At 32.8% G+C, this 72,089-nt stretch overlaps 6 protein-coding genes across 6 annotated transcripts; 4 read left to right on the top strand and 2 right to left on the bottom strand.

Moving 5' to 3' along the window:
• The first annotated feature begins 8,235 nt into the window (after positions 1–8,235).
• On the top strand, positions 8,236–13,007 carry LOC130798075 (probable strigolactone esterase DAD2). Its single transcript, XM_057660932.1, has 2 exons — positions 8,236–8,939; positions 12,437–13,007. The coding sequence occupies exons 1-2, from the start codon at positions 8,569–8,571 to the stop codon at positions 12,864–12,866; spliced, it is 801 nt and encodes a 266-aa protein (XP_057516915.1). The 5' UTR covers positions 8,236–8,568; the 3' UTR covers positions 12,867–13,007.
• A 7,618-nt stretch (positions 13,008–20,625) lies between these two features.
• Positions 20,626–27,539, bottom strand: LOC130798073 (U-box domain-containing protein 4-like). The gene is made up of 2 exons (XM_057660931.1): positions 26,184–27,539; positions 20,626–21,358 (listed from the first exon to the last, which is right to left on the bottom strand). The coding sequence occupies exons 1-2, from the start codon at positions 27,180–27,182 to the stop codon at positions 21,293–21,295; spliced, it is 1,065 nt and encodes a 354-aa protein (XP_057516914.1). The 5' UTR covers positions 27,183–27,539; the 3' UTR covers positions 20,626–21,292.
• Positions 27,540–30,624: 3,085 nt separating this feature from the next.
• LOC130798828 (uncharacterized) lies at positions 30,625–31,589 on the bottom strand. Its single transcript, XM_057661922.1, has 3 exons — positions 31,537–31,589; positions 31,033–31,468; positions 30,625–30,657 (listed from the first exon to the last, which is right to left on the bottom strand). The coding sequence occupies exons 1-3, from the start codon at positions 31,587–31,589 to the stop codon at positions 30,625–30,627; spliced, it is 522 nt and encodes a 173-aa protein (XP_057517905.1).
• Positions 31,590–40,507: 8,918 nt separating this feature from the next.
• Positions 40,508–43,105, top strand: LOC130798072 (G2/mitotic-specific cyclin C13-1-like). The gene is made up of 8 exons (XM_057660930.1): positions 40,508–40,934; positions 41,369–41,601; positions 41,683–41,758; positions 41,873–41,949; positions 42,059–42,092; positions 42,190–42,339; positions 42,430–42,564; positions 42,667–43,105. The coding sequence occupies exons 1-8, from the start codon at positions 40,590–40,592 to the stop codon at positions 42,724–42,726; spliced, it is 1,110 nt and encodes a 369-aa protein (XP_057516913.1). The 5' UTR covers positions 40,508–40,589; the 3' UTR covers positions 42,727–43,105.
• A 1,912-nt stretch (positions 43,106–45,017) lies between these two features.
• On the top strand, positions 45,018–50,265 carry LOC130798826 (metal transporter Nramp3.2-like). Its single transcript, XM_057661921.1, has 5 exons — positions 45,018–45,324; positions 46,196–46,511; positions 46,722–46,858; positions 48,613–49,265; positions 50,047–50,265. Exons 1-5 carry the CDS (start codon positions 45,018–45,020, stop codon positions 50,263–50,265), a joined length of 1,632 nt encoding a protein of 543 aa, XP_057517904.1.
• A 7,630-nt stretch (positions 50,266–57,895) lies between these two features.
• Positions 57,896–61,067, top strand: LOC130798071 (peamaclein). The gene is made up of 2 exons (XM_057660929.1): positions 57,896–58,182; positions 60,737–61,067. The coding sequence occupies exons 1-2, from the start codon at positions 58,089–58,091 to the stop codon at positions 60,919–60,921; spliced, it is 279 nt and encodes a 92-aa protein (XP_057516912.1). The 5' UTR covers positions 57,896–58,088; the 3' UTR covers positions 60,922–61,067.
• The last annotated feature ends 11,022 nt before the right edge of the window (positions 61,068–72,089 follow it).

Below are 72,089 nucleotides of genomic sequence, written 5' to 3'. Positions count from 1 at the left end.
CTTAGAAAAGTGTCCTAGGTGTGGCTTATCGCGCTACAAGCGTAAAGGGACTCGGGATGCTAAAGGGTCCCCAGTTAAGGTATTGTGGTATCTTACAATAATACCTAGATTCAAGCGCTTGTTTTCTATAAAGAAAGATGCGTTAAATTTGAGGTGGCATGCAGATAGGGTAAAGAAAGGTCACTTGCTCACATATCCATCTGATTCTCCGGAGTGGAAGAGTATTGATAGGTTGCATAAGACTTTTGGGGATGAGGTTCGTAATTTAAGGCTCGGACTGTGTACGGATGGAATGAACCCATTCGGCAATCTTAGTTCTCAACATAGTACTTGGCCGGTACTGTTAATGATCTAAAATTCGCCACCTACATTGTGTATGAAGCGTAAGTACATTATGCTTTCGCTTCTTATCTCGGGTCCTAAACAACCTGACAATGACATAGATGTATATCTTGCGCCTCTCGTTGAGGATTTGAGAAAGATGTGGGATGAAGGCGTTTTCGTGTTTGATGCATATGCTAATGGGGAGTTCACCTTGCGTGCAATGCTTTTATGCACCGTTAATGATTTTCCGACATATGTCAACTTATCGGGGTATAAGAACAAAGGGAAGAAAGCATGCCCAATATGTATCGATGACATGGAATCCACGTGGATTCCTAAGTGCAAACACGTATTCATGCATCATCGAAAGTTCCTCCCACGAGATCACCAATATCGTAAGAAGAAGAAGATGTTCAACGGGGAGGTTGAGGACCGTGTAGCTCGTCGACCATTGACCGGTATATGCTGCGGTTTTAAGAGGCCCGCAGCATATGGTTGACTTTTCTGTTGCAGTTTTATACCGCAGCGTTTACAATAGGCCATCTGCTGCTATCACTAATGCTTGGGGCCAAAACCGCAGCATATTATGGCCAAAAAACCGCAGCATATTATGGCCAAAAGATCGCAGCAAATGAGGTTTTTTCCACTAGTGTTTGTTAGGGACTTGGATGAAAGATATTATGGCCAAAAGTCTCAATTTAAACAGATTGTCTTGGACGAGACGACCTCATAATGAGACCGTCAATTTGGGCCGGCCCAATTCGCGCCTGTAACAACCTGGACATATTTTTCATTTTCTGGGCATTTTTCAATTTTGATCTTAAAGATATCAATTTTTAAAATTGATACCTTTAATGTCAAAATTGATAAAAGCCTAGAAAATTGAAATATTGTTACACACGCGTGAAATGAGCAGGCCCACACTTCGTCTTAACTTGCGACGGTCTCGTCCAAGTTTTTGTGCAATTAGAATACCACCCTCCCCCAAAACATTTTTCTTGAGGATTTTCTCAATTTTTAATCTCATTTCCTATTTTCATTCGCTTTAAACAAACAAAGACTTTGACATTTTTTTAGGTCAAAGTCCAATTCCCTCCTTTAAATTCCATGTGCCATACACTCCCTAAAAGAAGTGTAAAATTCCACATAGTGATTTTATAGTGATTTACCAAATGGAGTATTATTATAGGTTAAAATGTGATTGTGTGACTTTTAAAATATTTTATTACATTATTTATGATTTTATGTATTAAAGGTAAGTTTTTAAAAAATAAATTATAAGATCAAATATATATAACTTATTAAAATTTTTCTGAAAAACCTTACACAGTGATACATGATTTTAGGAAAACTATTTTACAAGTAATATTTTGGTGACAATTATTAACTATTATATATAGCAATGCATATCTTTCATAATATAATGTATTTTATCTAATTTAAATAATTTCAACTTCATACACATTGTCTTTCATAATATAATGTTGAAATTATTGAAATTAGATAAAATAATTTATATTATGAAAGATATGCATTGATATATAAAATAGTCAATAATTTATATTATGAAAGATATGCATTGCTATATAAAATAGTCAATAGTTGTCACCAAAATATTACTTGTAAAATAGTTTTTCTAAAATCATGCATCAATGTGTAAGGTTTTTAGAAAAATTTTAATAAATTATACATATTTGATCTTATAAATTATGTTTTAAACTTACCTTTAATATATAAAATCATAATTGTTAGTGCAAGTGACAAAACACTTAATAATGACGTTAACTTTAGTCATACTATCGAACATGCTTTATCATGTACTTTGGAGGAAGATGGTGAAGATGTGTCGAGTTATGTTGGATTAAGGTTTGAAACGATCGATGAAGTGTTTAACGTGAAGCAAATGAGGCTTCACTAAAGGTGGGAACCATGCCTTGAACGAGGCAAGGCATGGTATGAAGTTTGCTCACTCGAGACTTGATAAGTGCAATTATTTGCACTTATTGTGCTTATTTTTATTCTCCTTTGATGAAGTTTAGTGGTAATTTAGGATTGTTTTTTAGTCCATTTACTCTAGTTTACGATGGTTTGATCATTTGAGAGTAAATGGGTTAATTATGATGATATTTGGGTGTGTTTGTGCAAGGATTGTGGCTTTTACAATTGCAGGGCATTTTGAGAAGAAAGATTGATGCTCACAAGTTGAAAGAACAAAGAAAGAGGCCGCAAAATGATCCTAAGTACAAAGTTCCATGGTTTAAAGGAGAGCCTACTCGGCTTTAAGAAAGAACCAAACCAAGCCGAGTCATTGTAACTTTCTGGAAATGGGCGTAATTGACAGCATTCAAAGCCGACTCGGCTTTAGAAGAGGTCCGAGAAGTGCCGAGTCGCCGTTAATTTCTCGAAAGTTAATGTTTTTGGCAGGCTTTAATCCTCATTCTCAAAAGCAACCGTCGAGTCGTTAGTGTGTTCTAGGAAAAATTGGAGTTTTGTCAGTGCTTTAAAACGACTCGGCTTTGGGGTCAACACTATGGCCGCCGAGTCGGTGGTTTCCCTCTGCTCAGAATTTGATGGTTTTTCGTCCGGTTTTTATATTTTATTTTGCTTTTGTTTTTAATGGACATTGGCAGTTACTTTTTAGGAAAAACCCCAATAATTAGGTTTTAGTATATATAGGGTAGTTACTTTTAGTTATTGTCTTCTTCTTAGTTTTAATTTCAGAAATTTCTTTTATGTTTTTGAGAGCTTTCATTATTGAAAAACTCCATTGCTATGTTTATTTTATTGCAATTACATTTATGTTCTGCTTCATTAGTAAGTATTCTTGATTACTGCTTTATTACTTGTCTTTATCCATTAAATTATTCATCATTTTCATGTGTAGTATTTCAATTAGGGTTTCATTCATCATTAATTGCATGTTCATTAACGTGTCTAGTGAGTAGTCTTCCTCGCTAGGGTTAAGGGATAAACCCTCATTCGAAGCATGGGATGATATTTTATTGATTAATTATGTGAAATTTGGGTCTATGATTAAACCTATACTTAATGAATCTTAGTTGAAATATCTTTATTAACCTTTTAAATAAACAGAAGTTTGAGATTAGGATTAATTTAGGATTGAGATATACTTAAGTTAAATTCCTATTAGTTTAGCCAATAAAACGGAAGTTTGGGGATTAACACTAGTAAGGTCTTAAACCGATATTGATTTATAGAGCAGAAGTTTGAGATTAATTAGATCACGTTTAATTATGCCAAAGACTCAAATTCATACAATTATGAGAGTAATTGACTCCGATGTTAGAATTAGGTGATTCCCGACACCTTAGATTTGTCACATTATTATTATCTTCGTATTAATCATTGTTTTAAATTTAATTATTAGTTTTATTTGCATCAATTTAGTTATTGCTTATTGTAGTGATATTTTCTTAAACCAACTATTTTGTTGATCCGTGTCTCATAGTCATAAATCGAACAAATTAGTTAACTCGCTTCCCTGAGTTCGACCCGTATTGCTACACGTACACCGTGCGCTTGCGGTAATTTAAAATTTGCACATCAAGGCTACACGATAATAGCAATCAAAAGGTGTCAAAGGGGAGTGTTCGTTCGAGCATATTAAGTGCTCGTTCGAGCACATTGTTTAGTAGCTTCTAGTAGGTTCTGTTGTTAGTGCCTTGTTCGAGCACATTGCCTAGGATGCTATTTTGGATTGTTTTAATGCACGTTTTAAGGCATTGAAAGGGTGTATTGAGGGGCAATTAATCTAGGAGTAATGGTGAGCATTATTTCTATGTTTATTGCTAGGGCTATTGTTGATGTCTAATATGCATCAAGAGGGTGTTTCCTTGCTAAGATTAATGTATGTTAATTGTAGGGTGTTATGGTGCATTGAGTGTGGTTCTAAGAATGATGCATACCTTCCTCTATAAAAGGGAGCATCATTCATAGAACAAATCACCAAAAACACAACTTTGTTAAGAGAGCTTTACTTTGATTGAAACTTGAGAGTGTTCATCATTGTTTTAGCATTTTGTGATATTAAGAGGATTTTTCTCAAGATAAGGGAAGTTTATTATACTTGTATTGTTGAATCATTTATAATAAAACTACATTTGAGGGGGGGGGGTATCCAAGATACCTCAATAAACACTTGTGTTCATATTTTGCACTACATTTTCATTTGCTTATTATTGTTGAACCTCTTGAGGCTTTCATTTCAATAATTAATGTAATAAAATCTTTTTGAAAGTTATGCAATCACATTTTAACATGTAATAATACTCCATATAGCAAAGCTTTATAAAATTGCCATTTGGAATTTTATAGTTAAGTATTATATGATTTTTTATAATTAATTACATTTAATACATAAAATCATAATTAATATAATAAAATCTTTTTGAAAGTAACACATTCACATTTTAACCTGTGATAATACTCTATTTGGCAAAGCTCTACAAAATCATCGTTTGGTATTTTATAGTTCTTTTATAGTATTGCATGATATGATATGATATGATGTATGATGATATGATATGATTTTTAAACTTACTTTTAATACTTAAATCATAAGTAATATAATAAAATCATTTTGAAATCACATATCACATTTTAGCCTATAATAATACTCCATTTGGCAACGCTCTATAAAATCGACATTTGGAATTTTACAGTTCTTTTATAGTATTGTATGATAGGTACTTGAAATCACTTAGTTCATAAGAGACAAATTAATTCATAAGGGAAAACACATCACTTATCAATTCCTTGTTAAGGATAAGTTAAATGGAAAAATTTCCATGATTAGGGAAGGATTCTAAGAATCGTTCTAAGGGTCGATGGAAGAGAGAATGTTCTTGAAATCCCTATCCCAATCATAATCTCAATCTCCACGGATGAGGAGAAAGCAACTGATATGGATATTTCTTAAAGGTCGATAATTATTACTTGCCTTATGTTAGCTTCCATGGACTTTAACCTTTAAAAACGATTTGAGAAGATAGAGCTATAATAGAAACATTTTTTGACTTCAAGCTAGAATTGAGAGGTATAAAACTCATCAGGCTATTCTTGAGTGTAATTTAGAGGCATGGTTACCAATGGGAGACCCTGCTTACGGGTATGAGTTGCCGCCTTCCTTTCCTTCCCAGACTCTGCTTATAGTTTTTCTATGGGTGTAATGCACTGGGTATGATGATATTATCAGTGGGAGACCATCTCTTTAGGATGATTGGTCGTTTTGAAAACATGGAAAGAGTAGGATTTGCCTATAGCTAAGAGTTAGCTACTAACATCAGGGTTCCATCATTGTAGTTTGAACTTTCATATGAAAGGAGTTAAGAAAATCCTTACTAAGTTATATTGGATGCTCTTTACTACATAGCAAAATATTAAAATTGAAGCAAATAAGGAGGTTCTTATGGTTCTAAAGGGAAAAGGGTTTAGAAACACATGCCTGAAAAAAAGAAGCAACAAAAGGCAAACAAGTTGTTGTTTAACGCTTTTGAAAAACCAAAGGTTGTTGCAAAGCCAAGAATGCTTGCGAACAGCAAGTGCTTCGACTGAAACAAGATTGGTCATTGAAAGAGGATTTTCCTCCTAATTTTTGAATGATAAAAAGACTAGTGTATCTGCTTCAGGTATGTATGTTATAGAAGTTAATTTTTGAAGTAGTACTTCGTGAGTAATTGATACCAGTTATGGTTCACATTTGTAAAAATGTGTAAGGACAAACATGAAGTAGGAAGCTGGCTAAGGGCAAGGTATAATTGCTCATTGGAACTTATAGTTTCTCAGGAGGGCATAGAGGTGAAGTATGTGCTAAAAGTGCGCAATCATGCGGTCGAAACTATCATCATCTGACTCATCAAAAAAATCCACTTTCTCTTCCCTAGAGGCTTCTACATTTTCCTCACTTATCCCCCAATGTATCCTAATAATTAGATTGGGCATCCCTATACATAAATCATACAATGTTCGAAATTCACTCTCCATTATTCAAAATTTTTAATCACAATAAATTAATAACACAAAATCTAAAGGAAAAAAGACTATGACATTTAGAGCATACTTAGCAAAAGAAGACTGTAATACGCAAGAAAGTATCATACTAAAACACTGTCATAGCGTTTCGCTCTAGAAATCCTCTTCAAAATTCTTTTAAAATTATTTCTCTAGATTGAATTTTAGAAAGATATGCAAATGAAATGGTTGATTGGTATTTATGAAGAAATAAATGCTCTAACAAAACACTATTCACCTCAATCTCTCTTTCAAAGATAGCTACTGTGTAAAAGAAGAAATTAATGACTTGGTTGTACTATTCTTCTAAGTTCCGAATCATTGAAGAGTCGGACACCTATCCAAATCAAAGTGAAAACTTAGGTCTAAAATAATCTTTGTATGAAAATCTATCAGAATCATTGAAGAATCAGACCCTCTATTTAGCCAAAATTGAAAACTTAGGGCTAACATATCTTATGTATGAAGATCTATCCGAATCATTGAAGAATAGAACCCCCTATCTAACCTAAAGAGAAGACTTTGGGCTAAAATGTTTTATTCTATGTATGAAGATCTGTCTGAATCATAGACGAGTCGGATCCCGTAGTAGCCCAAAGTGAATACTTAGGTCTAAAATATTCTATGTATGAAAATATGTTCAAATCATTGCATAATCGGACAACCTATTTAGCCCAAAGTGAAAAATTAAGGCTAACATATTCTATTTATGAAGATATTTCCGAATCATTGAAGAATCATACCTCTATTTAGCCCAAAGTGAAGAATTGGGGCTAAAATAATGTATGAATATCTATACAAATCATTAAAGAATCAGACCCCTATTTAACCCAAGGTAAAGACTTGGGGCTAAAATATTCCATGAGTGAAGATTTCTCCAAATCATTGAGAAGAGTCAGACTCTTCTACTTTGCTCATAGTGAAGACCTACGGCTGAAGTACTCTAATAAAGTTCATATCCGAGACATCTTATTTGAGACACTAAAAAGAAGACATCTTATCTGAGACTTCCTATATAGGATAGTAGTTTTGCATACAAAGTACAGACTAAGAACTCCTCAGTTAAGTGTGCTTGCTGGGAGCAATCTTAGTGTGGTTGACCTCTTGGGAAGTTTTCCTAGGTGCGCATGAGTGAGGATAAAGTGCGCTGGAAAGACTTGTGTTGGTCTGTGGGGTCATGTCTACATTTTCCGTGGGTAGTCACCGGCGGTCCGAGGGGTCGGAGTGTTACAATATCCACCTAACAACTGCCCATCAAGCACTCTCTAAATAACCATAACTCATGATACCTACAGGCATATAACGATAAATACCCTCTCCCATCACCAGGTAAAAGAGACATAAATTTTCTTTATCTATCTAGACATAAGCTTATTTGATTGTTCCTTATCAATGTTCCTGGAAAAACTTAAGTATCGAATGAATTTTTTTAAAAATCACTCTCGGACAAGTCTTTCTTTATTGTTGGAGGACATTCACTCAAAAAGACCTTACCACAACTATTCATAAGAAGCCCAAGTATTTCTTCTCTTTGGTTCCCGCATCAATATCACAAGTTTCATATCGAAACAAATACCAAATTTCTCAAGCAATAAATAATTTTGATTTAAATTGATCCTTTTCGTAACCAAACATGTAAAAAAAAATGACCATCTACAAATACTTTTATAAGGAAAATTTTTTTATTAATATATTTAATATATGTGTTGAGTTGGATTTTATTTTTGTTATTATATACAATATAAGTGTATGAGCCGTAGGTCAGGTCATTTTCGATTACAAATTAATATTTTCAAGTTATTACTATACAAGTATGGGACAAAGCCACGAAGGAATAACATATAAGAAGACCAATATTACTTAATTATTGATATAAAAACTAAAAAAGTAAAAGAAGACAAAGAATAGCCAACGATCTTAAATTGATATCCACAACTTAAGTAGTTTAAATACTATCAAAGAGATAGAGCATTGAAACCAATATCTCCACATTCCCACCCACCCACTTCTTTTATACTTGGTCTACCCACCAATACTTTATACTACCAAAAAATTATTAAAAAAAAATTCCAATATTATTATTCATACTAATCCAATATTATCCAATAGAATTCATCTTCTTCCTTTTATATATATATATATATATATGAAGTACTCCTATTATTCAATATTCATACTACCAAAAAATAATTATAAAAAAAAAGAAAAGGAAAAATGGGACATAATCTCTTACAAGCATTGAATGTAAGAGTAGAAGGAATGGGTGAAAATTATTTGGTGTTAGCGAATGGTTTTGGAACAGACCAATCGGCATGGCAAAGAATCTTGCCTTATTTTACGCCATATTATCGAGTGATTCTCTACGATTTAGCCTGCGCAGGAAGCGTGAATCCTGACTTCTTCGATTTCCGTCGATATACGACGCTTGACGCTTATGTTGACGATCTGCTTGACATTCTTGACACTCTTGGCGTTACTTCCTGCGCTTATGTCGGCCATTCTATCTCCGCTATGATTGGTCTTCTCGCTTCTATTCGTCGCCGCCATCTCTTTTCTAAGCTCATCCTTATTGGCGCTTCACCTAGGTTTGTTTAAATTCTTAATTTGATCTTTTTTTCATTTTTATTCTATAATTATTATTTTTATTCCTTTTTATTACTTTGATTTTAAAATTAAAAAAAATCTATTTATGTTAAGTTTGGTAATCAATTTTAGAGTTTAAATTCTAAAATTAGCTCAAATTTAATATTTGACTAATTAATTAAATTTAAATTTAAATTTGAGCTAATTTCAACATTGATGGGAATGGGGACAGAGAATGGGTATAGAAAATAAAAAAGTCTCTAAGAATTAAGTCTTGAGAGAAGGTAATAATTGGTGAAACTTTTATTTTCATCTATTTCTTTAAGTCCTCCTAACATGCCAAATAAAGAATGAGATTTTTATATCTTTAAAGTCTCATAAATTCCATTCCTTCACTCCAAATACTCCATAAAGTTAAAAATTTGAAAATTACTTTTATAAGTTTGTCATTTTTAAATAGTTATTCCCTAAGAAAACCTAAAAGTTTTGTTCTGTGTGTGATTATGATTTTGGTCAAAAGGATACAGTTCTTTGTTTCTTTTTAAGCCATTTTTACTTGGACGGTTGCTTTGTAAGAGTGTATGCGATCAAATATTACTCAGTTTTGGATCATGTGTTTTAGATGAAGTCAATTTTAATAGTGTTAATGAATTTGTATGTGACATTAATTTTATGTATTTGACTGAATTAAACACTATAAGATTATAGATCAATTGGGTATTACTTTATAAGTGTTTTCCCATTTAATTTTTTTCTTTATAATTGTAAAATAGTAATAATATCCAAATATTGTTAAATAAGAATATGATATACCACTTAATTTGGTTATTTCAGAACTGTTTTATCATAGAAATGGCGCCTTCCATGGTTGTAGATAAAAATAAAATCTGTGGACTATATAGTTACACGAGAATCGATTCTTAATCATGTATTGTGCGTCAAAGAATGAATATTTAAACGCATTAGGCAATATGCGTTTTTGTACTTTATATCTCTTGAGACTTGCATGTTGACCAATTTGTTAGGTTCGTTCTATCTCTAATCCTATGCTGCTATATCATAATGACATTAGTACATATTAGAATATTATAACATATTCTCAAGCCTTAATCATAAATTTAAGTTTTTGTTGTAGTTGGTTTTTTATATGGTATTAGAGTCAGCATGACAAAAAGTCAAAGGTTTGAATTTCAATTACCCCTCATTTAAAGTGGAATATTTAACGTTTATGAGGGCATATATCGCATCCACACTTCTAGCCCAATAGGCTCTCGTATGAGGGGTGTGTTAGAGTATATAACATATCTTAGCGCCTCAACCATAAAATTAAGTTTTTTTGGTTGAGTTGATTCCTTGACAGTATAATTTATAAAGCTCTAATATAAATATATGTAATGTAGCAATTTTGGTAGTTGGATAAATAAAAGAAGATTATAGTTAATAACGGTTATTTGTGAGGTTAAGAAATAACTCTTATGTGGTAGGATTTGATAGGGTAAGAGTTTTTTATTATAATTTAATTTTTGTGATTTTGATCATTTTATTCTTATTCTTTTTGTCTTTTTATTGTGATTTGTCCAGTGTTTAGAATTTTTTAGATAAATATGTCAAGAAACCAACTCAACCAAAAGCTTAAGCTGATTATTGAGACCCAATAATATGTTATATACTTTAACATGCCCCCTCACACGAAAGCCCATCGGGCTAGAAGTGTGGATGCGCACATACGCTGAGTATCCCACTTTAAATAAGGGGTAGTTGAAATTTGAACTCGTGATCTTTTATCACGTTGACTTCTGATACCATATCAAGGAACCAATTCAACAAAAACTTACGGTTGAGACTACCTATTGTATACTCTAACAAAATAATAGTAGTTGAAATTTCACATCTAAGTTCTTTGAGAAACATGTGATGTCATTCCTCAATGATGTGCATTGAAAATGTGCTTGGTCATGTAGTGATAATAGGCATGGATTTGGATAAATTCATTAAACATGTCGTGTCATTTTTATGGTGCGCTCTTATTTATAAATATATGTTTTTTTTATATATTTGTATATAATTACCACTCACTGAAGTAGTAATAGAAGATTTTGATCATTAGCTACGTCAAGTGATTCTCCTACTTAAATATTGCATTAAATTTTCATCAACATTTTTATCATCTAATACTTATAATCAAACAGACATCAAATTCTTGTCTGTATATATGTATCCAAATTGATTTAAAAAAACTTTAGTGGTTTAAGTGAACATGATTCTTGATTTTTCACTTAAGAAAACTTACCAAGTTATTTTGATCGTAACAATAAATATAATGTCGCATGTTGCATCAATTAATAAGTTTGGCAATGAATTAAATTTGTACAAACCTCCTAATATCCTGCATAAACTCTTTTTATCATTTATTTCATCCATAAGTTTTTGACCATGTTATGCTTTTTTCCTCTCTCAGTTGGCTTAATAGATTTATAAACCATATTAGAAAAGATGTTGCAATATAATGAGAAAATAGGTAGCATAATTTTAAGTGATGGATTACTTTGGTTTTGTTTTTATCGTTAGAGTATATAATATATCCTTCCAATTTTTTTCAGTTGTCCCATTTAGTTTTGGCACACTATCCAATGCACTAATTCAATTTAAAATATCTTTAATTGTGCATAATTAAAAATTATAAAATTTGATATTAATAAAATTTACATTGAGACGAATCAAACAAGATTCCACATGACTATATTTTAACGTCTAGATTAAGAATAAAATACAAATTAAGAGTGATCGATGAATAGTGTCAAAAAACTAAATGGGACAACTGAAAAGAATCGGAGGGAGTATATAATAATATATCATATAACTTGGGACTTTAACTATTATCTTAAGTTTTTAATTGAGCAGGTTTCTTGACATTGTATTAGAAAACAATGTAACAAAAAAGTCATAAGTTCGAATTTCAATCACCCCTTAAATTGAAGTTGTATATTTTACACTAGGTATGAAGAAGACTTATATTACATCTATTCTTTTAGGCCGAAAAAGCTCTCATGGATGTAAGGAAGTGACTTCGAGTATATAAGATATTGTGGAGCCTCAACCATTAACTTAAGCTTTTAGTTGAATTGGTTTTTTAACATTATCAAATGTACTTAATTACCCAACATGATCTCTCAATCAGTGATTGATTGTACAATTTGGGCAGGTGTTTAAAACCCCTTGTCCTTGTAAGTTTTTCGTTTTATAAGATGGTACTCTCTATCCTTTTAAAATTATAGAAGATAAAAATTAGATACCACGATTAAAAATTGGTTAGAACGTAACACTTGACGTATGTGAATGATATTAAATATATACAGAAATATATAAATGCGATTTAAATGAATCAGTAAGGACATTTCAGTTAAGAAAATGCGACGAATCAAAAGGAATTGATCGAAAGAAAGTGCGACAATTTCAAACAGACTATCTTTAATTCTGTAAAAATTATGAATAAATGTAGGTTTTTGAACGATGATGATTATCATGGAGGATTCGAAGAAGCAGAGATAGAAACAGTATTTTCAGCAATGGAGGCAAATTATGCAGCATGGGTGAATGGGTTTGCTCCATTAGCAGTAGGAGCAGACGTACCGACTGCAGTGCGTGAATTCAGTCGCACACTGTTTAATATGCGGCCTGATATTTCTCTTTTTGTTTGTAGGACCGTTTTTAAGTGTGATTTTAGAGGTGTGCTTGGACTTGTTAAAGTTCCTTGTTACATTATCCAAACAGCTAAAGATATGTCAGTTCCTGCATCTGTTGCTACGTACATGAAAAATCACCTTGGGGGTAAAAGTACTGTTATTATGCTCAATACTGAAGGCCATTTGCCCCACCTTAGTGCTCCTGCGCTCTTGGCTCAAGCCCTTCGACGAGCACTCGCGCAATAATTGTTTGTTATATTTTTTGTGCGTGTTGATTGTCAATAATGTTATATTATTAAGATTAAGATTTTGACATCATTGTTGTATGTGCTTATTTTGTCGATGGTTATGATGTCAAATATTCTATATTATGCCATTTTCGTATAATCTAAACATTTAATTTCTCTGAATTTTGTCATATTTCCTACTAAGCTTTTTTTTCAGTTTGGTCAGGAGTAAATGGAGAAAATAATAATGTTAAACAATAACACAATGGAGATTGCATATGTGGATATGATGATATAAAATATTGTGGGTCTAAATCTGAAAATGAAAATGTAATAGTAAAGAACTGATTAAAACTACAAAAGTAACATATTTATTCAGAGTAAAAGTATAGTTTGTATAGTATTTCATATGCTCAATGTTTTGAAGCTAATGGAGGCTTATTATTAAGGAACCGATTCAACTACGGAAGCTTAAGTTGATGGTTGAGATGCAACATATGTTACATACTCTAATACGCTTCTTTGATCATGCAAGAGTCATTTGGACTAGAAGTGTGGATGTGTGCAGACCTGACCTTATAATACTCGAGACTTATTGTAAAAGAAGGGTAGTTAAAATTCAAATTCGTGATCTCTTATCACACTGATTTCTGATATTATTTTAAGTAACTAACTCAATCAAAAAAGTTAAATTAATGAGTCATGCTTCATATGCTTATAAACCAAATTTGTTACAATATCTTTAGAAATCTTTAAAGCTATGTGATCAATAACTACTAGTGTTCATTTTGTTTTTCTTATTTAATAAATGGTAATGTTACATAGCTCTATTTTTTAGTATTACGAAATAGAAGGATCAAGGGAGGACTTAAATAAAAGAAAATAAGTAATATTCATAATTAATGTGTACTGTATTTTCTTCTGATATAAAGTAGTATTCATATTTGCTCTACAGAAACAGCTCCAAAGGGAAGATTGACCTCTCTACTTTAATTTTCTATTAGTTAATTAGATGATTTACAGGATCGAATAGTATTTATAATTAATATGTAAAAAGATATGAATATCTTATGATGTAAGAGAAATTCATAGAATTTGCTTTATTACATAAACAATCTTAGCAAGTAAAAGTAGAACATAGCTAGCTAGGATTCGTTTGAAAGCATTTGTGGGTATTAATATTTAATACATTACTTTTATTTTGTATTAACTTTTTGAGATCATTATGAAAGTGAATCATTTATAAGGAAAGGTAGTTCTCTTACATTGCTTCAAGTTTTATGTTGAAACAAATGAAAATGTTGGTAGTGTTAATTTTGGTAATATCCATAATAACATTTAAAATAACAGTTAAAGAAGTGTTCTCAACATGACGTTTATAAAGAATGAATTGCGTAACAATTAATATATATATATATATATATATATATATGATGGCTTTTTGAATAATACCGTTGTACCTCATCATAAAAAGTGGATAATTATCTTAATCATTAAACGTTATTAAATATAATTTTTTAATTTTTATTTTTTTTTAATTCCCTAAGAATGATGATGTATTAATTTTCCTATTAATTATTAATTACGAATACATAAGAAGCGGAGATAATCAACCTTGAGAATGATATTTCTATCCAAATGCATATCTAATAGATCAGGCAAATCTCAGTAGCTATCTTGTATCGGTATCATCTTCAATAACTAAAGACAAAGCCATTAACACGTCTAATATTTATTTGTTATAATTGGGCACATGGGAATATTAATATGTACACAAATTCTTATAAGAGAAGAGATAATGTCTAATCGGCTGGAAAGAAAAATGTAGAGTAAGTTACTTGGTGAACATTAAGAATATTGTAGGTAGGTATTTAAGATATTATAAGTATTGCACGCTTACTCAATGGGCATTAAAGATATTGTAAGCAGGCATTAAAAATACGATAAATAGGCATTAAGGATGATTAAGATTAATTGGCTGGATCAGAAAGACGTCTCTCAAACCGATTATAATATGTATTGTAAAAAAAGATAGCAATAATACTTTTCATTCTATTAATATTATAAATGAGCGTAAGATAGTATTATTCTATCTTATTTTAATTTATATAGATGTGTTTTTAGTGAGCTATTTAGTATTTCGTTTCTTGAAACTATATGATTTAATTAAAAATATAATTTTATATAAATACATGCTCGCTTTATCTTATAATAAAAAAATATTAGACTGAAATGAAAATTAATTTAAAAAGAAAGAAATATTTTCAAATGTGTTTTCTTCCATCTTATATTAATAAAGTAACATAATTTTTTAACTCATATATTCACTATTTTTTGTATTTTGAATTCTCAATATTACAAAAAAAAATTTCAAAAAATACTCTGAAGTTTCAAGCTATGATAAACTTGTACTCCCTCCGTTCTTTTTTAATCTTCCACATTACTATAACGGGTAGTTTCAAAAGTTCTTCCACTTTAGAATACTTTCTATTTTTAGAAAGTTTTTATCCCACTTTTACCCATTAAAACCCCACTTTTCTTTTAATGTACCCTTTTTCTTTTATTTATAATTATTTTCTCTCTCATACTTTCAATACAATCATTACTTCACACTACTATTTAATTAAAATAATATCCACTACAACCTTATACTTCCAATACAATCATTACTTCACACTATTATTTAATTAAAATAAAACTCACTACAATCCAAAGATTCTATCTTCCTTAATATGTGTGAAAAACTCAAAGTGGAAGATAAAAAAGAACGAAGGGAGTATTTAAAATTGAAGCAAGCTAGGAAATAGGATCCATGGTAGTCAAATAATTAGGATAAAGATAACAAAAAGTCTATAAAGTTCAAACAATTGTAGTGACAAATATTCAACAAGTAAAGGCTTTAGTCGCAATTGTCCTTTTGTAATTTAGTCTTTGTGAGTTGAGATGTAGAATAATCCTTTGCGCATGCCATAGACTTGTTTGCTTGCTTGAACTAACAATAAAAAGAAGGGCCCACATTCCAAAATTCTTATATTCAATTTTTTTAAGGCGCGTTAAGATTGCGACATATAGCAAATAATTTGTCGTCTCCAATCTTTGCTATTTGGATTTTTATTGCATATTTCCCACTTTGTCCTTTGATGTTGCCTCACATTTTAGTTTGGTAGTTCCTTACTTCTTTTTTACTTTTACGGTTTTTAAAATAAATTTTAAGCTTTTACATCTCTAAATACACATTATAAAAATCATAAAAAATATATAATAAAAAGATATACATTAAGACGAATCTAACGATATCTCATATGAATATGTTTTATCATTTATATATGTCTCAAAAATATCAATCAAATTTCTCTCTCCAAAATATATTTTATAAATTTATCTTATCATTAATTTTTTTTAGATATGGTGACTCAATAAAGCCCAATGTGTGCACAAAATGTGATGTATATGTTGCTTGGATGTTTGAGGTGTTATATAGGTTGTGAATGAATGGTGTATGAAATGGGACTATCTGTGATGCACCTGCTACTCTCTTGAGCAAAGGCTCGACACTCTTTGGCTGCTCGATTGGTCGAGCAAGAGATCAGAAGCTTCTGTTTACATTCTGATCTCTCGCTCGACCCAGTCAAACAAATTTGTGGAGTATTCGATTTTTTATATGACAGTTTTAAATCAGTTCGTGGACATTCATATTTCTCCTCTCTCTGGTTCCAAAGCCTATATAAGGCTATTGTGTATCCTTGTATGTATGTATGTAAGATCCTTTGTTGATTAGTAAATTGGAATTGAGTTAAGAGCCACGTTCAAATACTTAGGGTTTAGTGAGAGATTTTTAGGGTTTCATCTTCTTCTCTCATCATGTATCATCCTAAGGGGAATTCTCATCATAGAGTGGTTATAGTTTGTAATCAATACTCAAGAGCAATAATATTCATTCAATTGTTAATGGTGGAGTTTTATATTCTAATATCACGCTAATATTAGGATTTTCTCCGCCTCTCAAATTGTGTGTTGTTTCCATTGTTTTTCTTTTCCGTTTTTGATCTTTCTTGAGTTCTTTCTTGGTTTATTTGGACCAAACTCTAACAAATTGGTATCAGAGCTTGTGTTGTGTTGTGTTGTGTTGGAAGGATTAGTGTTCATTGATTTGAGTATTCTTGAAAGTTCTTGGTGTGATTCAAGATAGCCATAAGGTTGACAAGAGTTAAAATAGAAAAGTATGATAGGAATGTGAATTTTGGGTTGAGAAAACTCAAAATGAGAGCAATCTTGGTGCAAAATGATTTGGAGAAGACAATGTTGGGGAAAACAAAGAGGCCTTCAACAATCTTTATGGAAGAATTTGAAGAGATGGAAATTAAGGCTCCTACATTGATATGATTGAGTCTTTCAAATGAAGTGCTTAGAGAGGTGGCAAAGGAGGAGACAGCAGTGGGGCTTTGGTTGAAGTTGGAGTCTTTATACATGACCAAGTCGGTGACTAATCGGTTGTTGTTGAACAGCAAGCTTCATGATCATAGACTTTTGGAAGGTAGTTTTCATAAATCTCATCTTGATGAATATTGTTATGGATTTGAGCAATCTTGATGTTAGTTTAGATGATGAGGATATTTCCATTAAATTGTTGTATTTTTTGCCTAAAGATTATAAGCATTTTAGGGAGACCGTGTTGTATGGAAAAGATGTAATTACTCTTGAGGAGGTCAAGGGTGCCTTCTTGCAAAGGGAGTTGATTGAGAAACAATTGACTAAGAGTGATGACTTGACAGAAGGTGGAAAGGGCCTTATTCTTAGGAGAAGATCTAGGGGCAATTTTGGGGAAGATAAACCCAATCGTGATAAGTCTAGGTCCATCTCTAGACATAAGAATGTGGTGTGCTACAATTGCAAGAAAAAAAACAACATAAAGAAGTTTTGCCCGGAGAAGGGAAAGAACAAGGGGAAGTGGAATCGGAATGGTTCCATTTCATATGATTTGGCGGCGATTGTTCATAGTAGTGATGAGGAGAGCTTTTGTGATGATAGTCCTATACTTCTTGCGGTGGAGTCGGGGACAAGGTCTAGGGATCAATGGACTCTTGATTCGGGGTGTTCATATCACATTACCCCTAATAGGCGTTGGTTATTACTTATGAGATTGTTGGTGTGGTGCTTATGGGGAATAATGCTTCTTGTAAGGTGATGGGCATTGGTTCCGTGAGGGTTAAGATATTTGATGGGATTGTGCGTACTTTGAGAAACGTGAGACATGTTCCCAACGTGAAGAAGAATTTGATATCGTTGGGTGCTCTTGATAGTTTTGGTTGTAGGTGCATTCTTGAGAAGGGTGTGCTTAAGATTACTTTGGGTGCTCAAGTAGTCATGAAGGGCAAGAAAGTGGGGTCGCTATATTAGCTCATCGGTTCTACTATTGAGGGTTTCACATGTGTTAGTTCCTCTATGAAAGAGACGGATCATACCAAGTTGCGATACTTGAGATTGAGGCACATGATGAAAGGGGTTTATTGGATTTGTCTAAGAAGGGTCTTCTTGAGAGTCAAGCTATGGGTTCTATGGAGTTTTGTGAGCATTGTGTTCATGGAAATCAAAGAAGGTTAGCTTTAAGGCGGCCATTCATAGGACTAAGTCAAGACTTGATTATGTTCACTCAGATTTGTGGGGTCCATTAAGGGAGCCATCCATAAGAGGGTCTAGATACTTGCTTACCATCATAGATGATTACTTTAGAAAGGTGTGGGTATTCTAGTTGAAGAGTAAGGATGAGGTCTTTGGGGAGTTCAAGGATCAGAAGACTATGATAGAAAAGCAAACTAGGATGCAAGTGAAGAGGTTGAGAACGGATAATGGATTGGAATTTGTGAAAGAAGAGTTCACAACCTTTTGCAAGAAGCTTGGTATTGTTCATCATAGAACTTGTGTCGGGAGACCTCAACAAAATGGGGTGGCGGAGAGAATGAATAGGACTTTGTTAGAGAAGGCTCGATGTATGTTTTTCCATGCTAAGTTGAGTAAGGGGTTTTGAACCGAAGGGGCCAAGATGGCGGCATTCTTGGCAAATTGATCACTGAATACCGCTCTTAGGTTGAAAACGACGGAGGAAATGTGGTCGAATTCATCGGTGGACTATTCCGGTGTTAGGATCTTTGGTTGTCCCGCTTATGGTTATGTGAATAATGGAAAGTTGGAGCCACATGCCAAGAAGTGTGTGTTCTTGGGTTACACGGATGGGATCAAAGAGTTTAAATTGTGGAATTACTAGCACATCAAGAATCATCACAAGCTGAGATGTTACTTTAAATGAGTGTGTTTCTTGATGTTGAGAGCTTAAAGAAAGTCGCAAGAGAAAGGGTGGAGAATGAAAACGGGGAAGAAACTCAAAGGGAGGTAGAAGATGATGTTCTTGATGATGATGTTGATATAGAGACACCTCAAGAAGGTGGAGATGTTCCTTCCACTTCCTTCTTTAGGAAGGCCACTACTTCTAAAAAGGAAACATTGCCTATGGTGCAAACAATAAGCATTGCACAAAGGAGACCTAGAAGCCAAATCAGCACCTTCTAGGTTGGGTTATGAAGATGATGATCTAAGTTGGGAAAGAAAAAAAGTGAAGCGCATGGTGGAGGATCCAAAGAAACTTGAGTTTGAGGAGATGGCCGCTTATGCTCTTTCGGTGGCAAGTGATAAAAAATTCCGAAAAAATGGCTTGGAGCGATGGAAAAAGAAATTCAATCTCTTCTCAAGAATCATAACACAAGTAAACTAAAATCCAAACATTTATCTAGTGTCCATCTTTAGCAATTTTATCAAAATTTTTTAATGAAATATTAGTAATATGCATTATAAAAAATATATAATTAAAAAGTATACATTAAGACGAATCTAACGAAATCTCATATGGATATATTTTATCATCAATATATGTCAAAATCTTAATCAAATTTCTCTCTAAAATATAATATTCTAAACAGGAAGAACATTAGGAAATAAAAAGAGTACATTTGAGCTTCATCCACACTAACTTGATTTAATCTTCCCATATCTTCCCAGGTAGAGTAAGTGGCAAAAAGGTGTGATTGTCGAATATGCATTGTGAGAGGTGTTGTTAGTTGGTGGTGGTTTTTGGTAGATGAGCTAGGTGATGGTGGTGAATAGGGTAGAATAGGTAGAGGTTGTTTGGTAGAGCAGTTGGGTAGATGAGATTTTTTTTTTTCCCTTTTATTGTTTTTCATGTTTGAAAAAATAAAAAAGTCAAAGATAATTTGTATTATAGGTTACAAGTCAATTGATTCTTTCATTGTAAAAATGAATTAAAAGTTAGACCTTAAAAAAATACACGCAATGTTAGCTATTTATTAGCAGATGGGTTAAAAGTTAGAATTATGATTAAGACAAATCTAATAAGATATTAAATTCATATATTTTGTTTTTCATACATCATTTGTAAGCTTTTTTAAAAAAGTTTCTCCTAAAATAAAAATTTTAAATTGGAAAAACATTAAAGGATGGGAAAATATAGTTCAACTTATATAAAAAATGTCTTTTGCAAAAGTCATGAGTTATGATGAAAGCCAAAAAAAATATGTTGGTTTCTTGTGGAACTTATCCAATTATGGAACTATAAAATTGTATTATGTGATTGCAGTTGCTTTTGACATATTCTAATTTTAATTAAGAGAATAAAGTATGACGTAATTACCTAATCTTCCTTTCTAAAAAGATACTATTTAATTGTTTTTTGCGTTGCATAATCAAGGTGGAACTTACGGGAGGCCAACTTTCTTTTACCGAAATGCACAAGTTTGCACATCCACTCATATTTAATTGTAAAAAAATTCTTCCAAGAAAGGAAACATAAAAATATACCCTAAATAAAAATTAAAAATTAAAAAAAAAGATTCTGTCATTTTACACAAACTTTTTTGCTCAATTGATTATGTTTACAAACTTCAAAACAAACTATTTACGCTCTACGTTGTTTTCCATCATTTTGTTTGGTTAATCTGCCTTGGCTCTCTTTTGTGTTCAATGTATCGATAAAATTGTTGTATTTTCTTCTCCTAAATAAGTTTGAAAGACATAACATCTTTATCCAAATTGAGACATACATGTATTGTCTCCACGAGCAGATCCACATGTCCTCATTTTCTTCTCATTTGATTCCATATTTTCTCCTCCCCATCTAAGACATATTATGTTACAAACAACTTTTAAAACATATTTACACTCCGTACATCAAACACAACCCTTAGCGTCTTCGATCCCTACGCTGCTACACCGGTACCAAAAAAAGGCATTTTATCATAGCTAAGGTGTCACTTCATGATATACTAATTGATTAAAATATCACAACCACAAAGGTTTTAAAAAAGACACAGAAAAAGACACTCCAATATGATGGATAGAGGAAGGAGGGCATGTGGAATAGAAAAATGACTGACAGAATCAAATGTCTCTGGCAGCGGCGTTGCCGGATCTTGGTTGCCGTAGAAGTTCAATCAATGTCTCTGCCTGTCCCACAATTCACAACCACATTATTTAGTTAGTATAATAATAATAATAATAATAATAATAATAATAATAATAATAATAATAATAATAATAATAATTATAATAATTATAATAATTATAATAATTATTATTATTAATTAATACCTCCAACAGAGAAAGTATTTAAGAAAAATAAAATCTTTTAGTTGATGAATATATATTATTATATTGAATTAATGGCGGAAAAATAGAAATCATAAACATTACAAAAATATATCAAAAGAAAATTAATGGAAAAAATATAAAGACCGCTACTAATAAAATTTTTTTTATAAAGTTAGTGGGAAACATGTAAGGACCATAAGGAATATAAAAATTGTTAAAAATGAAGTTAGATTTAGATATGTTGGGACATAAGCATTATTAAAATATTAAAATGATGATCAACAAGGTTTTTTGTCCAAAATTTATGATATAAATAGAAAGATTTTTTATAAAAACAACAAATAAAACACTTCAAAGTGACAAATGAAAACTTCTTTATGGAAGAAAGACAGTATTTTATATACCACCTAATATTAATAATTACTCACTTCGTTTCCAAATGTTCTTCCTATTTACTTTTTCACAGTTTTCAAAATAAATTTTGAGTTTTAATATCTCTAAATACGCATCATAAAATATTATAAAAAAATATAATAAAAAAGTGTACATTAAAACGAATCTAACGAGATCTCACATGGATATATTTTGTCATCAATATGTATCAAAAAAATCTTAATCAAATTTCTGTCTCCAAAATAGAATATTCTAAAAGAGATGAACATAAGAATACGGAGAGAGTAAAAAAACATATTGTCATCACAACTAACATTAAAGGTGTTCAAAATTATTCAATCCGAATAATCCGATTCAGAATATCCGGTATCCCATTTCAAAAACCAGATAATTCAAACCAGGTATCCGATTTTTAAACTGGATACCGAATCCGTGTTAGCGTACTAGCAAAACCGGGCATTCGGATTTCTACTTTTTTGTTATTTTTCATTTTTTATTTTCATAATATATAAATAGTTTTTCATAAATTTTTTTGTTTAGGTTGTTAAATTTAGTAATATTAACAATTCTCAATTATAACTAAATTGTATAACTAATTTATTGTTAATTAATTTAGACTTGAAAATCCAGTCATATTTCCAAAATGATTTGTATTCTAAGTTTAAAAAATAAGCTTGATTAAAGAAAGAAAACAAAGTGAGCTTAAATAGTTATGTCGAACAAAACATAAAATTGTTTAAAAAAAAGCCAAATAAAATAAAAAAATTGAAAACAAGATACCCAATATCCGATCCGATTAAACCGGATATCCGATTTTCGGAACGGATAGTGATTTTCACTATCCAAAAAACCGGACATCCGGATCTGGGTCGATCCGGTATCTGATTTTGAGCACCCTAACTAACATGCATCCAAGAAAAAGGGAAAAACATAGTTCTGAGCAAGAGAACATTCATTCATATTACACCCAGCTAAATTATTGTCATTGTTATTCCTAACTCAAACACCACACGTTTACTGTTTCAGTATATCACTGAATCATTAATTGTGTTTCTTTGGCATAATTGTCTTCATTAATTATATCTGCTATCGTTTAATAATTTATGACCGTCTTTAAAACAATCAAACTAGAACTATAATTTATTGAATTTGGTGTTAGATATATTAAAATATATTATAATTAGACGTTTTTGTATTAATAAAGATTAATTAAGGTCAGCTTAATAATTTTAGAATATTACATATCAAAAAGCAAATAAGAAAAATAAAAGGTTAGTAAGACTTTTTATATTAGTTGATTGATCACATGTGATGTGCAAACTAATTATTTACACATATGGTATGGACCTTTTCCTTTTGGTTGATTGATATAGAAGTTGTCCAAAATTATACTATAAACTTTCTCTTGAAGAAAAGTAGAAGTACAACTCAAGGCATGCACTTGACTGTTTTGGACCTACTTTTAAGTTGTATATTTTTCTGTTCTACTATTCATTATGTTACAAAAAAATCCATCTAAAAGCCTTGAATTGTAAAAAACAAATAGAACATATACGTAAGATCTTTCAATCAATTGGAAAATGCAAAAATAAAGAATAACTAACAAACGCTAATGAAATTTCACCTGCACTAACGGCTCTGGTGATCGAAGGGGCCTCAAAACTATATTTTTACTTATTTTATTTATTGTTTTAATTACGGCAAGTACATGTGTACCACTTCACGTGAGAGTAACCAAGTCATAAGAAGCTAAAAATCATTAGTTGTTTTAAAATCTGTGTAACAAAAAGAAAGAAGCTAATTATAACTTCTGCTAACAACACTATCAACATTGTATACAGTGTATTCCGCGCATAAAATTACACTCTGGCTTTGGGAAGTGATAGATGACGCCAACACATTCCCATAATGGATGTTACAGCCAAAGAGTCTCTCTATACTATCTATCTATGATCATCATCATTATTACTTCTGCTATGCTATCGTTTTCAAAAATCTAACTTCCGCTCAAAAACTTTTATATTGGCTAGTTAGATAGCATGTTTAAGTAATAGAGAGATTTTATTATATACTCCCTCCTATTCACTTTTAATGTCTCATTTGATTTTTCAACATTATTTATCAATCACTCTTATTACGTGTTTTGTTTTTAATCTATAAGTTAAAACATAATCAACTGGGATCTTGTTTGATTCATTTTATTGTAAATATTATTAATATCAACTTTTATAGTTTTTACTTAAGCACAATTAGATATATTTAATATTGAAAACATACATTGGCAAATATGTCAAAATCAAATGGAACATTATATTTTGATTTTAGATAAAATTAGCATATAAACCACAACTTAAAATTTAGGACTGAACGTGATTCAGCCTCCTATATCGCACCATCAACACCTTACTTTAGAATTATCGGACTCTCTTGTAAGTTCTAGATCACCTCCTTAATCATCAGCTCTTTTCTGTAGTATCCTAACTTCTTGTCCTCCATTTCCCACAAAAATACCTCATAAAATAAAGAATTGTTAAGTATCCAATTAGCCAATTAGGGGTGACGCTAGCAATACAAGTGGGCTACTAATAATGTCTAAAGTTAGAGAGACAAAGACCCATCGATTTGTCTCCCAAAATTGTGTTTACTCACGTTTTAAACATCCATATGAAACGTTGTAGCACTAGTTTAGTTTGAATCAAGGTTGATAACCTTAAGACTTTTCTCCCTTCAAGAACAAGCACAATCATTACACATGTGAAGTACTTCTACATAAATCATTTATCGTGGGCAGACGGCCCAGCCCTACTTTTCACCCTTCGTCCACTATTTTCCTAATTTTTCTTATGCTGAAGTGCAACAAAACAATCCGCAGAGCCAAGGTCCACGGATGGATCCCACCACACAAATGTAATGTAACCAATCTCTAACTTAAATAGTAGCTACTTTCAAAATTCAAACTCGTATCATTCAATCATACAACAACTTAGTCATGATAAGATTTTTAAAACTTCTGTTGCAATTCGTAATTTAGTTTCTTCTAAATTGTAAATGTTCATTTTCATTTTAAATAAGATAAGTCCTTTTAAAATTGGAAAGATTTTAAAGAAAAACATGTTAATGTTCCCTCCTCTTCCTTTTCCTTTCTTGCCCTTCTTTTTCTTTTTTTTTTTTAGTCTATAAATCTTACTTCACTATATTTTAACTTATAAATTAAAATTATAATACAAATCAAAAAGATAAAATTTTCCCAAAGTAAAATAGACGTACGCTTGGAAATCAATGGTTGGTAAGAAATCCTTTAATTTGGTAAAACTGAAAAATTGACAAGCATCCTCTCAGTTGTTAGATGCACGAGTGATCCTCCTGCCTCCACCTCAACTTTCCACGGTCTAACCTTTATTGACTCGCCGGATCCTTCTTACTCGCCCTCTGTTTCTTTCATGTTTTTCCAACTATTTCCCTTAATCCTATTCTAATACTCCCCTAGATTTAAAGATATGTTGTACCTTTTATAGTTTTATTCGTATGAGTATATCATTTTAATCAAATACAAATATATCCTTCAAATTAGTATGTTTTATAAGTTATGATGGGGTATTTAGTAAAAAATTTATCAGATAACTCCTCCTAGCAACACATTTAAAATTAATTGGTCTAACTAGTTGATGACATTAAATGGTTAATTTTATCATTCCAATCAGTATATTAATTATTTGCCAAACATTTTTATAGGAGTATAATATTACTACTATGTTTAATTCAAATATCTTGTATTATAGGCTTGTTGCTACTATTGACATCGTGCACCAATTGCCCTAATAAATAGAATGGAATTACCAAATTGTATTTTGAAGAAATTATCAACTAGGCAATTTTAATCTAAAATGTAAAAGAAACCTTTTGGAAGAAAATGAAGGGCAATGGTCAGCAAAATAAATTATAGTGTAACCGAAAAACCTACCAATGCAGCTAACAACAAAATGATACAATGGGTCTAAACTCTAAATATATCAACTTGCCACAAGCTTATATTTGTCATTTTCTAGTTCCTTTATAATTCATACCCTCCTTATATATATATATATGAATGATAATGACCTAAGGAAATATCATATATAGACTAAATTACAAATGGTAGAAATGACAATCACCACTAAAAATGGTAAAATTAATTAAAAACAAGAAAAAATAATATCAATCTTAATCCATATTCCATTCATCTATCTAAAATCTAAAATATCTAATATGCGAGAATTTAAATAAAATGTAAAAGGCAAGACGAACTAACCTTCTTCCTGGCCCGACTAGTACCCGACTGAGACAAAGCAACCAACGGCGGAATTGCCCCTTCACGCGCCACCATCGTCCTATAAACACCACTATCTTCACACAATTGCAACAATATCGCCGCCGCAATCTCCTTCTGACGGTGTGTCCCAACCTCAACTATTTCCACCAACACCGGAATTCCCCCTTCTTCTACCAACGCCACCTTCGCTTCCGGCAACACCATCAATAAATTCAATACATACGCCGATTTATCCACCATATTCGCCCCAAAATCCGCCATTAATTCAATCAAAGGTTTCATAATACCTGCTTCAATTGCTCTCCTTTTATTCTCTTTAACAGAACACAATGAATACAGTGCAGTTGATGCATCCTTCTTCGCTCTTAAGCCTCCGTTTTCTAACAGATGTACTAATGCGGGAATTGCTCCTGATCGTCCGATTAATGATTTATTCTCATCGATTTGTGATAATCTCAGAAGCGCACACGCTGCGTTTTCCTTCGCCGTCGATGTTCCGATTCGTAACGCTCGAACCAACGGCTTGATTGCGCCGGATGAAGTAATATGATCTTTGTTTTCATCGCACAGCGAAAGATTCAGAATCGCTGTCACACCGTATTCTTGAAGCTGAAGATCTGATGACAGAATAAGAGAAACAAGCGGTTTAATTGCACCGGCTTGAGCGATTTTTAGCCGATTTTCCGGTTTATTTTTAGCTAATAGACGAATTTCCATGGCGGCTTGTTTTTGTTCTTCAATTGAAGAAGAGTTTAAGCTGTATACTAATTGTTGAATAAATTCATCAGAAAAATCATCGCCGGTGCAAGAAAGCAATAGTTTCCGGCGACTTTCCGATGATGCAGAAGCGAATTCACCGGACCTGTCACTATTACAATCACTGAAGGCGGAGGAAGAATTATCGTTAATCGTAAGGTCGCCGAAATTTATGCCGAGATAACTAAAACCCGATGCCGTCGAACCATTTTCTGTTTCCATTAATGGTTAGATTTGGATTTTATGTTAAGAAATGAGAATTTTTTTTTTCCTTAATTGAAGAATTTCCGAAATTTAATTGATACGGGGGTGCTTAAGTAGAATACATGAAGAAGAAAGTGGTGAATTGGGATGTTGATGGAAGTATGAACGGGTATTTGAGTTGAAGGTAACGTCGTGTGGATGATATAGAAAGGAAATACAATGGAGAGATTAGTATGAACGGGTACAGAGCCTGGCTTGGTGAAAATAGATAAAATAGTTTTAGTTTTAGTTTTTTGGTTTTAAATACTTATTTTTTTTTTATTTTGAGGTCTATGAGCACATAGTACTATTGATTTTTGATTTTGGGAATTATTATTTGTCGCCACCTTTTTCATTTTATCGCCAACCACTCTAATGAAATTACCATATTACCCCTGAATTTAAAAAAATTACAAAAATGCCACTTAACTTAGAAAATGTTTAAGAAATGTAAATGGCACTTAATAACATTGTTATCGCTTAATAACATTATTATCGGAATTATATATATATTGAATTTTCAGAGGCATTATGGTAGTATATTCGAATTTAAACACGATACCTACTCTCTAAAAACTCTCTAAAAACACTACTTAAAGTAAAACAAGCTAGAACTGTAGATCGAACATCAATGGCATACCAAGACGAGCATGATAACGATTCGGTAAGTAATTAATCGGTTCGATTTTTGCAAAAAAAAAAAATATATGAATGAAGTCGCACAAAACGTACCACTGGACCTAGGCTGAGTCGCACGTTTTGTGCGACTGATTTGTGCGACTGCTTCCAATTTTTTTTTTTTTGTTTTTGAATTTCAAAAATTTAAAAAAAAAAAAATTAATAGCAGTCGCACAAAACGTGCGACTGTGCCTAGGCTGAATCGCACGTTTTGTGCGACTCAGCTTAGGCACAGTCGCACGTTTTGTGCGACTGCTATTAAATTTTTTTTTTTTTTTGAACTTCGAATTATAAAATTTATTTTGTTTAATTACATTATTTTATTTTAATCTATTGTTGTAGTTTAATTACATTATTTTATTTTAATCTATTGTTGTGCTATAATAATGGTATTTTATTATAATTATTTTATAGAAATAATTATTTTTAAAGTTATTATTTTGATATATTATGATAATGTTATTATAATTATTATTTGCAGGACTTTGAAAATTTAGAAGATAATGTAGATTATTCAGATAGATTTATTACCGATAGAGAATTTGATTCTGTAGATGATTTACATGCTTGGGCTAATGAGATAGCACTAACAATTGGATTTCAATTTACACGTGCTTCATATAAAAAAAAAAGAACGGCGTTCTAGAGTGAGTCTGTACTTAAGATGTCATCGCTACGATAAAAGAAGTGTTGATTTGCATAACTTAGACAATGCTGCCCGACCTGGTTCCAAAAGTAGGGGTTGTGGGTGTAAATTTATGATTTTAGGAACTAGTCATAACCCAGAGGAAAGACCTTGGACGGTTAGAGTGTTTCCTAGTGAAAAAGGAATACATAACCACCTGTTCTTCATGTACAGAGATGGTCAAATAAGAGTAAATAGGATGACTGTGGATATCAGGCAGCACATACGAGATCTAAGTGCAACTGGCATGCAACCAGCATTTATAATGTCTTCAATTAGAAGAAATTTTCCTCGTTTTTATGCTAGTATGAATCAAATTTACAATGTGAGACAGTCAATCAGGAGAGAAAAGATGGATGGTAGAACTCCTCTTCAACACTGTCTGTATATGGCCACGGAGCATAATTATGTAGTTTGGACGGACTTGGATAGTGAGGATCAGTTGACTAGATTATTGATTGCAAATCCAACTTCTATCCAGATGCTACGTTCGTGGCCCCATGTTGTGTTGATAAACACAACGTACAAAACGAATAAGCAAAAGTGGCCCCTTTGCGAAATCATTGGAATGACGTCAACCTTTGCTACGTGCCCACCGTAGCTGGGTATTAAAGTAGTATCAACAGGGCCCCCAGGCTGGGGTGATGTGATTAACCAATCCGTGTCCGCGGACTGCGAGCGCCTCCTCCCCCGTGGAGCCGCATCCTCATCCTGGCTTACTCCTGCCTGATCAGAAGTGCCACCCGAGCCCTGCCCTCTAATCCTGAACTTACCAGCATGGCCTCTTACGATCGTCCAATCAATAGGATGACATGCAGACTCATCCTGACCAAGAGACTCTTCCCGACTAAGAGACTCGTCGTAATCAGTATCATCGTCACCTGAGTCGACCGTATGACTATGTAGGCTACTCTGGCGCTCAAAGCGACTACGCACTTGCTCTAGGGTACTTGAACGTTGGGCCTGACTATGTATGGCCGCCTGTTCTTGCCTTGCTCGCCTTGCAGATCCCGTAACCCCCCTCTCATGGGGATCACCTCTCAGTAAAGTAGGCCTAGATCTATTGCCGCTTAATAACCCTCTAAAAAACCCTTTTCCTTTACCTTGATTTCCAGCCATTTACTACAATTTTCATATTTTAAATTAAGACGACATTCTAAAGTTAATTTAATAAACACTTAGAATCAAATAAATTAAAAACAAGTAACACGAAAAATAATTCACATTTACAAACAATTAAACAATTATTATATTCATAAATATTTAAACAACTCAAATTTAATAAATTAATTACACTAAACAAATTCATTCCAAATAAAAAATAAAAAAAATAAAAAAAAATTTGAAAACTCAGTCGCACAACCCAGTCGCACAAAATGTGCGACTGGGTTGTGCGACAGGTTACTCATATTTTTTTTTTCTATTTCGAATATGTAAATTAAAAACTACTTACAATAACATTATCATAATACATTCTATTACAACATTTACTAAATAACATTAACTAACAAGAAACTCTTTCGAAATTAAAAATAAAACAAAAAAAAAAATTTTAAATGGGTTCGGCACAGTCGCACAAAACGTGCGACTGTGCCGAACCCATTTAAAATTTTTTTTTCTTCGATTGATTTAAAATAAAACTTACCTCGAATTTTTGTTGACGACTTCGATTCCAAAGTTTTAGCTCCGTTTAATTTTATGTGAAGAATTTGAGTTTATGGAAGTGATGAAAGTGTTATTGAGTGGATTTGAAGATAGAGGTTTTAAGCTTAGTGGCATTTTCGTAATTTTTTAAATTTCAGGGACAAAGTCGTAATTTCATTCGAGGGGAGTGGCGATAAAATGAAAATGGTGGCGACAAATAAGAATCAGGTTGATTTTAGTGTCAATCTTGACATTTTATACGTTATAGGCCAAATGAAAAAAAATAAACTCTTTTTGACAAATTTTCCAAATGTAAAAAATAAATTATAAAATAAGAGCAATCACAAGTTCATATCAACTAGATGAATTGCAAAAGAATTGTTTTCATCTTATAACATCAAAGTATTGCATCATTTAGTCGTCATCATCATCAGACCCAATGTAATCCTGCTCATAGAAAAACTTTAATCAGGGTCTGATGGAAGAACAATGACAGCTCATACCCATGAAGGAGAGTGCGGTCTCTCTCGACTCAAGAAAGATCTTCAATGAGAGTGAAAAACCTGCGACTACCCGAAAGTTTGCAACTTACAACACTCGTTAACCATAAACAATAGATGATAAATAAATAAAAATAAAATAAATAAAACGTAAATAGAAATAAAAAATGAAAGAATAAAAGTAAAAATAAGAAAATATTAAGATAGAAACGATTAAAAGAGGGAAATGTAAAAAGCAAGGAACAAAAACACGACAAGTAGGTGGGACATAGTCAGTAATCTGAGACGTGAATAAGGCGAGCCAACTACCCCTATCCCTTACCAGGTCCTCAATGAGGTGTAGGTCATGTAAGTCACATTTAATTTGTTCCTCCCACGTTCTCCTAGGTCTCCATCTACTTCTCTTGCCCTCCACTATGATGCATTCAATCCTTCTCACTGGGGCATCATAAGTCTTTCTCTGCACATGCCCGAACCATCTCAACCCGTTCTCTCGCATCTTTGCAGAGAAAGGTGCAACCCCTAACTTCTTCCTAAACTCCTGGTTTCTAATTATATTCATTGTGTGACCACACATCCACCTCAATATACACATTTCTATTACTTTCATCCTCTGCTCAAAGACCTTCTTTACAGGCCAGCATTCTGTACCATACAACAAAGCTGGCCTAATAGCAACGCGGCAGAATTTTCCTTTTAATCTACTAGGAAACTTATTATCACAAAGCACCCTGGTTGATGCTTGCGACTTGAGCCAACTTGCATCATTCAATATGGAACATCATTAAATCCAACATATAGAATCATAAAAAAAAACACAAAATACTATAGCTTATCATTAAATACATCATTGCAAAAACTAACAAGAGACCGCCTCATTATGAGGCATGTACTACTGGGCTAGTTCAAGCTCAAAAATTAAAATAAAAGAAATTTAATTTTGACCTTAAAAGCATAAATTATGACATTAAAGTAATCAATTTCAACTTTAGGTAAACCTTAAACTGGACCACCGCTAGATACTAGACGCCACCAACAACAACTAAAATGATTATTGTTTTTTTAATCCTTTGATGTTATCCCCTATGTTTTCTTCTTATTCAATTTATTTGCAGGTCCCAATGCAAACTTAGAAATTAAATAATTTTAGTTGTGAGTTTCTAAAAATTCTAAATAGTTGATTTTTAGAAAGTACATGTTAAGACGAATCTATTAAAATTCCACATGTGTATGTTTTTTCATATAGATTGATGAGAAATCATAGTCAAAGTTTGATACTAAAATTCGTAAATTCGATTTGAGAAGAATATACAAAAACGGAGGGAGTAAAATTTTGAGGAAACCAAATTGATTATTGTTCTCAAATATCTTGATATTAGATTGAAGCACGTTACTTGTGCATAATGTGATTTGCAAATGAAATAAATCTACATAAATTGTAGAAAAGAATGATGATGTAAATGTTGGAAAGACAAGGAGACGGACTGGAAGAAGACAATTTGAACTCTAAATTGACGAAATTGCACCATTTGGAAATTGTGAGAAGCATTAATTAGAATTTTGGGGCCATAAAATGTGCATTTTGGATGAAAAGAAAATTATTTTCCCATATTAAAATTGATTTACGATTATGAAGAATGCGGAAGTGGCAGACATCTACAATATTTGTTAGTATTACATTACTACTTTTAATATTCTTTATTATTTTTTTAGGCTTTTTTATTCATAATAATGGAACCTTGAATAAATCAAATTTCTTACATAAGGCATGGTCCTTGGGCCGCGACTCCTTTGGCCTACTCTCACAATCGACCCCTTTAACTTCACGCAAAATTAACCCAAAATTCAATCGAAAATTTATCGTTCATGACATGAAAATTTTGACCAGTAATTTTAAAATGATCCAAATTAAAAATACTAGATAACATTAAGTTAATTTTTGTCTATTTTAAACCGTTTCTTCTAATTTTGTCATTTTTTAATTCTATCATCACATTTTAGTTGAGATCCACACTATTTTTTGTTTAATTGTCTATTTCAACTTAATATTTGAATTCCCTTAATTGATTTTTTTTTATTATTAATTTTTTGAGATGTAACAACAAATATTATTAAATATTTTTTATTTTGAAAAACTTTATTTTGATACGTTGGGCTAACTTCAATCAGACCTAAACCAAAAATGATCTAACTCAAAATCAACTCAACTAGAATTTGACCCGATTCAAAAATAATCCTATTAAAATTGACCATGTCACACGACGTGCATGGTTTATATACTAAGTACGTAAATCATTATTTAAACTACATTTCATATAGAAACTCGTACACAAAAAATATGGTATTCATGCATGCGTTTAATGTCACATTTAGAGAGTGTTTGGTATAAGAAGTGGAAAGAGAATACAAAGGAAACTAATAAGGAGGGGTAAGGGAAATAGTAAGGATTATTGTTAATGGTTGTTTGGTATAATCATGTAAGTGAAGCACTTTCTTTTATTTCCCTTTCTTATTGTTGATATCTAAGTAAGGTAATCAATTATATTCTTTAATTTTCAGGCATAGGATGTTGTATTGCATTTGCAATACTCAATACAAGCATATCAAACATATACCAGTGGAAATGATCTAACATTTGCAATTATAATATGAGAAGATAATAGTATCAAAGGCTAACTTACATAGCAAAGTCATGAAGAAATAAGGAAATAAAAAACAATTAAAGTCAATGCTCCATTATAATCTTCCGCTCCTAAATCAAAACCAAGAAAATAACAAAAAAATAATTGTCTTTTCTCAGGTTACACCACGAACAAATCCACAACAAAGAGCTTCTTTCTTCATTGGCGCTTCTTGAAAAGACTATTTTCACTTTTTCTTGAGAAGATCGAGTACATATTGTTTCTTCAAGTTTGGCTAAGCTTGATAAAATATACGGAGCCTGTGGTTTTCGACAATGAGAATTGTAGCTGCTTCCAAAGCCTCAGAGGGAGAAATACCATCTAACTTCACGACCTCTTTTAAAATTTTATTCACTTTTTCATCCATTTTTTTCTCTCTTTCCTCGGCTTTAGCCCACGCACTAGCCATAGTGCCAAGATTAGCATTAATATTATCAAAGATTTTTGCAAATTACTTGTACCAACATGAAGAGAAGAAACCAACTTATCAACATCACTTTTCTTCCCTATTTCTTTTCCCTTCAATTCATTTAACTTAGGTTTCTTTGAAGATGATGAAGTGTCATGCTCTTGTTTAATCAAATGTTTCTTGGATTGTTCAGAGTTAGTAGAGTGAGTAATCAACTGAGTTGTTGAATCCGCATCATCATTCTCATCGCAATCTAATAAAAAAGGCTTCTTTGTAATTTCAACATCTATGTTGTTGATAGCTCCTAAAAGATTCACTCATATCCCCTGTTGCCTTGTCTTTAGCATAAATCTCCTCAAGTTTGTCGTAGTATGGAAAAGGTATATGGTACAATCCCTTAGCCTTCTTATGAACCTACTTCGAAATATAATATTATAATATGATTACATTTCACAATAAAATTCACCAATTAAACAAATGTCATTTTGGTTCACAAATTATTAATTGAAATAAAAAATTGCAATTTAGGTTCATAAAAAAACTAACTAGCAAATTAAACGAATATTAAGGGAATCAAACCTTACCTTTGCCCATTCATCAAATAATTTTTCTCTACCTGTAATATTTTCTTATCAGCATCCCACCCAAAAACCAAAGTTGATTACATCTCGATCATTGAACTATACTTCTCTAACCAATGTTTGATTCTAGACCTCAATGTGTAGAAAAGCCTTTAAACTACAATTAGGAAGCTCATTGGTTATCAAATCTTCTAATCTATTCATATAACCATTATTAAAGCCACTCTCAACTTTCCAATTAGGATCAACTGACAACTGATATAAATATTTTATTAGCATTGAATCTTCTTCATATGTCTAAAGTTGTTTATGCTTGCCTCTCCCTCTACCACTTCCCTCCATCTTAAGTACCTGAAATATTAAACAAGAAACAATATAATGTTTGATCATATATAAGCTCCAAAACACTCCACAATAACAAGAGTACAATTGTAAAACAATACATGATTAATAAGTACAACAACTATAATCTCACCACTAGTGCTATAATTGTGATTAGTTATAGTTTAGGTACATTCAATAAGAAAATATATTATACGAAGTACAAACCTTGTCTAACTCTTGTCCTCCAACTATTAAACATATTTTGAGTTAACATATTTTTATAATTAGTCCATTGATCAGAAGTTGTAATTGTAGTAATGTACTCAACTTCATCATCAGCATCATCATCTGAATCGTCATCACTCATCTCTTGCTCCTCTATATTATCAGTGGACATCACTTTTCTAATTAAATTGTGGAGCAAACAACAATCCATAATAATGCGACCTTGAGTTTGAATGGGGAAAAATGAAGGGCTTCTAAGTATACTCCATCTTCCTTTAAGTAGCCCAAAATTCCTCTTAATTGTGGAGCAAACTCAAATGTTACCCGGCCCAAACCAAATAACACAAAATCCAATTCCAAAATTTAGTCTCATAAGTCACACATCCCATTCCAAATGGATTTTTGACTGTGGTGCTACAGATACTATGACCTTCGACCCACATGATTTATCTTCCATACATTCCACTCCTCGTACCCATGTTCAAACTGCAAATGGTGCAACTATCCCAGTTCATCAAGCTGGGGCGGCTGATATTTCCTCGTCTCTTAGTGTTAAAAATTGCTTGTTAATTCCCAGTCTCTCTCATAAATTATTATCTGTCAGTCAGCTAACCAAAGAGCCTCATTGTACCGTCTTGTTTACTTCTGATGGTTGTCTTGTGCAGGATACTCGGACGGGGATGATTCTTGGGCATGGTACTGAGCAGGGCGGACTGTGCTATGTGGACGAGACGGTCAAAAAGGGTCATTCACTACTTGTTCACGGGACTCCCATACAACAACTATGGACGTGGCATCGATGTTTAGGTCACCCTTCACTAGGTTATTTAAAACGTCTTTTTTCGTCTTTTCATAGTTGCAATTTGTCTTTGGACTGTGAGACTTGCGTTTTAGCTAAAAGTCATAAACATTTGTACTCTCCTAGTTTTACTAGAACTGATAGACCTTTTGATTTAGTTCATTCTGATGTATGGGGTCCTGCTCCTGAAAGTAATTCTCAAGGATATTCGTATTTTGTTTTATTCTGGATGATTATACACGTGTGAGCTGAATTTATTTTCTTAAACACAAATCTGAAGTCTTTAACTTTTACAATATGATCCTTTCTCAGTTTCATACTCGCCTAAAAATTCTTCGCTCGGATAATGGCGGGGAATATGTTTCCCATTAAATGAAAAGTTTTATTCTTGAACATGGCATGCTTCATCAAACTACTTGCCCTGACACCCCACAACAAAATGGGGTTGCCGAAAGAAAAAACCGAACCTTACTTGACATATCCCGTGCCCTTATGTTTGAGTCTCATGTAGCGGCTTCCTACTAGCCTGAGGCCATTTCCACTACTAATTACCTCACCAATTGCCTGCCCACTAAATCTCTGTAGTTCCGAACCCCCCTTGCTGCCTTGGGTATTTTTCATCCTCTTCCCTCCACCCACTCTCTTCCACCTCGTATCTTTGGCTGCGTGGTTTATGTTCATCTCCCGAAATGGGATAGAACTAAATTGGAACCTCGGGCTGCTAAGTGTGTTTTTCTTGGGTATGGTGTTGGCCAAAAGGGTTATCGGTGCTTTGATCCTATTCACAATAAACTATACAACACTTTGGACTGTGACTTCTTTGAATAATCCTATTTTTTTACCCAGCCTCGATCTCAGGGGGAGAGTACTAGTGAGAATCTAAGCTGGTAAATTTATCCTTTGGCAAATGGTTGAGACCCGAAAGAAGATGACACCACAGTCACTGTCACCGAAACTACAGTACCTCCACCTACTCATTCCACTACTGTCCCTGAGTATCCCGCCGAACTGGAGGTAACCCCTAGCTCTACTGATACTAATATTAATAATGATGTGATGTCTAGTGATGATGTTCCCAGGAGATATGAGTTGCCCCCAAGGAGTACACGAGGTATCCCGCCAAGGAGATATGATCCTGAATTCGAATCTCAAAGGTCTTGATACCCAATTTATCAAGAAAGCCAAGAACATCTATCTCAGATAGCAGTTGCCTTCAATGCTCCTCTCTACTCAGGCAATCTACCGAAAAATACCGATGATGCTCTTCGTGACCCAAAGTGGAAGAAAGCCATGGAAGAAGAAATCTTAGCTCTAAAAAAAATGAGACTTGGGAACGTTGCACGCTGCCAAAGGGGAAAAGAATAATAGGATGCAAATGGGTATTTTCAATAAAGTATCATGCAGATGGAACCATTGAAAGATATAAAGCTCGGCTTGTTGCAAAGGGATACACCCAAACCTGTGGAGTAGACTACTCTGAAACCTTCTCTCCAGTTGCTAAAATTGATACCATCCAGGTTCTCTTCTCCATTGCAGCTAACAAAGATTGACCTCTATACCAATTCGATGTGAAGAATGTCTTCTTACATGGGAAGCTTGAGGAAGAAGTTTACATGCAAGCTCCTCCGGGCTTCATACATGAATACAATCAAGGGGATGAGAAAATTTACTGCAGCTAGGAGAAAATTTGGGTACAAACAGAGTAACTCTGACCATACTCTGTTTCTCAAGAAGAGAAATTGTCTTATCACATGTCTTGTTATTTATGTTGATGACATGGTTATTACAGGGGATGATACGAAGGAGATCAATGATTTAAAGGGCCGCCTCTTCTTGGAATTTGAGATGAAAGACTTGGAAAACTTAAAATACTTCCTTAGAATAGAAATTCTCAGATCTAAAACAGGGATTTTCATCAAACAGAGAAAGTATATTCTGGATGTATTAGCTGAGGTGGGAATGATTGACTGCAAACCTGCAGAAACACCTATAATGACAAATCATGGGCTTCAATTCATTGAGGGAGCAAAGATGACATATCAAGATCAATATCGAAGATTGGTAGGAAAACTCATATATCTATCGCACACCAGACCAGACATTGCCTATGCAGTAAGTGTCATGAGCAGATTCATGCATCAACCTCAGGTACAACACATGGAGGCTGTAATGAGGCTCTTGAGATACTTAAAGGGAACTTGCAATAGGGGGATTCTCTTCAGAAGGAATCAACACTTAGATCTTGTAGCATATACAGATGCAAACTGGGCTGGTGACCGGGATGATCGAAGGTCAACATCAGGATACTTTACTCTCGTTGGTGGGAACTTGGTCACTTGGAAGAGCAAGAAACAAAAGGTGGTAGCTCTATCTAGCGCTGAAGCAGAATTCAGAGGAATTGCGAAAGGGATTACAGAAATTCTCTGGATTAGGAAATTGTTGGAAGAGTTAAACTATCAACAGCAAGAGGCATGCAACTTATACTGTGACAACAAAGCTGCTATTAGCATATCTGAAAACCCTGTTCAACATGATCGTACAAAGCATGTCGAGATAGATAGACACTTCATCAAAGAGAAGCTGGAGAAAAAAATCATCAGTCTACCATTCATCAGGTCAAAGGATCAACTGGCAGACATCCTCACTAAAGCTATTTCAGCAGAAGCCTTCAACACTATCCTATGCAAGTTAGGTGTTTGTGACCCTACAGCCTAACTTGAGGGGGAGTGTAGAAATAAATATTTCCTAAATATATTTCTGTATATTCTCTAGGATTATTAGATGATTTTATTCTCTTAATTATGTATAATATCATATGGATATTCTTGTTTCCTTACTTAGTTCCCTAAGTTGGTGTATATATTGGAGGGTTGTTTACCCATTGATGAATTAGACAGAATTAAACACAAATTTCCGCTATTATATTTCTCAACGTCCAAGAAAAGTTTTCAGCAATACTTATTTGCATAGCACCAAGTAATATTTTATAATATGAGATTCTATAAACTTTCCTTTTACCTTTGAGGATTTTCCTTGCAAAATAATTAATGTATTAAAGATATGATACCGTGTAGTAAAATAGGCAAGACTATATTTCCTAAGAAAATAATCCCTCCCATTCACTTAATATGTACTCTTTGACTTTTTACCATTTTAGGTGGTTAAATGGGACTATATATGAAAGAAAAAGTGTAGTGTTCTAAAACTTTAATAGAGGTAAAATAGGGTTAACATGTGTAAAAATATGAAAAAGTTTAGTTTAGTAAGGATAAATTAGTTAAGTTAACATATTCATAATAGAAATAAAACATTTAGGATGACTTGACACAATAAAAACTGAGACACTTAAAATGAATAGAAAGAAGTATAATAATATACAACTTCTCTTCCATGAAAATTTTTATGCCAAAGGTCTAAAAGCATGACTAAAGAATGTTAATGGAAGATAATATTCCATTAATTGCATTTGGTTGTTAGTAATAAAAATGGTAATGACTCTTAGTTTCTATTATGAATGGTATCATGTGTGACTTGAGTGCACAATTGAAGTGTATATTCATGTGTGTGACTCTTGAGTTGTGGAATCCAAAAGGGTGTAATTATGTGGGAGAGTATTCATGAGAATTATTGGTGTTAATGAAGGTTAATGAAGAAGTAGAAAGGACTTGGTTTATGATTGCTCGATCAGAATTCTGGCAGAGGAAACAGAATGTTCGCTCGACCGAGCGAGTCTTATTGGTTGGTCGAGCGGTCAGACAGAATGCATCCAGAAGGTATCTGCTGCTCGCTCGACCGAGCCGCTCGACTGAGCGAGCTCTCTGTTCCAGTCGAGCGGTTTCTCTGATGTGCATGGAATGTTGTTTTTGACCTTTCAAGTTCTTGGAGTTATTTCATATTATTCATTTCTCTATATTAACTCTGTATTCAAGTGAGCTATTGACATTCATATACTTAGTACTATATATAGAGCTCTCATACTCACTCAAAAACACATCAAACACAACCCCTAAGCCAAACACATAGCCTTTTGTTTTTATCTCTTACACAATTGTAATACTTCATTTGTAAGTGTTGTTTATACTCTTTTGATATAATATAAACAGAAACTACACACCTTGGAGGACGTAGCCATTATTGGGTGAACCTCCTTAAATCTTTGTGTCTCTTTTGCTTAGTTTACATTATCAAACATTGTTTTGTTCATTGTTGTTTGTATCGTTCTTAACATCGTAACAATTTTGGCAAACATTTCAGTTTCATTATTGTATATTTGTATCTAAAAGCATTATTGTATCTAAATTATTCTATCTAATGATTCTTTTTTTAATAATAATATTTTTTTGGATAATTACATACATTACCTTTTTTTTCTTCATTTTTTTTTCTTCAGCTCGAAACAACATTACCTTATTTTATTACCACAGTAATACTTTATTACCATTACAGCGTAATACCAGGTTATTTAATGATAATAAAAATGGTCTTTTTTGGTAATTTCATTACCTTATTTTATTACCATCCATTACTATTGAAGGATTTTATTACTTAATTTTATTACCATTACCGCCCTCTAATACCATGTACCAAACGGGCTGTTAATCTCTTCTATATCAATATTTCGTTCTTTTTTCATTTGATATACGAAGTCTAAATTTCCCAGAAATAAAACCGGTTCAATATTAAATATTTGACACAGACCGGCTACAATTCAAAAAACGTAAAATTTTTAGGAGAACCGCGAAGAACATTTTTAAAAGTTTTCTTTAATGGCGCCCTCTCTTTTGCTTCCTCCTACAAACCCTCCATTCGACCTCATACCACGGTTGTCCATGAATTTTCTTTCTTTCTCTTTTTTGTATAATGGTGAATCTTGAGAATCGCATGAGAGTCACTAGATCGTATGCAAAGAGAAGAGCATCAGAAGCAATGGGTGATCAACCACAACATAAGCAACCGAAGAAAAAACGGGTTGTTTTAGGTGAAATTTCGTCAAATGTTCTTGGTAATCCGAATTTACCATCGTGTTCAAAACCTCGTCCAAGAGTTTGTTCTACGAAGGTAACCAAACCTGTTAATACTCCCCTGGAAAATGCCCCGCAGGAGGATGTTATTGGGTTGGGAAAATTTTCATCTGATGATGTTGATGATCCTCAAATGTGTGAACCTTATGTTTCTGGAATTTATGAATATCTTCGTAATATGGAGGTAAAATTCCCAAATTCCTTCTTGTTCTTCTTGTTAAATTCATCGATTACTATAAATAATATGTTGATTAAATTGGGTTAATTATGAATTAGGGTTTTTTGTTGGCTCGTAAAATCTAGTTGGTTAGAAATTAGGGTTTTTGGTTGGTCACAAAATTGAGTTTATCAGAATTCAGGATTTTTTAAACTGAAATTGAATTGTAATCGAATGATATTGTCAGCAAGAGGAGAAGACATAAAAACCGAGTTAATCAGAAATTATTGGTCAATTCGTCAGTTAAACTGAGTTCTTTAGACATTAGAGTATGTTTTATTGGTTCATAAAATTGAGTTAATGAGAAATTACGGGTTCTTTTGTCGATTCATAAAATTAAGTTAGTTAGAAATTAGGGTTTTTATGATAGAAATTGAATTGGGAATCAATCACATGTGCAGCAAGAGGAGAAGAGAAGGCCGTTGACGAATTACATGCTGAAGATTCAGAAAGATGTGACAGTAACTATGAGAGGAATATTGGTGGATTGGTTGATAGATCTTGCAGATGAATTCAATGTTCTTTCGGATACCCTTTATTTAACAATCTCCCATATGGATCGATATTTATCTTACAAATCCATTAATCGAGACAGACTTCAACTTCTTGGTGTTACCGCCATGCTTATAGCTTCGTAAGTTTTCTGTTCTTTTTGTTACTCATTTCATTATTTCTGGTTGAATGATTTATCTGAATCATCTAATGTTAATTGAAGGAAATATGAAGAAATAAATCCCAAATCTGTGAGAAAATTTTGTGAGATGACAGCAGATACCTATACTGAACACGAGGTAGTTCTCTACTTAATTTATGTGCTGAATCTAAATCTGCATACATGGTGGAACCCTTTTCTATATGGGGATGCTTTATGATGGTATTGAGTTGGTTTTACATTGAATGTGAAGCTTATAGAGATGGAAACGGATGTACTCAAAACCCTTAATTATGAAATGGGTAATCCAACCGTGAAGACATTTCTCACGTATTGATCTCATCTCGACTCTTGAGTTTACTCCATGTTTGATTCGATGATTCTCTACCGGTAGATATCTTACTAATTGGTTTATCTTCGTCTTTTTTACCGTTTGCAGTAGATTCATTCGAGTTGCTCAAAGAAATCCTAAAGTACGGTTAGTTTTTTGGAGAATTATTTAGACTTTGTTGTTTCGTCTGTTGAGAAAGATCAATCAATTGATTAATGATGTTTCTTATACGTGCACAGAATCCCAATTTGCAGTTCGAATTTTTGAGCTACTATTTAGCTGAGTTGACGTTAACGGATTATGGATTTTTGAAGTTTTTACCTTCTAAGATTGCTGCAGCAGCTATTTTTCTAGCGAAGCTCACAATTAATCCGAAAGAGCACCCATGGGTCAGTATTTAACATTGCTTTTCTGTTCATTAAGAAGTATACAAAGTTTTTAAAATTGTAGTTATAGTAAGTCGATTTTGCAATTTACAGAATCTAAGCTTGCAAAATTTCACTGGATATAAGTGTTCTGATCTAAAGGAATGCGTTTCTCGAATACAAGTTTTGCAATTAGATAGAACAGGAGGGTGTTGGGAAGCGATAAAAACGAAATACAAGCAGCATAAGGTATCAATCTATTTTGCCTGACTACTCCTTTTAGTACTTGTAATGGTGCTATTTCTATGTAGATTGGCTGAATGCTGATATGTTTTTTACTTTCCATAACAGTACAAATGTGTTTCGACATTGACATCTTTATCGGAAATACCTGCTTCTTACTTTGAATAAATGGCGGATAAAGTTTCCTTGTAAATCAGATCCCGACATCTTGCTTCATTCTTCCTTAGACTAGTGCAAAATGGTGCTACCTTGGACCGGAAACCAGTATTTTTTGAGGAAAAAGTTTAAACTGCAAAGTGTTAACTACTGACAAAGCTCATGAAGTTGGAGAACTTCTGTGCAGTACATACTAGACAGTAGAGAGTACACAGGCATATAGGTTTAATTTTAGTAGATCATTAACTCATATTGATGCTTAATGGAAGCTTTGGCTTAAAGGGTTCAATTTGTGCCACATCTTAATCTGTACTCATTGATGATTCTTTTGTTCACTGATTGTTTTTGATGATTAAAATGAACAATAGAGATAATAATTGATTGATGTGCACAATTTATAAAGTATTTTTTAGTACTTTGTTTTCTAGAAAGGAACACAAAGTATTACCTTATTTGGGGTATTACTAAAATAAACTAGCAGTAATCACTCTCATTCAGTCACCAGAATAGAAAGCTAATCTCAGAGAAGTCACAGCTTTACCCTGAATCCTTATTTTCTTACAGACTTACAGTATACTCTTATTTTGTTCATTGTTTCCATGAAAGTATAAGTGGCATGATCTATAAATACCCTGATTCATAGTCTTAGGTTACTTAATCCTGCTAATTACTTTCGCTCTCAATGTAATCACATTTTGCCCTCACTTCCATAAAAGTAATCTCTATTGAACTTCACATATCTTAAGGAAAAATTACCTAGAATAATCTAACTTTTTTACGATTTTTTTACAATAATTCCACCTATTAATTAACCATAAATAATCTCAACTTTAAGGGGTATTTGCCTAGAGTAAACTTGGGTAACCCGATAATCTGCTATAGTAGTAATTCACCAAAAAAGTAAATTTAAAATTAATTTAAAATTAGAGAAAAATTTTGAAAATTTACTTAAAAAATTATACATAATAAAAAAATCATAAATTTTTTTGAACAATTTTTAAATATTTTTTTCGACATTTTATTTTAATTTATTTTTTTTTTAAAAATAAAACATGTATAGCAAGTCATCCGATCATCGGGTTTACTCTAAGAAAATACCCCTTAAAGTTGGGATCATTCATGGTTAATCAATAGGTGAAATTATTGTAGGAAAATCATGAATAGGTTGGATTATTCTAAGTAATTTTTCCTATCTTTAATTAATAAAACACATTAGGCTATTGGGAAGGTAGTCCAAATTTGGTAAACCTTGGTAATGTCTTGGTGTTATTTGATTTTGTTTGATTTGTGTTGTAGCCATAATTTAATTATGTAGTGTTTGGAAATAAGTATTTTATTTTATATTGTGAATTTCAATTATGAAATCATAAATGAAGAATTTCAGAATGACAAGGTTTGGGTAATCATTCTCAAATTCTCAATTTTAACTACGTTAAAAACAATGGTGAAATTTAATCTAAATACAAATTTGTAAATTTTTAATTTGCCAAATAATAAATTTGAGCAAATTCCAAATTTCTAAATAAAATCATCGTTTCCAAACATGACATTATGGTTTTTGAATTTTTGCCCAATTCAATGGGGCTTTTTCCATTGTTCCGGGGTTGGCAAGGTTAAAGTAAATTTATCTCCGTTTGAACACTTATAAACTCCACTTTGTGTAGAGTCAAATTAGAGCATATATAAGATGTTCGACCACAATAGACCCCGTAACATACATGATAGTTTAGTTGATTAATTTTGAGCCCTACACTATAAAAATATATAATAATAAATATAAGACCGGATAAAATCTCGCCCATTCGTATTAACAGTAACATAACATTATATTTCTAATTAACACCAATTGACTTATTTGGTTTTTAGGCTCTATTCAATGCACCAATTGAAATGAATCAAATTCCAGTTGATTATAATTTACCATCTAAATTAAGAATAAAATACAAATAATACAGAGTTTTCGATCAATATTTTCAATAAATTAAATAAAACAATTGATCTAAGTGGACGGTGGATAAATACACTCAAATATAAATTTATTAAATCATGTTGCTCGATTTTGAGAAGTCACACTTGAACATAAAATTTGTAGCCCTATATTCATGCTTCAAACAAGGACACTACATTTTTGGAAAATATGGACCAATAAACTTTTCTTCAAAATGTCTAATAATCACAAGTTTAAACTTTAATCCCAAAATTTCTGATACTAATAAAAGTTAACCACAAATTAAACAGAAAATTAAAAGAAACCTAAAAGAAGAAACCAAATTCTAAAAAAGAAATACACTTTAATTATCAAAATGAACACTTTTTTTCCCAACAAAGATGAAACAGTAAATAATTTAAAGATCCACATTGAAACTTCTTATGAGTCAAATAGGCTTTTACCGTCTAATAATGTTGATTCATACTTGCATGATTTTGAAGATATTTGTTATGAGGAAGGAGAGAAAGATCGAGAGAGTTCTAGAACATTCGAAGATCAAATCTATGAGGTGATTGAGGTAGAAAACTATGATGATACTCAACTACCCCCATTTTCTTGGAAGAAGCTATGGCTATTTACCGGCCCTGGTATTTTAATGAGCATTGCTTTCTTGGACCCTGGTATAATAATCTATCTATGTACTGGTTACGAGTTCAATTTTATTTGTTACGTTGATATTTCCTTTTTCACTCCATAATTTTTAATATTTTTAATTATGCATTTTCCTTTTTCACTTCATAATTCTTAATATTTTTAATTATGCATATTAAAAAATTATAGAAATGAGAAATTAATAAATTTTAAATAGAGACGATTAATATAAGTCTATATAATTATATTATAACTTAAAAATTCTTGAAAATATAAAAGTTAATTTGCTTGATGAATAATATTGAAGTCAACTATATTGTAAATAAAAAAGAATGGATAACGTATATATTAAATGCAACTTTATCTTTGTAATTGATCTGATTATTAATAGAAAGTATCATTAATTTGTAAATGATAAAACATATAATGTTCGCATGAGGCTTTAACAATTAATAGCAAGGTTCATGTTGAGTTAGTTAATTGACAAAGTATCAGAAAATAATATTATAGTTTTAAATTTCATTTATCTCTCATTTCAAGTGGAATGTTTGTAGGAGTGGGGCAAATAATATAAGGGTATTATTTACTTTTTGATGTTTAGAAAATTAAGGCTCTCGTGAATCATTAATAGTAAAACAATGACTAAAAATTTTAATTAGGTAGGTTTTAAACCACTAACTAACAATATTACAGAAAGTCGAAAGACAGGTCACCAATTGAGTAATGCTTGACTTATGAAAAAAATGAGTTTGTTAATATATGATACCTCTGTTTTTTGGGAGTCCTAGGCGGTCGGGTACTTTGAATTGACATAAATTTGATAAGTTAACATTGTCCAATAAGCTACATCAGTATAATTTGATAAATTAAAAGCTGATTATCCGTAGCATGTTAAACTAGGAAACATAGAAGGAGATCTACAAGCAGGAGCCATAGCAGGATACTCATTATTGTGGCTGTTGTTATGGTCAACAATAATGGGTTTGTTGATCCAGTTACTATCGGCCCGAGTGGGAGTGGCAACAGGGAAGCATCTAGCTGAGCTTTGTAGGGAAGAATACCCAACATGGGCCCGGATTTTATTGTGGATTATGGCGGAGGTTGCAGTTATTTCTGCAGATATTCAAGAAGTTGTAGGCACTGCTATAGCTATTCAGATTTTAAGCAACGGCTTTTTTCCTCTTTGGGCTAGTGTTGTTATTACCACTGCTGATTGGTACGTTATGTTTTATTATTATTATTATTATTGTTATCATTGGTACCACTGCTGATTGGTACATTAAGTAGGGAAAGGAGAGCGCTAGTTGAGGATCGAACACAATATCGTGTTAGGGTAAATTTATAAATTGGTGACGATTTTGATCATCATAGGTGACTTCTCTAAGAAATTGTAACAGTTTGTATTTGATTTTGTGTATGGAAACAGTTTTGTAATTTTCTTTTTGGAAAGTTATGGGGTGCGAAAGATGGAAGCTGCATTTGCAATTATGGTAGCAACAATGGCTCTCTCATTCGCCTATATGTTTGTTGATGCTAAACCCAATGGAAAGGATCTTCTTGTAGGTAAACACCTTTTCTAAGTCCATGCCATATTTTTTTAGAAAAATGACGGTAAAGAATACTATCTATTACTGATTAAATATAATAATACGAACTATTTTGATTAACTATGAATAATACCAACTAACATGTGTATTTCTCAGTCGTGAAGAGGAGTTGGCTGCAAAGGGGGTAGAGGAGGGGTGGGGGTCGGGTGGGGAGTGGGGGTGAAAGCACCGGGGAGGGGTGAAGCAGTGGTGGTTGAGAGGTTGGGGGTTGGAATGGGTTAGTAAAGGGGTGGAAAGGGCGGTTTTGTTTTGTTTTTTATTTTTTATATTTACAAAATGACCTACAATTGTAGGTAACTACTAAGATATGTTTTCTAGTGGATAATACACCAGTTAATTGGTATTATTCATAGTTAATCACTAGTTCGTATTATTGTAAGAAAATCAGTGAAATGTAATATTATTCAAGGTAATTTTTCCTTTTTGTTTGAGTCAATTCATTTTCATATTAAAAAGTAGCTCAGAAATCCAAATAAGAAAAGTGATAATCTACTTAGGGCAAAAGAGGTTCACTTATAAAATCATCTAGTAATCTATTACTAACATGGGATGAAGTAAAAATTGATCTCGATCCAACACCTAGAACAATTTATGTGAAATTTAATTTTTTTAGAAAAATATTTTTCATTTCATTTGCTTCGGTAGATTGAACTTATTCATAGACGACATAGGCAATAGACATGCAGTGAACTGGTGTGGGACATAAGCAATTCAAGTAAAATAAAAAATTCAATAGCAATAAATACATGATGGATCGACTATGGACTGATAACAAATAAAATAGGCCATCAAATCACTCATAGCTAGTTCGTCGCCACTGTTAATGATAAAAAACAAAAATAGGTTCAAAAATGGGTGACAACTTGGCTATGAGCTAGCAACGAACTAAGGGTTTGTTTAGTATGCAAAATTTAAAGTCTTAGTAATGGAATCCGTTAACTAATCCATTACAATCTGTTTGGATTGAGACTTGAATTACCCATTCTGTTTCTTGAGAGTAACTCAAACCTTTAATTTGTTACCACTCAGATCCCACCGGTAACAAAAGATATTGCTTCTTCATTTAGGCTCAGAGTCATTTGCATCTCCACCAAACCTCAGCAACATTCATTTAATAGGAAAGTAACTTTGACCAATTCCCTTTAGAAAATATTGTGACTATATCTTGGGTTTGTTGCCTAGTGCGTGCTAATTTGAATTTTAGGAGATGAGGACTTATGTCATCGCCATTCGTTCACCATTTTAAAAAATGGCGACCATCTTTTGCCTGTCGCAATATAAACATTTCCATGTAGTGATCGTAGCTCGGTCGTTGGCCCAAGTATAAGTTGTATACCAAACTATCATATAAGATTGTTCATGACCATAGGTAAGGTAGGCATTTGCTTATGGCCCACAGTTAGAAAAAGATCAATATTTCAACTCAACAATGTTATTATGTAGGAAGTAACTTTATTATTTTAGCCTAATACCTCAACTTTAGCATGCATTTTTTATTAGATTAATTCTATCATAAATTAAGAGGTTTATGATAATAATTATAATACATAATTGTCCGTCTTCTGTTATTTTGTCTAATACCCATCAAAAATCAGAATCAACTATCTATATAGAGAGGGTTCATTTATTTCATTTTGACTAACTGCTCATAAAATTTCAGAAAAGGCACCATATTGCTTGAAAAGCTAACCATGAATCTAATATAAACAGGTGTGATAGTACCAAAACTAAGCTCAAGATCAATCCAACAAGCAGTAGGAATATTTGGATGTGTGATCACCCCACACAATGTCTTCTTACATTCAGCTCTTGTCCAATCAAGAAAAGTAGACATAAACAAAACCAACCAAGTTCAAGAAGCACTCAATTACTTCTCCATTGAATCATCTATAGCTCTCCTAATCTCATTCCTTATAAACCTCTTTGTAACCACTGTTTTTGCCAAAGGATTTTATGGTACAAACAAAGCTACCATTGTTGGGCTTGAAAATGCAGGACAGTACCTTGAAGAAAAATATGGAGGAGGTTTTCTTCCTATACTTTATATTTGGGGAATTGGGTTATTAGCAGCTGGACAAAGTAGTACTATTACAGGAACATATGCTGGTCAGTTTATTATGTCGGGTTTTTTAGATATTCAACTGAATGAGTGGCTTAGAGCTGTTATTACAAGAGGTTTTGCAATCATCCCAACTATGATTTTGGCTATTATATTTGATACTTCAGATGGGGCTATGGATGTTATGAATGAATGGTTGAATGTGCTTCAATCTACTCAAATTCCTTTTTCTTTGATACCTCTTTTTACTATGGTGGCTAAGGATCATGTCATGGGTGTTTTCAAAATTGGACCTACACTTGAGGTTTGTTAATTCTTCATTTTTTTTGCTTCATCATCCAAGTGTTGCATAATCCTTCAATATTTTTAATGAAGAACTACGTTTTATGATAATTTTTTGAAAATAGACATTAATAATTTCAATTATTACCTGTTCGCTCAAAATAATTCTAAGCGATATCAATATATATAATGTTTACTCCCTTTGTTCCGTAGGGTGGGCATTATTTTGCATCTTCCAAAAGCCTCTCGTATGGGAAACTTAAAATGTTGTATACCCGAACAAAAGGGAGTACTATCTATAAACTAACCCAAAAAGCTTAGTTTTATATAACTTGAGAAATGAGATATGATTAATGATACGACCCCATATAGTCCTAAATAATGTCATTTCTGTAATTTTATGGATCTTGGGCAAAATGAACAAAATGCACAGGATTTCTTTTAAAGAGATTATTTCTGATTTTAATGGGTGCTTGACAAAATAACGGAAATGGACTCTTATATATTATGATTATCATTACAAAATATCCACATATCATATACTTTTTAATTAATAAAAGAACTAATTTAATAAAAATTATATGATGAGTTGAGATATTGGGCTAAAGTAAAATTTAAACTTTATGGACGATGTTCTGCATCCCACATGACAACATTGCTAAGCTCTAGGCAAATGCTTACCTTGCATAAGGTTAGAAACGGGAAACAAAAGAATACAATAGCTAAAGTTGCTTAATTAAAGTTACTTTAACATTAAATTTAGATACATTGTATCTCTAATGTCAAAATTATTTTTTGTGCAGAAGTTGGCATGGTTAGTGGTGGCAATAGTAATGGTGATAAACAGTTATGTTTTATTAGATTTTTACAATAATATGATCAATGGACTGCTTTCTAAACTCGTATTCTGCATGATATCAGCAGCATATATAGCTTTTATTATTTATCTTATTGTTAGAGAAGGCTTTGGTTCCCATTATTTGAGTTTACTATGTAAGAGATCCTCTGAAACTCAACTGTGACTACAACATCTCAACTTCAAGAGTTGTGACATTGAATAGATTTTCATTGCTTCACATATTACATGTTGCTCTAAATATGTCTCAACTGACTCCTAAGTGGATTATTTAGAACGTCGGATCTGATCTTAACCTTGTAAAAACAAAGAAACTATTCATTTGATTGTTATAAATAAGTATTTAGAGATATTACTAGGGATGGACATTTAAGGGTATGGGCCGGGTCTGGACCCTATCCAGATCCGGACCCCAAATTTAGACCCTGAACCAGACCCTAAGGGTTTGGACTCGGATCCTTAGGGTCTAGAACCATACCCTAAAAAGTTTATTTTCTTGAGTGAAATTAAAGGGTCTAATATATATATATATATATATATATATATATATATATATATATATATATATATATATATATATATATATATATATATATATATATATATATATATATATATATATATATATATATATATATATATATATATATATATATATATACATATTATAAAGTTCATTGTGTATTCGATTGGTAAGCCTCTGGATTAACGGCTCAACGACATGCCTGTTGTTGCTTAGGAATCAGTCAAAGAAATTTTTATTGGGATACAGACTTTGAAACTCATCAGGATTCAATTGTAGAATTATTCTTTCATATCTAATGCACTTCTAAGCTGTTGTACTTGAAATTTTCTTTCTTTTTTATTGGTATTTTACGTTGAATTATTTGTTTTATGTTGTAACCCTGTGTTTTACTGCCTTTGATAGAACGATTATTCGCCATTTCTGTGACATTACATGGTTTTATTCTGAGATTTATGCAGTAAACTTCACAAATATTTGATATTTCATAACTGTTATATTGTTGGAAAAAGTCAGTCAAATTAACTTTTCTTTTTTCTAACAACATAAAATACCACTCGGGTCACAAAAAAGTTTGGGGAAGATGATGAATAGTGTTAGGATAATAAAAATTCTGATTTTCATTTTGGCAAAAGAGAAAAAAAAAAGAAATTATAGAAAAAAAACATAAAATAAAATGAGGAGAGATTAAATATTGTTTTATACTTAAGCCTAATTTATGTTCTCAAATGTTATAAATTATACTCTTTAACCCAAAAAAATTAAAAATATAAAAAATAAAAAGGGTCTAAGGGTCGGGTTCGAGTCTACCCGAATCTGGAACTGTTGTGCGACAGCGGAAGCAAAGATCGAAAACAATAATGAAACAATAAAGAAAATCACTCCGAGAAATTAACGTGGTTCACTATCAACGTGATAGCTACATCCACCGGCACCGAGAATAAACTTTTCACTATAAACCGGGAGATTACAAGTTGAACACGAGAAACCACAACAATGGCTCTCTAAGCTTTTTCTCTCTTAGTTTTCCTCACTTTGTGTTTTGCATTACATCTTGTTCTAATTCTAATTACATGGGGCCTTTATATAGTATACCTCATAATAAAAAGAAATTAGGGTTAAGAAAATACAAAAAACCGTCAAATACTAAGAGTAACCGGCCAAAAACGTGCCAAGAAACCGCCATTACGCGAGCCGTGTAAAACTACGCGAGCCGCGAAACTGAGACAGAACCTACTCCGCGCCCCGCGAATTAGGACAGCAAGTACTCCGTGCCCCGCGGAGTTCACTCTGTTCGAGTCACCACATTTCAGCAATCTCCACCTTGACGAGAACACGTAGTCAACCACTACCTCATCAAACCATAGTGAAGCAAAACCATTCTCAAGCCAAACCCGATGCAAAGCTCAAGCATAAGCCATACATCCCGACAAGTCTCCAACCAAGACCCATCCCGATAAGTCTTCAACTAAGACCCATCACATACTCGTTTCCAAGTATAACAGCTCATAGCGCTCAACTAGCATCACAAGTTCACTCATAATGCTCCATCTGCATCACGAGTACACGAGGCAAGCTCCACCTTGAGGTTGTGCACACCTCCACCTGTGGGCTCCCTCACATCGCCCATAAGGGCCTATGCTAATGAATCCAGCATAGTAAAGATTCTACTAGGACTGTCAGACCATCCTACCTTCTTTACCTCTATCTTCATGTACGTGCATTCCGAATGAAATCTGACTACACTGTGCTTCTCCCAAACATCAAGTACCTGATCACTAAACACACAATAGTAGTACACAAAAGCCAACCAAGGTTGATCACAAAGAACCATCACCGAGATCAAGACATAATCAAACTCAGCGAACACAACCCAAGCTTCAACCGATGTAACAAAGCACTTAGTATCATTCCCGTACATAAGAAACACAACAGTTGATCCAAGCAAACTGTAGAGAGAACAAATCTCTACCTGCCAGTGCCCCTACCCAAGATGAGTCACAAACCTACAAATGACACTTCTGGCATTCGCAAAACAAGTACACATCACAGCATACTTCAAACACCGAACCATTACTCTAGACATGTAGACCGACTTAGTCTCAAAATGAGGTGACGTAATTGAGCTAAGTAACACTACCAGTCCATACAACAGTTCCCACACTCTGCTCATACGTAAAGTCATAGCAAGCCACTGCACCCGCTCACTATACTCTACAATGTGCTCATAAGTTGGAGGTCCAAGTGACTCCACAAAAATGGCTACCAACCTTGCCAATCCCACAAGGTTCAATGCATAACCTTCCACAGTTATAACAACCAAAACAACACTCCCTACAGCCAACCTATTAGACTTCTTGAGAACACATATAGGCTTTTCTTGAAACCCTTTAGATCGGCGGAATATTCCCTGTACTGACTCCTTTAAACTATCCACAGAGATAAAGATAGCACCAGAAATCACAGTCAGAGAGATACCTGGGGTAGCATCAACATCATCAATCTAGGGACGAACAGAAATGGATGAGGGGTTAACCTCATACTCCACCTCAAACTCGGTACCACTATCACCATAACTAGCTGCTGCAAAATACACAACAACACACCAAAGCCCTAACAAGACTCCAAATATGAAATAGCGCGATACCTTACTGAGCCACACCACACACATTCTGGGCACCTCTAATCCCGTGTGTAAACCCCGATCGAACAGACTAATCCAGTATCTACTCAACAACCAAGTACCAGAGAGCATGCATAAGACTCTCCCTAACAAGGTCCAATTTGCTATTCTTGTAACACCGTTCTGCAATGGTGTTATCCCGTAGGTATAATGCCACAAAATACCTAAAACACAAAACATAACAAATCCACAAAACGAACTATCCAAATGTAGCCAACTAACCATCTTACCATACAAGTAATCATGAGCTTCAATGCTAAGCTCACACCTGTGTTTAAACCCAAACGCACAATGGTTGTCTTCCTCAAGGTAGACATCCTTAACACTTGTAAGACGATTCTCAATGGACTATTCCAGCCCTCTACTTTCACCCATATGACCATGCCTATCATAAATTGTCATCTCCTGGTGACAAGTAGAAGCACTAACAGCATAAATAAGCAGCGTAACACCCTGAAAGACATACAGGGATTTCACCTTGACACCCTTAAGTATCAAATTCGAACCCTTAAAGAAACTCACTTCCCCATTGCTAAACTCACCCTTGAGCCCCAAATCATCTAAGGTCCCAAGCAATATCAAGTTCTTCTCCAATGCAGGAACATGCCTCACCTTAGTCAAAGTAACCCTTCTCCCATCACTAGTCTGAAGTCTCATGGAACCAATACCTACTACTTCACATGGAGTACCGTTAGCAATCGTAACTGAAGCCCCAAAACAAGACTCATAAGTATCAAACCAATCCCGACGAGGACTCATATGGAACGAACTACCAGAATCAAGAATCCAGCTATCAACCAAATCACTAGACTCAACACAACTAATCAATGCAAAATCTTCCTCCGAATCCTAGCTCTTGTTCTGTTTACTTTCGACTATTGTGGGATGAGATTTATTCTTTAATTCTGGACATTTAGACCTAAAATGTCATGGTTCCTGACAGTGATAAGATATTATGGTCTTAGTGTTGCTAGACCCATCTCTACTATTACAAGTATCCGACGTAGCACCGTTACTATTGTTAAACCCCTTATTCTTTCTAGAATTTCTACCCGACCTAACAACTAACCCACTACCATAATTCTCATTATCACATGTCGCCTTTTGACGCAACTCCCTAGTATAAAGTGTTGCCTTCACTTCTTCTAAGGTCAACGAGTCTTTGCCAACCACAAAAGACTTCACAAAGTTCTCATAACTATTTGGTAGAGAAACAAGCAATATTAACGCTGCATCCTCATCATCTATCTTAACTTCTAAATTACGCAAATCTAGTAAAATAGAATTAAGATTTTCTAGATGATCCCTTAATGGCGTACCTGACTGCATCCTGAGGCTAAACAACCGCTGTTTCAGTAGCAATTTGTTGGTTAAAGATTTTGTCATGTACAGTGACTCCAATTTTAACCATAATTCTGCGGCCGTCTCCTGATCAGCAACCTCCGTGATGATATGATCATCAAGACTTAGTAAGATGGTAGAATGAGCCTTCTCTTTTATCACTACTAACTGTTCATCAGTCCATCCGTTTCCAGATCCCGACTTAGATGCTGCACTCTTTGGGATCAACGGATGCCAAATCTGCAACTGCTTTAATAACGCCTTCATCTTAATCTGCCATAGCCCCAAGCTATTCTTTCCATTAAATTTCTCAATCCTTATTGTAGAATCTCCTACCATTGTTTCCTTCAAAAAACTCTTCCTAGGATTAAACCTGAGCTCTGATACCAATTGTTGTGCGACAGTGGAAGCAAAGATTGAAAATAATAATGAAACAATAAAGATTCAAACTAAACAATAAAGAAAATCACACCGAGAAATTAACGTGGTTCACTATCAACGTGATAGCTACATCCACCGGCACCGAGAATAAACTTTTCACTATAAACCGGGAGATTACAAGTTGAACACGAGAAACCACAACAATGGCTCTCCAAGCTTTTTCTCTCTTAGTTTTCCTCACTTTGTGTTTTGCATTGCATCCTGTTCTAATTCTAATTACATGGGCCTTTATATAGTATACCTCATAATAAAAAGAAATTAAAGTTAAGAAAATACAAAAAAGCGTCAAATACTAAGAATAACCGGCCAAAAACGTGCCAAGAAACCGCCATTACGCGAGCCGTGTAAAACTACGCGAGCCGCGAAACTGAGACAGAACCTACTCCGCGCCCCGCGAATTGGGACAGGAGGTACTCCGCGCCCCGCGGAGTTCGCTCTGTTCGAGTCACCACATTTCAGCAGGAACCTTATAATATTTTTTGGACCCGAACTCGGATTCTTAGGTTCCAAAAAAAATAAGCCCTTACCCTTAAAAAAGGTAGGATCCAATAGAGTCCGGATAGGGTCTTTGACCCTTGCCCATTCTAGGTATTACCTAGAAACAAGCCTTGGGAGGAAGACAAACATATACATAAGCTATTAATATTACAATTACGAAATGTATGTTTACTTTTGGTTGGCTACTTAACATAGAAAAACAAGGTTGGTTTTGCACAAAGGAACTCTACATAAATATTTTCTTTTAAATCGTTGTTAAAGGATTATCCTTGGTCCATATTGATCTTCTAATAGGTAGTTGACTTGTCGCATAGTCGATACTCCAAAAAAAAAGTTTTTCTCAGTATATCATTGTCATGAAATGACTTTCAATTAAATTCTTATTTGAGCAAGTTTTTAAATTGAGGTTAGATGTGTATAACTATATTGATCTGGTAAAAAAAAGAGATGTATACAACTATTTCGCACAAATGTATTGTGAATTGAAATAGAACAACTTAGATATTTTAGTTTTCATCGGACTTGTTTGACACTTTTTAGCCAAAAAAACGTTGTTCATAATAGGACTTGTATTCCCTATGTTTTAGTGATTTGTACAATTTGGTTTTGTGACACTATACACAGTTTACTCTTAATTTATATTTATTATTAATCTATAAGTTAAAACATATATAATCAAGTGAAATTTTGTTTGATTTATCTCAACTTATCTCAACTTTTTATAATTTTTACTTATGACCAATAGAGATATTAAGACTTTAATATATATCTTAACAAACGTGCCCAAATAAAATAACACAAAGTCATTAAAATGAAGGGAGTAGTTTATTACGACTTTAGATTGCTTGCCTTTATATTAATTCATCACCTATCATCTATATATACGTGTTTAAACCAACTAATAAATTGGAAAACCATTAATATATACCTCTAGGGATGCAGGCGGGGCGGGTCTAATAAGAGACCTGCCCCATCCCCGCCCCATCGGGGCAGGGATGGGTCCCGGTTTTATGGGTGATGGGGCGGGTACGGGTATAAAATTCATACCCACCGCGGGGATGGGGATGGGTTCTAGGTGATACCCGCCCCATCCCCGCCCCGCCTCAAGATATGTCAATTTTTGGGATATGTGTTTGTTTGAGACTTTGGATATGTAATTGTTTGAGACTTTGGATGTGTGTTTGTTTGAGACTTTGGAGTTTGGATATGTATTATGGGTTTTAAGGCCCAAATGATTGAATATAAATATGTGGCACAGATGGGTATTAAGCGGGGATTTGACGGATGGTGGGGCGGGAAAAACGGGTATTAGACGGGGATGGATATCCAGATGGGTGGTGGGGCGGGAATGGTTTTAGGTACAAACCCATCGGGGAGGGGACGGAAAAAAAAATTATACCCACCGCGGGGATGGGGACGGAGACGGGGATAGGTATTGCATTAACAGATGGGGATGGGGATGGGAATTCTAATCCCCGCCCCGCCCCGTGCCCCGCCCCGTTTGCATCCCTATATACCTCACTCCATTTGAATTCGGCCCATTCTATTAAAAGAATGTGACAAAAAAATATCTTGACTCGAGAACACTGACCAAATAAAGAAATTCCGATCCACAACCAAAGAATGAGTAAAACTAAACTTACAATATCCTAGCTATTAATCCACTTTTGCATTTTACAATCTTTGTGTGATCTTTCAAAGAGCAAATTGAAAGGACAAGAAAGTATTGGTTTATTGAAAGGAATTCTTAAAACGACATACATAAACATAAAAGAGGTTTCTAGAGAAAGAGAGAGTTAGAAGTCAAAATCAAGAGATAATGGAAGCTCCATAATGGCGCTTTCCTAGTATTGGTATTGCTCTCTGCTTTCTGGCTGTTAGTTTCTCTAACCAAACATAATACTCTCTTTTGTCCCTCTAAAATAGTACTATTTAATAAAAAAGTTGTCGCATATTTAAATTAAATATTGCTATCTCAAAAGGACAAAATGAATACTTCCTCCGTTTCACTATATTTGTTATAGTTGACTTTTTACGCAATTTAATTTTTTATTTTGATAATTTTTTTATTAGACATACACATGTAAAAATTATAAAAAATTAACATTATAAATGTATGCGATTAGACGATTTAAACAAAATCTCATTTGACTATATTTTTTTTACAAATAATAAATAGTGTCAATAATAGAAATTTACGAGGATAAGAAAGTATTAATTATTTCCAGAGAATTCTATTAAAGCAAAAGAAATAATCCCATCAAACAGCCTGTGTTTTAGGTTTTTAGACGTCACTCCAAAGTCAAAAACAGTTTCTTCTTGATATGTTCGAGTCAGACTGAGTTACAAGTACGTTACTCGCAACTCACCTAACTTTCTTGTGATCCTTTGTCTATATAAATCAAACTTTATGCTTTCCATAATTCACAATTTGCTCCCAAATACTTAATAAAAGTACACCTTTTCTTTTGTGTGAAATAATAAATAATAATAATCCTGGTAGATGGTACAAATATTAATGAAGATTGGTTTAGTAACTATGTTAATGGTGATTCTTATTGCTTCCATGTTTATAGACATTTCAAATGCCGGCTCAGGTAATATTTTTATCTTTCACGTTATGTGTGGATCAAAGTTCTTAAAATCGATATTCTACTTAAAATTATTCAGATCTGTAAATCGAATCGTAGGATCGTAAGATTTTATAATAAATTCAAATTTGCTATATAGTCATAATTATTCACTTTAAAAGTTTAAGTTTTAAGTTTATTAATTAAAGTTTCATTCACTTCATTTTTCAGAATGAAATGTAAAAATATTTAATAATTAGTTTAAATCTTCACATCACACCGACGAAGAAATATATTTTTTAAAAATTATGATGATGGATTGTTAAATCGTAAAAAAATTAAAAAAGATGGTACATACGAAAAATTAATAAAATTAAGAATAAATTTGTAGAATTTAATCGTTAAATAGTAGGATCGTAAAATCGTGTTATGATTCTACCTCTACAAATTTTATTTAAATTAGAATCGTAAGATTCTACCAACTTACAATTCGAATCGTTTGCTTGTTTTTAGATCGTAAAATCGTACATTAGAATCGTGATTTTAATAACAATAGTTTGGATAGCAAATTACATCAGAAAAGAAGAAAGAGATAATAAGGGAAGGAAAAAAAAAAGGAAAGAAAGGAAAGTAAAATAATGGGGTATAAAGGAGAGTGCATTTTGTTTAGAAGAAAGGAGAATGAAAAAGGAAGAAAATAGTATCATTTTTTTACAAATTTTTTCACTTGGGAGAAATATATTTTTAACAAAACTTTTTCATATTTTCCTTCAAACCCCCTTAAAAATCATCCTCTTTCTTTTTATTACCTAAACAAATCTTCCATCTTTTAAATTTTTATTTCCCTTAATTTAAGAGTACTATCCAAACACAATCTTATATTTTCACCTTTATTAATTACTCTTTCCTCTCATCAAAAAGTTGACATTAAGATTTGACAATTGTTTTGTTGACTCTATTTTTTTTTTTTTTGAGTTCCATTTGCTTTAGTTTGTTTAGTGAGTTAAGTCTTACTTTAGTTTCATTAATAATTGAGCTGGTTAAAATCTTAAATTTAGATAAAATTGTAGTTTAAATAACTGTTTTTTAGATTCATGTCGATTTTAGGTATTCAAACATCAATTATCTTTAATATTGAGATACACTTTTTCGGATCACCAATATAGTCGATTGAATATCATGTCCATTGATTCTCCGGGATTGAATCAATTAAATTCGAGTCGGATCCATTTTGTACAACACTAGTCATATTAGGCTATCTCATATTTTCATTAAGTTTCGCCAAGTTTTTTGCAATTCTTGTTAGAAAATCCACATTTTAAAATCTCATATTACCTTCTGGAATAATAAAAATCTCACCTTTTGATTAATATATAATAATTCTACATTCGTATATATCATTTACTCATTTAAAGTTCTTTTCTAGTTGTTTTTTGTTATAGATTTAAGATTGTATAGTTATATCCAACTTCTCTTATTATTACACATTGTGTCTATATCAATAGAGGGTCACGTTCAAAAAGTTCATGTTGCATAAAATTTGCAACTTAACCTAGGTCAAGTAGCACAAAATGTGCCACTTAATCAAGGTTTAGTGGCACATATTATGTGACCCTACCTAGGTCCAATCACATATTTTGTGTGATTAGAGTTTTTTATTTTCAAATTTTTAGTGAATATTAAGGAAATTAATAGGAAATCAATCCATTAAAAATTTTGATTGTATTTAGAATAGTTATGAATATGAAAATCCATATGTTTTGTTTGGGTTGTACAAGTATCGAGTTTATGCTATGTTTGGAAACTATGATTTTTTTTGAAAATTTTGAATTAGTTTAAGTTTAATGTTTGACAAATCAATGAAATTTAATAGTGGATTTAAGTCAATTTAACAATAGTTTTAAAAGTAGTTAAAATTGAAAATATGAGAACGATTTCTCATACCTTGTCATTCTCAAAATTTTCCATTATGATTTCATAATTGAAAATTACAATTGAAATAAATTACTGATTTTCAAATAAAACTTTTAAAGTATTTTGAAATGCTGTAACTTTTTTTTGAGAGAGGAGCAAAAATGGAAAATTCAATGAAAAATTGACTAACACGATAAAAAATAGCGATAAATAAAACTCGAAAATGAAAAAAAGAAAAAAAAAAGTCAATTCAACGTCATGAAATTCGATCAAACAATCAAACAAAACAAAAAATCCGTATGAGTAACCAATGATACAGAATTATACTACTTACTTAATTTTCTTTTTTAATTATAATTTATCAGCAATTGGATCAAATTGAAACCTTTAATTTAATATAATAATTTAGTTTGTATTTATTATAAAATTTATATATTAAATTTGATTATAATTGTCTTATTAATATATGTTGAAATATATTTAACATCATATATGAGAAAGGTTCTAATTGCCTTCGTGTATGAGGAAACGTGATAAAATATATAATATATAAGGACTTCAATCATATCAGTTTAAACTTAATTTTAGTTGAGGTAATTTTTAATTTGTTAATTATGATCATGAATATGATAATATTTAAACTAATTAATTATTTTTTCTGTTGTAGAGTTTTGTGACTCGAAATGCGGTGTCCGGTGCTCAAAGGCAGGATACAAAGAAAGGTGTTTGAAATACTGTGGAATATGTTGTGAGGATTGCCACTGTGTCCCTTCAGGAACCTATGGAAATAAGGATGAATGCCCTTGTTACAGAGATAAAAAGAACTCTAAGGGCAACCCTAAGTGTCCTTAAACTCCAAGGCCATCCCTTAAGGCCTATTTATATATAGCATGTATGTATGTATCACTCTAAACATTCCACTTTTATTTGTACTATATTATACAATTATATAATAATAAATAAATAAATTATCAATCTCCAGGATTTATCTTTTGAAATTATGTTTAGTTGCTTGTATTTACTTTTTTTAATATTGTGGAAGTTCTACTTCTGTTCGATTTGATCATTCATAATGGATGCTTTAATCATGTCACGTAATCTTTTAAATTATAAATATAGTAATTAATTCTTGTTCGATGGGTTACCTAATTTATATATGACAAAGCTAACCAACGCTTTAAGGATGTTAAGAAAAATAATATATTTAAAAGAGTATATTAAAATTAAAGGTAAAATAAAAAAATATTATATATTTATATAAAGTGTGATTTAAAAATAAATTTATTGAAATATAATGTGAAAGGTAGTTAATAAATATAGTGTGAAAGGTAATTAATGAATTTACCCTAATGTGAATGCATTCAATGTAATTGTGGATGAACTTGCCTATAAATATGAAAGTTTACCATTGTAAAAACTACACTAATGAGTAAAAACATCTTTATCTTCTAACTTTTACTCATTCTACTTCCTCCTTATCTCTCTAAGTTTTAACACGTTATCGGCACCAGCTCTAACCTTAATAATCAAGAAGTAAATATTTTTAAAAACCTAATTAAACATTTTTTCTTCATCGGTACCCACAAATGGACCAACAATCAAATGGTGTCAACATCATCATCCAAGGTGTTTCTAACACATTTTTATTATTTATAATTGAGCATAATTCCATACCCTTCACTACAAATCCAGCAAGGACTGATTTAAATCAGCTCCGACATAATAATCCCAATAATACTAATGGTCCACTAGTACCACCAACTCGTAATTCACATGTACGACCAACTAATAATCCACTAGTTCCACCGACTAATAATCCACCGGTACGACCAACAAATAATTCATCAATGCAACCAACTAATAATGCCCCAACAACAACAACTGAAAATAAACCCTCACCAAGTAATAAAAGAACCAAAGATAATGAGGGAGAAACAAGTACTAAACGTTGCAAGATAAATTTAAATGACCCATAAAATAATTTATTGGACAATACGTCACCTTTACGGATGACAAAGACACTTTATTGCTTTTGTTATTGTTTTATTTTATACCGCCTATATGGCTGGTTAACTTTTTTCTTTTTTACCGCCTAAATGGACGATTAGTATTATTTATTTCTTTTGTTATTCTTTAAACCGCCTATATGGCTGGTTAATTGTTTTTCTTTTACCGCCTAAATGGACGGTTAGTATTATTTTTATTCTCGTATATTTATATGTGCATTTTTTTTATTTGCAATATTTGCATTTATATCAATGTGCATTCTTTTTATTTACCTTTTACTTTATATATTTCTTTTAAATATATATAAATAATACGGTATATTGTACAATTTGGGATAACCCTCTATAAAATCGGATTACCCTAATTTTTTTACCACATACCCCTTATCCTTTCAACTTTACTCTTTACATTAAAAACCCTTCTTCTCCTCCTTCCTTCCACCGACAATGTACAACCATCACAAAAACAATCCATCTTCTTCCTCTTCCCATAATTTTAAATTTGAAGAAAATTTTGCCAAACTTAAATTATATATCTCCTTAATTATGGGTTTGTTGGTCCTTCTTGTAACATTAGGAATTATAATAATTATGAAGAAATAATTTATTTTGAAGAAGAAGAAAGAAAATGCACATGATTTTCTTAGTCATATTTTCTTTTGTTTGTTAGTGCATTTTGTATGATAAATTATACTAATATATTATGTAAATGCTATTTTTTTTACCCTCTTTAGAATTTATTGTCTTTAATTTTTTTTCCGTTCTTCTCCTTGTTATTATTATTATTATCATTCCTCTTGTTCTTGATTTATTCCTAAATTTATTATCAACAACGAATTCATAACAATAAACCAAGGGGGAGAGGATTATAAAATTAAAACATCATAATTTTTCTAATGGTTTATTATTATGAAAATTTAAGATTTATTGCATTGTTATATACTTACAAAACAATTATATATTATGTAGCAAGTATGGCAGAAATTACCAAAAGACTATTCAACATATTAGACTTAACTGGACAAAAATTCTTAGAATGGAAAGAAGATGCCATCATGAACTTAGAAGCTCAAGCACTTGAACATACTGTATTGGAAGTAAAAGAAAAGGATCCAATAGATGGAACTCAAGCTACCAAAATAAAGGTAGATACAAATCAAGAAAAGGCCAAAGCTTTAGTCCTCTTGAGGCATCATATTCATGATAGCCTTAAATCTGAATATTTATTTATAAAAGATCCCAAAACATTGTGGAACTCTCTTGTTGAAAGATTTGATCACCACAAAAGGGTGCTTCTTCCACAAGCTAGCCATGAGTGAAAGAATTTAAGATTTTCTGATTTTAAGACTCTCAGTGAGTACAATTCAACATTATACTGAATTGCATCAATGTTGAAATATTGTGAGCACCCGGTGACTGATGCAGAAATGATTGAACTTACATTATCTACTTTTCATCCGTCAAACATTATTCTGCAACAACAATATAAAGAAAGAAATTTCAAAAGATATTCAGATGTGAGTGTAGTACTCTCACTGGCTGAAGAACATAATGATCTTGTTTGGAAAAATCATAATATGAGATCTATTGGATCTCAAGCTACCCATGAGACACACTCTACTAAAACACATGTGCCTGAAGCACATGCTGTTGAAAATAAAGGTCGTGGAAATTATAATAACCGTGGTAGAGGACGCGAAAATTTCCGAGGAAGAAGACGAGGACAAGGTCGTGGGAATTTTAATGGACATGGTAGAAAGTTTCAAGGATTCGACAAAGGCCACTTTCCCCAAAATTATCAAAATAGTCATTACAATAATAATTCTCGAAGGGGAAAACAAGTTGGTTATCACAATAAAAATAGCCATCAAGAAGGAAAAGAAAGTATTTGTTACAAATGTGGCATGACAGGGCATTGGGCACGTACATGTCGTACTGCCAAACATTTGGTGGAGCTGTATCTAGCTTCCCAAAAGAAAAAGGGAAAAGGTGTGGAAGCAAACTTTAATGAAGCAAGCACCTCAATGCCTAATGTCGATCCTTCTAATAAAGCAAGCACGCCAATGCCTAATCTTGACCTTTTAGACTTCTATTTAGATGGCGATGAAAATGATAAAGAATATGACGAAGATATTTGAATTTTTCTTAACAATGTTGTGGTGCTTATTTAGTTGTACTTCTTTTTATATGCAATCTCCTTTTTATGTATTGATATCACCTTATGTTAATGAAATTTTATTTTAACTATCTATTTATTTAATATGAAGATATGGATCAGTTTGAAAATGGAGTCAAATATCAATGCCTCCTAGATAGTGGAACAACTCACACTATCCTAAAGCACAAAGAATACTTTTCAGAGTTGAAGATGGTGAAAGCAGATGTCACCACAATCTCTGGAACCACTACACTGATAGAGGGATATGGAAAAGCTCAAATAATTCTTCCTAATGGGACAAAGCTAGTAATTAATGATGCTTTATATTCGAGTAAATCTCGACGAAATCTCATAAGTTTCAAAGATGTACGCCAAAATGGTTATCATTTAGAAACAATGACCAACAATCATACTGAATATTTATGCATCACATCTGAAAAATGCGGCAAGAAAAGCATTCATGAAAAATTACCAGCATACTCATCAGGATTATATCGCATTAATATAAAACCGGTTGAGATAAACATGGCGTCTAACCAGAAGTTAGATAATAAAGAAATGATAAATTTATGGCATGACCGATTGGGTAATCCTGATGTGGGAATGATGCGAAAAATTATTGAAAATTCAATTGGGCATCCAATGAAGAAAATGAGAATTCCCCAACTAAATGAATTATCATGTTCTGCATGCTCACAAGGCAAATTGATAATCAGACCATCTTTAAATAAAATTGCTACTAAAACTCCTATATTTCTAGAAATAATTCATTGAGATATATGTGGGCCAATTAATCCTGCTTCTGGGCCATTTAGATATTTTATGGTATTGATTGATGCCTCAACACGATGGTCACATGTAAGTCTTCTACAAACTAGAAATGTGGCGTTTGCGAAATTACTTGCTCAAATCATTCGATTGAGAAATCAATTTCCATATTATACAATTAAGCGAATAAGGCTTGACAATGCCGGAGAATTTACATCTCAAACTTTTAATGATTATTGACGTCAATTGGAATTGACGTAGAACATCCAGTAGCTCATGTTCATACTCAAAATGGTCTGGCTTAATCATTGATTAAAAGACTCCAATTAATAGCAAGACCACTATTAATGAGGTCGAAATTGCCATCATCTGCGTGGGGACATGCAATAATACATGCATCGTCATTGATAAGATTGAGTCCAAGTGCTTATCATAAATATTCACCACAACAATTAGTGCATGGTCGAGAACCAAATATATCACACTTGAAAATATTTGGATGTGCAGTATATGTCCCTATTGCGCCACCCCAACGTACAAAAATGGGTCCACAAAGAAGGATGAGAATTTATGTTGGATTTGAATGCCCATCAATTATCAAATATTTGAAACCAATGACTGGTGATTTATTTAATGCTAGATTTGCAGATTGTCATTTTAATGAGACAATATTCCCATCCTTAGGGGGAGAGAAAGTGGACCCAAATAAGAAGGAAATAGATCTCACATGGAATGCAATGCATTTGAAAATATATGATCCAAAAACGAATGCTTCTGAACAAGAAGTTAGAAAATTGTCCATAATCAATATATTGCAAACAGATTACCTGATGCATTTGTAGAAACAAAGCAAGTAACAAAATCATATATTCCTGCCGCAAATATTCCGGCATGAATTGAAATTCCCACTGATAACAAAACCACTGAAAATGAATCTATTGCACGCCGGAAGCGTGGAAGACCACTTGGTTCAAAGGATTTGAAACAAAGAAAATCCAAAAGGTTGAATGAAATGGCAAATGTTATCAATATTACTTCTTCAATGAATTGTAAAGAAACAAGTTTTGGAGATGAGGATGAAAATCTCAGAGAAGAAGAAAATAATGATATCAAAGATAACAATGAAATTTTGATTAATTACATTTCAACTAAAAGGCAAATAAATCGAAAGAATGTTATTGTTAATGATGCACTTGCTCATTCGATCGCCACCGAAATAACACTTGATGAAAATGATATAGAACCAAGAACGATACAAGAATGTCGGCATAGGAATGATTGGCGAAAATGGAAAGATGCTTTTTAAGCGGAATTAAAGTCACTTGAAAAACGAGAAGTTTTGGACAAATTACCCAAACACCAAATGGTATAAAATCGGTCGACTATAAATAGGTGTTTGTAAGAAAAAAAAAATGAAAAAGATGAAGTGGTCAGATATAAGGCACGACTTGTAGCACAAGGTTTTTCCCAAAGACCAGCGATTGATTATGAAGAAACGTATTCTCCGGTAGTAGATGCGACTACACTAAGATTCTTGATAAGTCTAACTGTCTCAAACTGTTTGCAAATGCGACTTATGGATGTTGTGACCGCATATTTATATGGTTCACTTGATACAGACATTTATATGAAAGTCCCTGAAGTACTTAAGTTGCCAGAAAACCACCAATCACGAGAAATGTTTTCTATAACGCTGAAAAGGTCACTTTATGGACTAAAACAATCTGGAAGAATGTGGTATAACCGTCTTAGTGAATATCTCCTGAAAGAAGGATTCAAAAATGACCAAATCAGTCCTTGTGTATTTATTAAACGGACTCAATCAGGATTTTCTATAATTGCAGTTTATGTTGATGATTTAAATATCATTGGAACTCCCAAAGAGCTTAAACAAACTGCAAAATATTTGATGAAAGAATTTGAAATGAAATATCTTGGAAAAACAAAGTTTTGCCTTGGATTACAAATGGAGCACCTAAGGGGTGGAATCTTTGTGCACCAATCCAACTATACAGAAAAAGGCCTAAAAAGATTTCATATGGACAAAGCTCATCCGCTGAGCTCTCTAATGATAGTGCGATCATTAAAGCCAAAAGATAATCCATTTCGACCTTGTGAAGAAGACGAGATGATTCTTGGCCCTGAAGTGCCATATTTAAGCGCAATTAGAGCTCTGATGTATCTAGCTAATAATACAAGACCTGATATTGCTTTCGCTGTTAATTTATTAGCTAGATATAGTAATTCACCAACAAAGAGACATTGGAGCGGAATAAAACATTTGTTGCGCTACCTTCGAGGAACTAAAGATGTTGGACTATTTTATAGATCAAAGCAAGATGCTACTCTTATTGGATATGCAGATGCTGGATACTTATCAGATCCCCATAAGGCTAAATCACAAAATGGATATGTATTCACATATGGAGGTACCGCAATATCTTGGAGATCCACGAAACAAACACAGACAGCTACATCATCAAACCACGCAGAATTGATCGCCCTTTATGAAACAAGTAGAGAATGTGTTTAGTTAAGGTCCGTAATTGGTCACATTCAAGAAGAAAATGGGATAAACTCGATAACAAATTCTCCAACTATAATTTTTGAAGATAATACCGGTTGCATTGAACAAGTTAGTGAAGGCTTCATAAAAGGGGATAAAGCAAACACATAGCACCAAAACTCTTCTTTGCACATGACCTCCAGAAGTACAAAATAGTAAAAGTAAAACAAATTCAATCAAGTGAAAATCTTGCAGATCTATTCACAAAGTCTCTTCCATCAAAGAGATTCGAGCAACTTGTATATAAAATTGGAATGTGTCATCTACGAGATATCTGTTGAACTCAGGGGGAGAATCATATTTACTGCACTCTTTTTCCCTTCGTTCAGGTTTTTATCCTATTGGGTTTTTCCTGACAAGGCTTTTAACGAAGTAGTATTAAATAGAAATATTGTAATAATACATATATTTTTTATATATAATTAGAATGCATTCAAGGGGGAGTGTTGAAATATAGTGTGAAAGGTAATTAATAAATATAGTGTGAAAGGTAATTAATGAATTTACCCTAATGTGAATGCATTCAATGTAATTGTGGATGAACTTGCCTATAAATATGGAAGTTTACCATTGTAAAAACTACACCAATGAGTAAAAACATCTCTATCTTCTAACTTTTACTCATTCTACTTCCTCCTTATCTCTCTAAGTTTTAACAAAATTTAAATATTATGCTATATTAAGTAGCATAACAAATACTTATATAATTAAAAGTTTAAAATATATTTTAACTTACTATTTGAAACTAATTTTATCCTTATTAACAAACGTTCTAGGAGCGTTATAGTTTACATATTACTAGTGTAGAATTCGTCCAATGCACGGTTTTTTTTTGCATCGAGAAACATAAACATATGATATTCAGAAAATATAGACATAGATATTACGTAATAGAAACACTCAATTTTGACAGTTATATGTAGTATAAACTAACTCTGTAATTTTGGAAGTTGTCAACAATATATTATGCAATATATTATATTTTTTATTTTAATCAATTTAACTTAAAATAAATGCTAGTCAAAGATATTTTATTGGTAAAGATATTGGTCAATCACTACAAAAAAACAACCTAATTCTGACTACCAAAAACAGTCGGAGATTAGTCACGATGGCTCTGTACCGACTAATCTCCGGTTGTTTTAAAAAGTCGGTACAAAATGGTAGGTATTTTAAAATAGTTGGCATTTTAGTTGGAATTCCGATTAACTGATGGTTGCTAGGAAAGCAGTCAGAACTCCGACTTACTTTGTTGGCAGAAATTAAGTCGTTGGCATTTCTGACTGATTTCCTGCTAAATTTTAGTTGTAAATTTTCGACTATCTTTTTAGAAGGAAATTAGTCAAAAATTTTAAAAACCAAAAATTTAGATGATTTTTCAAAAATCAACCATTTAAATAATAATTTAATTTTTCGACTGATTTCCGATACATAATAGTAGAAAATCAGTTGAAATTTGACCTGATTTTACCAAAAATAGGCGGTTAAACCTTCCGACAGAAGTCCTACCAATATTCAATCGAAAACTTTTATTAATAAAAAAGAATAAATCTGGTCAAATGTGGTCAAAACCTTTAATCAGATTTGACCAGATTTATTATTTTATGAAATATACTAATACAATAGGGAATATCAATGAAATAAATAATTAATCAAACAAAATAACAAAACGATAAATATAAAGATCAAATATAAAGCTCATTAACAAAAATTCTCTCTCTTTTTAACTCTAAATCCTATTACAAATGAAAGATTTAGATGAACTAAGTATACAACACTTTTTAAATACTAGATCTCAAAGTAAATAAAAAGCTAAGTTGTGAGTAGTGTTGCAATCCTTAATCCTTGAATGAAGCTTCTTATATATATGCCACGCCTCAACATAGTCTTGCAAACCAAGGAAACTTCATCCTATTATCTCGCCAATCTGATCAATCTGGATCAATCTTCAAAATCTTGAGCCGCAAGTAAAATTGACGCTCCACTTAAGACTTGTTCAAACACATTTTTTGATACTATTTTTAGCTATTTCAATTCTTTGATATGCTGCCACGTTAATACTCGCATTTAAAATTCAATAATTCAAATAATATTAACGGGAAAAGATAAGCCATATTAAGTTCCTAAATTTTAGCTTAATTTGAATTTTTTTTCCTATTTTTAGATAAGGTTAAAAATAACTCCACACTTATAGGAAAACCTATAATTAGTAAAACTTGTTTGTCAAACAAATTATTTATTCAAATATTCAAGTAATAAAACGAGTAATAACACTTAATTACTTATTAAACACACGTTTATATTTAATCTAAATTTAACCTTATCTTATAAAGACAATTAACTTAAGTCTTTTTAATTCAAACTTAATTCAACATATTTTGGACATAAAATATTTATCAATTAACAACTTTATATCCAATATGGTTTTGGACCTATTTAAACAACTAAATATAATTACTTAATTCATTTATTTAATTTAATATGTGTTTTAAATTATCATCACTTAAAGGATTCGAGTCTTTACCATCAACATCACGCTAAAAGAAATCTATAAAGCATAGAGTAAGTTGTGATTGAGGCCATTAGAGAGGTACACAAAAGATACACAATGGCTTAGTGAGGAAGCTTAGGGGCGTGAGATATATTCCTAAGATGATGGGGAATCTAATTTCATTGAGGAGATTAGAGAAGATAGAGTACACCATGAATACCCAAAGTGATGTAGTCTTAAAGAAGGTGGCAAAGGGTTGGTTAGTTTATTTGAAAGGTATGATAGGCAACAACGTCAATATGTTGTTAAGAGTGGAGACCTACATCAAGTTGAGAGTAGTGCAAGGCTCAAGTCACTAAGAAGAGTGACATTTGTGGATGGTGCACAAAGAAGGTTGTTGATGCATTTGGTCTTGAGGGGGAACCAAGACCCAAATCAAATGTTGTTGTTGTGATCGGGACACCAAGGAAGGTGTCATTTGATGATAGAGGTAGATTTGGCCTTGAGAGGGAGATTGTTAGAGCAAGTGCCAAATCAACCAAGTATGTAGATGATGGCTAATCACTTAAGCCAATGCACAAGGTGTTGTGAGCAACACAAGAGGGTCTTCGCTGTGTCATGGTGATGGTGCAACAAAGAACAAGAGTTTGGTGTAAATGGAGTGCATTGGACAAGGCAAGGGAGACATTAATCAATGCAAGAGAGTGCATAAAAAGTGACTTGGGTTGTGCCTTGAATGAGGCAAGGCACAAGAACCAAAAATCTCGATCGAGGAGTGAAGGCATCAGTAAGCAGAGGACCTCTGAAGTGGTTGCTCATTCGAGCGCCCTTCATGCTTGTCCGAGCAGTGTTGGCAGTAGGTATACTTCGAGTTTTTGTTTGTTGGTTTTACTTGGGGAATAAGTTTACTTATTCTATGGTTGCTTTTAATATGTTGTATGCTATATAAGAGGGCTTAGAACATCATTAGAACACAAGAGAGTGAGATTAATACACATAAGGGGTAGCTTGGATTGAGTATAAATATTTAAAGGGGTAAAAAAAGTCAAACTAGTGAAATAAAGGTAAGTAGAGGTGCAAATGAAGTAATTGAAATACTTGTTGTTTCGGTTGTGAAACGAGGAAGTGTAAAAGACACTTAAAATACCTGGAGATAGGTGGAAGTGTGATCAAGAGGAGCAACTCGTGGAAGGAAGCGACTTGAATTCCTGCGAAACAACACGTTAGCCTTGTCCGGGGGGTGATTTCCCGGAAAACCCCTCCGACGCTCAAGTTAGAACGTGGATATGATAATATGTAGTGAGTGATTATAAACTGAATGCGAGATATTGCGGTGGATGTTACTGAATTTTGGTAGGCTAATGGAGTTGAAAAGGAAGTAGAGAATAAGTAAGGTTTCAGATGTCCCCTCCTCTCTGATGTCTGTCCCTTTTTATAATGCTCAAGGAGGAAGTTACATCAGAGAGTGGGAGTTGAAGATCACGGGAGACATGGGCAGTTAGTTCCCATGGAAGAAGGATTACCATGCAATTAAGGGGAAGTGGGAAGTTACCAAGCAAGGGGAACCATGCATTGTGGGAGAGTGGGGAAGTGAGTCAACTTGATGGTCATTCCCTTATGGGAAGTTAGGGTTTTTAGAAATAACTGGCCCATCAACCATTCAAGGAAAATGGGGAATCTAGGAAAGGCTCGTCTGACCGAAAGTCAAAGTCAATGCGAAAAGGTCAAGGGGCAATAAGGCAATATGACGTAAATAATTTTAAATAAATAAATTAAATAAATGATACCATGACAGTTAGCCCCACGCGCGAAGAATGATATGAGATAGGCAATCTTGATGAGTCGAAGAATCTTTCTTCGTGTGGAAATAGTAAACGTCAATCGGTAAATTCTCTGGAAGATCCTAAAAATTGGATTTACAAGCTTTAAATCGACTACTCATATGCCGAATTCCGAGTTGTAACGGAGAAGTTATCGCCTTTTCAAAATAACCGCAAGAGATGCTTCAAAGAAAGGAAAAATGATTAACAC

Source organism: Amaranthus tricolor, chromosome 13 (genome assembly GCF_026212465.1).
Source record: "Amaranthus tricolor cultivar Red isolate AtriRed21 chromosome 13, ASM2621246v1, whole genome shotgun sequence".
NCBI classification, from domain to species: domain Eukaryota; kingdom Viridiplantae; phylum Streptophyta; class Magnoliopsida; order Caryophyllales; family Amaranthaceae; genus Amaranthus; species Amaranthus tricolor.
This window is presented reverse-complemented; position numbering and strand designations above follow the sequence as displayed.

Bases quoted from the DNA above. Each gene is read 5' to 3' on its own strand.
- LOC130798075 (XM_057660932.1), top strand. From the start codon at position 8,569: ATGGGACATAATCTCTTACAAGCATTGAATGTAAGAGTAGAAGGAATG. The intron at 8,940-12,436 runs GTTTGTTTAAAT...GAATAAATGTAG, and splicing joins CTTATTGGCGCTTCACCTAG to GTTTTTGAACGATGATGATT.
- LOC130798073 (XM_057660931.1), bottom strand. From the start codon at position 27,182: ATGGAAACAGAAAATGGTTCGACGGCATCGGGTTTTAGTTATCTCGGC. The intron at 21,359-26,183 runs GTTAGTTCGTCT...ATTGTGGGACAG, and splicing joins CTAGTCGGGCCAGGAAGAAG to GCAGAGACATTGATTGAACT.
- LOC130798828 (XM_057661922.1), bottom strand. From the start codon at position 31,589: ATGAGGCGGTCTCTTGTTAGTTTTTGCAATGATGTATTTAATGATAAG. The intron at 31,469-31,536 runs GTATTTTGTGTT...GAATGATGCAAG, and splicing joins GTATTTAATGATAAGCTATA to TTGGCTCAAGTCGCAAGCAT. The intron at 30,658-31,032 runs GTAAGGGATAGG...TTCTATGAGCAG, and splicing joins TACACCTCATTGAGGACCTG to GATTACATTGGGTCTGATGA.
- LOC130798072 (XM_057660930.1), top strand. From the start codon at position 40,590: ATGGTGAATCTTGAGAATCGCATGAGAGTCACTAGATCGTATGCAAAG. The intron at 42,093-42,189 runs GTACGGTTAGTT...ATACGTGCACAG, and splicing joins TTGCTCAAAGAAATCCTAAA to AATCCCAATTTGCAGTTCGA. The intron at 42,340-42,429 runs GTCAGTATTTAA...TGCAATTTACAG, and splicing joins ATCCGAAAGAGCACCCATGG to AATCTAAGCTTGCAAAATTT.
- LOC130798826 (XM_057661921.1), top strand. From the start codon at position 45,018: ATGAACACTTTTTTTCCCAACAAAGATGAAACAGTAAATAATTTAAAG. The intron at 46,859-48,612 runs GTAAACACCTTT...TAATATAAACAG, and splicing joins TGGAAAGGATCTTCTTGTAG to GTGTGATAGTACCAAAACTA. The intron at 49,266-50,046 runs GTTTGTTAATTC...TTTTTTGTGCAG, and splicing joins AAATTGGACCTACACTTGAG to AAGTTGGCATGGTTAGTGGT.
- LOC130798071 (XM_057660929.1), top strand. From the start codon at position 58,089: ATGGTACAAATATTAATGAAGATTGGTTTAGTAACTATGTTAATGGTG. The intron at 58,183-60,736 runs GTAATATTTTTA...TTTCTGTTGTAG, and splicing joins CATTTCAAATGCCGGCTCAG to AGTTTTGTGACTCGAAATGC.